The sequence below is a fragment of the Nuphar pumila genome, chromosome 9, assembly GCF_984573655.1.
Source record: "Nuphar pumila chromosome 9, dmNupPumi1.hap1.1, whole genome shotgun sequence".
In the NCBI taxonomy this organism is placed as follows: Eukaryota; Viridiplantae; Streptophyta; class Magnoliopsida; order Nymphaeales; family Nymphaeaceae; genus Nuphar; species Nuphar pumila.
Genome location: NC_143257.1, coordinates 76,008,489 through 76,080,577, shown reverse-complemented (window position 1 = coordinate 76,080,577; position 72,089 = coordinate 76,008,489). Strand labels below are relative to the sequence as shown.

At 38.4% G+C, this 72,089-nt stretch overlaps 1 protein-coding gene across 1 annotated transcript; it reads right to left on the bottom strand.

Moving 5' to 3' along the window:
* Positions 1 to 41,866: 41,866 nt before the first annotated feature.
* Positions 41,867 to 71,360, bottom strand: LOC149828643 (uncharacterized). Its single transcript, XM_090017108.1, has 2 exons — positions 70,873 to 71,360; positions 41,867 to 41,942 (listed from the first exon to the last, which is right to left on the bottom strand). The coding sequence occupies exons 1-2, from the start codon at positions 71,358 to 71,360 to the stop codon at positions 41,867 to 41,869; spliced, it is 564 nt and encodes a 187-aa protein (XP_089873234.1).
* Between the last annotated feature and the right edge of the window lie 729 nt (positions 71,361 to 72,089).

Sequence of the window (72,089 nt, the reverse complement as noted above, 5' to 3'; positions counted from 1 at the left end):
TCATTTTCCATGACCAGATGCATAAAATCATGGATGCATATGTCGATACACTTGAGGAGGCCCTGGAGACGGCTATACTTCTGGAGCAGGAGTGGACGGAATCCCAGAAGACTCCGCAGACCAAGGGTAACCAGCAGCAGCAAGGCCAAAAGAGTTGGCCTAAGAAGCGTTCATTCCAGCAGAATTCGGGTGGAAAGAAGTCCGCCCCGCCAGCAAAGAGGAATCACAACAACCGACAGCGACAGAATCGCCAGCCCCAGCAGCAGCAACAACAGAGACAAGTGGTGGCAACATCGGGTTGCCCAAAGTGTCGGATGGATCATCCTGGCCGACCATGTCCATGGGACCTTGGAGGATGCATTTACTGTGGCAAGATGGGCCACTACATCAAGGATTGTCGGAAGAAGCAGTCTGACAATCTAAGGAGGAACACGCCAGGAACATCACAGTCAGTGCCTCATTGACTTCCTCCGCAGCAGCAGCATCCGCAGCAGTAATCTTCCCAGCAGAAGACGGGTAACCAGAGGATGGTGGCAGGGCGTGCCTACGCAGCCACCATCGAGCAAGTGACCAAGGGAGAGTTGGTCCAAGGTACTATTCCAGTCGCTGGTCATGCAGCTTTTACCTTGTTTGACTGTGGTGCTTCGCATTCTTTCATAGCTTTGAGATTTGCTAGTTCTTTGCCTTTGTCTGCTGTATTGTTAAATTATCCTTTGGAAGTTCGTACACCGACTGGTGATCAGTCTTTGTGTACCTTGTACATTCCGAGCGTAGATGTGTCAGTGGCAAGTCAGAACTTGCCAGCTGACTTGATCCTGCTAGATATGACGGAGTTTGATGCCATTCTAGGCATGGATTGGTTGTTTGAGTACCATGCTCAAGTCTTTTGCAGAGAAGGCAAGGTGGTTTTGTACCCTCCTGATCGTCCGGTTTTGGAGATCAGCCTTGCTCGACCGATTCGAGACAGTCGTTTGATTTCGTCATTTAAGGTTCAGAAATATCTGCGGAATGGGGGTACTGCCTTCTTGGTCAGTATCACCCCAGTTGAATCGGTGTTAACCCCTATCAAGGATCTTGAAGTAGTTTGGGAGTTCCCCGATGTATTTTCTGAGGAACTGCCTGGATTACCTCCGAAGCATGAGATCGAGTTTTGTATTGAGTTGCTACCTGGAACGACTCCGATCTCAAAGGCACCGTATCGTATGGCTCCGGCAGAACTCGAAGAACTGAAGCGTCAGTTGGGAGAGTTGATGGAGCAAGGGTTTATCAGAAATAGTGCATCGCCATGGGGTGCACCTGTTCTGTTCATGAAGAAGAAAGACGGATCCCTGAGGTTGTGCATTGACTATAGAATGCTTAACCAAGCGACGATTAAAAACAAGTATCCGTTGCCGAGGATAGAAGATCTCTTTGATCAGTTGCAGAGAGCGAAGATATTCTTAAAGATCGACCTCAGATCGGGTTATCATCAACTCCGGATCAGAGAAGAAGATGTCTCGAAGACGGCTTTTCGAACTAGGTACGGGTTGTACGAGTTCGTTGTGATGCCTTTTGGGCTCACAAATGCACCAGCAGCATTTATGGATTTGATGAATCGTATTTTCCGTCCGTTTGTGGATACGTTCGTGATCGTATTCATTGATGACATCTTGATATACTCAGAGACCCCTGAGCAGCACCGAGAGCATCTGCGTATTGTGCTGGGAGTACTTCGGGAGCACAGATTGTTCGCCAAGTTCTCTAAGTGCGAGTTTTGGCTTCGACGAGTTATGTTTTTGGGTCATGTGATATCCAGTGATGGTGTGTCAGTTGATCCAGCAAAGGTCGAAGCAGTGTTGGACTGGAAGCAGCCTCAGTCTGTCACGGATATTCGCAGTTTTCTCGGGTTAGCTGGTTACTACCGACGTTTTATACAGGACTTCTCCAGGATTGCGCTTCTTTTGACGAAGCTTCTGCGTAAGAGAGTCAAGTTCGAATGGACTGACTCTTGCGAAGAGAGTTTTCAGATCCTGAAGATGAAGCTGACTACCTCTCCGGTGTTGGCTTTACCTTCTGGTAGAGGCGGTTTTGTGGTGTACACAGACGCCTCGGGTACAGGATTGGGATGCGTGCTTATGCAGCACGGTCGTGTTATTGCGTATGTTTCGCGACAGCTAAAGATTCATGAGAGGAATTACCCGACTCATGACTTGGAGTTAGCAGCTGTGGTGTTCGCCTTGAAGTCCTAGCGACACTATCTGTACGGAGATACATTCGAGGTCTTTTCTGACCACAAGAGTCTTAAGTATTTATTTTCCCAGAAGGAATTGAATATGAGACAGCGTCGTTGGCTCGAGTTTATCAAGGACTATGAGTTTACGTTGTCTTACCACCCTGGTAAAGCGAACGTCGTTGCAGATGTGCTTAGTCGCAAATCGAGCAGTGTTTTGGCCAGTCTTGTGTGGAGCCAGAAATTGATCGAAGATTTTGTGGCTTGGAAGCCATTCGCGATCGGAGGCGGAACCATCAGATTGTCTGGGTTGGCCATTTGATCGGAGTTCTTGCCTAAGGTTATCGAGGCGCAGAAGCGAAACGCTCAATATCAGAAGTTTGTCGGCCGAGCTCGTGTAGAGGGCTCAGTCTTTCGTGTTGATGACGGCGGTTGTATCCGCATGAAGGATCGACTTTGGGTACCGAATGACCCTGAGTTGAGGAAGGAGATTCTTGACGAGGCACATCTGTCGAAGTACACCATCCATCCTGGTGGTACTAAGATGTTTAAGGACCTTCAGCGAAAGTATTGGTGGAACGGGATGAAGCGTGAAGTAGCAGCATATGTATCGAGGTGTTTGACTTGTCAGCAAATCAAGATCGAGCACCAACGTCCCGGTGGTTCCATGCAAAGGATCGAGATTCCTCAATGGAAATGGGAAGATATCACGATGGATTTCGTGGTAGGTTTACCGCGAACCAGGCGAAAGCACGATGCGATATGGGTGATTGTGGACAGACTCACCAAGTCTGCTCACTTCTTACCTATCCGGATCAGTCAGCCGTTTGAGAGCTTAGCAGACTTGTATATCCGAGAGATTGTACGGTGACATGGTGTACCTACGTCTATCATTTCGGATCATGATCCTAGATTCACGTCGCGATTGTGGGGACAGTTGCAGTCAGCTTTGGGAACGAAGCTGAAGTTCAGTACAACCTTTCACCCCCAGACTGATGGCCAGTCAGAGAGAACGATTCAGACGTTAGAAGATATGTTGTGAGCTTGTATGCTTGGCTAGAAGGGTGATTGGGATTCACACTTGTGTTTGGTCGGGTTTGCCTACAACAATAGTTATCACGCTAGTATCAGTATGGCTCTGTACGAGGCTTTGTACGGGAGACCTTGCAGATCACCGTCATATTGGGACGATATCAGCGATCGATCCAGTGAGTCGCTGATTGTTCTTCAGCACTACACTCAGCAAGTGCAGAAGATCCGGGAACGTCTGAAGGCAGCCCAGGACAGACAGAAGAGTTATGCCGATAAGAGGCGGCGAGAGCTTCAATTTGATGCCGACGACATGGTTTTTGTGAAAGTATCCCCAACAAAGAGTGTCTTTTGTTTCGGAAAGAAAGGAAAGTTGAGTCCTAGATACGTTGGGTCGTTCAGGATTCTTGAGAGGATCGGTGGAGCAGCATATCGGATTGAGCTACCGCAGCAGTATGCTCAAATTCATAACGTTTTTCACGTGTCGATGCTGAGGAAGTATATTCCAGACCCATCGCACGTCATCTGATACGAAGATGTCGAAGTACAACAGGACTTAACGGTGGCCGAGAGTCCTGTTGAGATCGTTGATCGTCGTGATCAAGTTCTGCGTACCAAGACCATTTCATTGGTTAAGGTACGGTGGCAATACCATGGCATCGAAGAATGCACATGGGAGCCAGAGGCCAGTATGAGAGAGAAATACCCTGACCTTTTTGTGGCCTAGCATTCGTGATTTCGCGGACGAAATCCCTTTTTAGGAGGGAAGGATATAAGCCCCACTATTTTTCTGAAGAATTTTAAATGAGATATACTTCATTATTGGAAAAATTCCTTGTTCCGGCACGAGCAATACTCGTAAATTCGGCAATTATCGCTTTCTGAGGTTCTGACTCGCGTAGATTTGCTCTACGAGGCGATTCGGGGCAAACCGCGATGGATCCAACCTCAATATTTGTAGATTATATGTATATTGTGTTCACATGGGTTCGCTCCGAATTTGGAGTTAAACGAGGGCCATATCTCGTTATTTCATGCATTTTGGCGAAAAAGGGGTATATCGGTAATTACGAGTCATACCGAGGCCCAATTTCGCCGTAATTGAGAAATTAAATATACTTTATGAAAGCTTAAATCTTAATTTATAAAATGTAATTTAAAATCTTGATTTTTAAATTAGTTTAGATTAGTTCTTTTTAATACTTATTATATTGAGATTTTACAAAAGGAAAGAAATGAAGTAAATTGCAAAATCCTCAAAACCTAGAAGAGGGTTTTTGAAAACATTTTTACAAAGGGTAGGTTTGTGTATTTAGAAAAGTTTGGCATAGGCTCCACCTCATCCCATGTCTCCTTTAAAGGCTTATGAAAAAGCATATTTACAAAAAACCACTTTTCAAAATGGAGATTTTGAAAAGTTGGAAAATTTTCAACAAGAGGCCTTGAAAAGGCATTTTTAAAGGTGGGTGGGCTCAGCCCACGTTTTTGGGAATAGGCTGGGCGCCCCTTAGGGTGTAGCCCCTACACCTTTTAAGAAATATATATATATATATATATATATATATATATATATATATATATATATATATATATATATATATATATATATATATATATATATATATATATATATATAAAAGACAAATGGGAGGGGCGATTTTTGTAGTTTGACCTTGACCTTGAGAGGTCAAGGCCAACCACTCCCCTTTGATTAAGGGGAGTGGTTGGGAGGTACCAAGTACCTTACACCCCCCCCCCATAGGGCTTTTTTGACTAGGGTGGGGCGTGGGAGGGGGAGACCACACATCTCCCCTCCTTCACTCCCCACCACCCATCTCTTCCACCCCCCCCCCCTTTTTAAGCAAGGGAAGGGAAGAGAGAGAGGGTCGACACCCTCTCTCTCCTTCCACTCTTCTACTTCTTCCTCTTCTACTCTCCCTCCTTCCCCCTTGGTGCTGCTGCTCAGCTGGGCCAACCTAGCACAAGGTGAGCTCCTCCTTCCATGTTCATTTTAAGTTTTGGTTTCAAAAAAAAAAATTTATGGTATGTGTAGGATCGTTTTTTTTTTCTGTTGTAGTGATAGAACGCCCCCCCCCCCCCCCCCCCCCCCTTGGGGGCTGGGCAAGGTCCATGGCTGGGCCTTTGCACGACCAGCCCAGGCCGTTTGATGGCATGGCCGAGCCCACGGCTGGTGGACTGGGCCGTTGTAGGCCTTGGGATGAGCCCCGGACTGACCCAAAGCTGTTCAGTCTGGCTCTTCCTCATGGCAGGGTTGGCTGCAGCTTGTGCTGCGGCCCACGGTTGGCTTGGGTGGTGTGGGCCACACTGGACCCAGACCTACCCGAGGTGGACCCACCTAGGGGTGAGCCACCATGGGTGAACCCCCCCCCCCCCTTCTTTCGTTGGTTAGCCCAAACGCACCACCTGGGTGCCTTAGCACCCGGGGGTCTGGGTTTGAGGTTTGACCTGCAGGGTCAAGGGCTACAGCCCTGGTCCGAGCCACCACTTGGCACGAACCAGGGGCCTGTATGGGCCCCTTTCCTTGTGGTTTGCCCTAGCCAATGCCTATTGGCAAGCCGGTGGCCTGGTGCGCATGGCACCCTGGCCACCTCCTTGGCGCAACCACTTAGTGGGTGCACCAGGTAGGTGCGGCCTGGCTCAGCCCATGGCTGGGCTGAGCCAGATGCTACAGACCTAGGGTCTGCAGCAGGCAGCTGAACCCCCCCCCCCCCTTTTGACTCGGTTGGCCGCGGTGCAGCCTGGGGCCGGGTGTTTAGAGCACCCGGGGCTTAGTGCTGGGCGCACCACTTAGTGGTGCGCTGGCCCCTTGTGGGCCTGGTCTGGACCCACGGCTGGGTCAGACCAGGCGTAGCCTGCCCCCAACAACCTCTGTTGTTGGGGTAGTAGGGGTGGGTCTGGACCCTCAGTGGTCCAGACCATCGCTTTGGTGTGGCGCCACCTAACTCGAGTGGGCGCCCCACCATCCCTCCTTGGCGCCCCTTGGAGGTTGGCGTGCACCCGCTGGGTGCTGTGGTCAGGACCCACTCTTGGGTCAGACCAGGGGTGCCTGTGGGGACCTCAACTGGTGCCCCTGCCCCTTTTTGTCGGCTGGGCTTGGACCAATAGGGTCCAGGCCTGAGCCTTTGTGTGAACACCACAAAATTTTCAAAGTTTTGTAAAAATGACCCTTTTGCCCCTAACCCCGTTTTCTGAGAAAATCAAGTCATTTCTTCAGATTCTCTGAATTAAAATCCATATTGATATATTCAAAATCAACTTCGGATCCGAATCCAGCACTTTAAATCCATATTTCCTCAAAATCCGGATCAAAACACATTTCTGAAGAAATTTTCTCAAAATAGTTTTTAAATTCTTAGAAAAAATCCTTTTTGTAAATATTTTTGCAAAAACACAAAAAAAATAGTTTTAACCTTTGTTTTCTCAGAAACTTTAGGATTTTATTCTAAAAATACAAAAAAATTGAAAAATAAAACAAAAACCAAAAAAATGGAAAATTTCAAGAAAAATGAATGAGTTTAAACTTTTTAAAGTCGATTTTGCTAAAAAAATCATTTTTAAACCATTTTTATGAAATTTTTTGTTAAGGGAGCCTCTTTTTGGAAAAAACCAAAAAAATTTCACAAATAAACCCTAATCGCCCCCCTCTCTTTCACTCTTGAAACCCTCAGCCGAGCCCTCCATGTCTCCTCTCCTCAAACCCCCTTTCTCGGCCACCCATCACCAACAACCTCATCTCCAGCCTCCCATCTTCAACCGAACCTCCTCCTTCTCCCCTATAAAGAAACCATACAACGAAAACCCTGATCATCCATCCTCACCCCAGCATCCTCTTCGCTCTCTTTGACGATCCGCCTTCACCCTGCCATCTACTTCTTCATGAATCATCCATCTTCACCCCGACACCCTCCTCCTCTCTACATCCATTACCACCCCACCATGGCTTCTCATTTTCGGTTTCCCCTTTCTTCCTCCTCTTCTTACTTCTCTTCTCTAATTTTTCCCATCGCTAAAGGGAACGATCAACTGCAGCAAGACCACGAAATCATCCTTCAGCAGCACATATAGAAGATTCATTCCCTGGGTTCTTCACCTCCGTTAGTTCAAGGTTTCCCCTGCAAGAGCTGAAGAGCAGTCCCTCAAGATCCCTCCTCCGTAGTGTTTAAGGGAGGCCAAATTTCTCTGCAAATACCAGGCGAATATCCCTCTCAGTTCTTTCCAATAAGCAGAAATTTCGAGTCATCCAAGGAAACTCAACCATTCCCTGCAGTTAAGAGGTAAGAGGTCATCTCCTTCCTCCTTCGATTTTCTGTAGAAATTTGATTCCCATTTTCATTGTATCCTTCTGAGCTTCCTTTCATTCTCTTTTGTTTATCTTTTCATTTTTTTTATCACAATGCATAGGTGACAGAGTCGGCCTGCATATAGCAGGATCGACTCACCTCTTGGCAAAAAGCAAAATGGAATTTCTGAATTCGAATATTTCTTTTAGTTTATGTTTGATTTCTTTTGTCAGTTATATGATTTGTTTTTGCTTTATTCACGCTAGTCGGGGTTAATGATTCTCTGTAGTTCATCTGAAACTCAATCCCATCTTCTTGCTTTTTTTTTTTTTTTTTTGTCTTGTTTTGATTTATGCTCTTTTTCTTGTTGTAATCTATTTCAAACTTTAATATCTGTTTTGATCCTCAAATTTTATTCCTGTTATCTCGTTTTTTATTTTTTATTTTTTGTGAATTTCGATTCCTGTTTTCCTCTATATTAATTCATGGAGTTTTGATTGAGCATCTATGTGATTATTGATCGATCTAATTCCAGCAATTAAACAATTAATTGTTGTTTGTTGTTGTTATGATTAACTGGATAGCATCCCTTATCATTGATCTGTTCCACTTAAATCCACATTACTGACATAGATAACCTGGTTTATTCCTAAAAAAAAAAAGAGGGAGGAATCATCCCCTTTCTTCTGTGCACATGAGTTGCAGAAGCCAGTTTATTGCTTAAGTTTGAAGAGCTTGATGTCAGAGCTCAATTCACTGACCAAACTATTAAAGATCTGATGTGTAAAATCGATTTGTTAATCGGTTCTTTATGTTGGGTTTGAATCATCGGTGCTTATGACTAACCCACTACGTGAAATAAGACAACCTGAGTTCCCACTAAGTGCATTCATTAAGCCCAGGCTTCTGAAGTGCGTTTGATCCCTGTTAGTTTACTTACCAAGGGGGATTATTTTGCTTCATCCTATTTGCTTTCTTGTCCAGTGTTAGCCATGAGAAACACCCAGAATAGTCGATTCTGTTTATGGTCTTCCAATGCACCTGCATTTGGTAACACCTGATCAGTATGATGACTATCCGACATCTCATTGATTCCATTAGTGATTTTCCTCTGCTTATGAAATTTAGTCTTCACCATCAACATCATCAAATATCTGTATAATATTAGTTGTATTAGCATAGGATTTTATTGTCATTGGTTTTTGTGATTTAATATTTCACTTTCATCATCCTGTATTTATTTTCTCTTCATTCATCAATGGGTTCATTATATCCCATCATGAAATATGTCATTCAACTTGCAGCATCAGTTTCCCATTTCACAATACTCTGCTTTGCCACAGTTCACCATGTTTTCTATTTTTCAAATGTTTGTGTCCGATCCTTTTTGCACTGCCTAAACCTGGAAAACCAGGAATCCACGGCAATATGGGCAGTGGTTTTACTATTTCCATGAGTGTAATTTCCATTGATCATTGTTCTTCTGTAACTATATCTAAATTACTCAATGTCTGATAATTCATGGGATGGTTTTCTTGCATATACAACATGAGGATATTCTTCAGGGTTCTTTCTCTTCCTTATGTGTCAAATGTGTTGATGTCACTCACACATGTGAATGAGAATGGTGAAATAATGATAAAATTTAGGCTTGGAACCAGATCATGGGATCAGCCGTCAGTGATGTTGGTGTTTTCATTCTTATCTGCGACCTTAATGCTTTTGGTTATTTAATGCTTGTCTCTTCTTTAAATTTGTTTTGGAGTAACAATGCTGGGAGGAGGAGGTAGCAGTCTCTATGTATCTCCAATAGCACATCTTTCTCTTTGGTTAATGTGTTGATGGAGGTTTAATATCATTTTTTTTTTTACAAGTGGCTATAAAATGATTGTTATAGTGGATTCATTATTGGTTCAATGACAATAAATGCTTTTGTCAAATTGAACTCTGTTTCTTGATTTAAATCAAGTTAACATGCGGTGTTGTTCAATTGGTTGCTAGCTTTTCCCAAAATCTTGCTGTGCAGTTTTCTGTTCTGTGTTTTTGCAAAAGGTTCATTTATTGAACTGGTTGGTAAGATAGGGCTCAATCCAGTGTGAAAAGTGTTACCCCTCAATCGGCAGCATTATCCGCACGCTGCAGTCAATTATGCAGCCAATACTGTGAGGCTGCAATGCCTTTATTTTCACTAAGGAAGATGTTGGTGTCGCTGCTAGGTTTGCTGAGTTATGTCAAGTGCTCATGTAATTGGATGGTCACAGCATCAGCTGCACATGTTGAATTTTTTTTTTATGACCTCTGATTTGTTTAATTCTATGATTTCTATGGCATCCACTTTCAAACTCACCTTTCCCTCTTTGTTCATCTTTTTTAGGATTTAAATAATTGATGTTCAGTGTCATGAGTCAAGTTTGTGCCTTCCATCTATTATCTACTTATGGTCTGTGCTGTCATCAATCAGGCAATGAATTTTCATGACGCTCTTATGCAAATGTTACTGCAGTACCAAGCAGGCAGGTCTTTCAGATCATTCAGAACTTTTAGAACCATGGTTTAAGCATGCTCAAATTCATTAGGAATATGCATTTAGGTACATTTCTTGTCAAAATCCACTTAGATCATCCCTAATCAGGAGCCCACTGAACCTGTCACGGTTCACCTGAGTTGGATCAATCCCATTACTGGCTCTTATGCCAAGGGACTTGATTCCGCCACAGAGGAATCACCATCTTCATCAGAGCATCTCTATAAATCATATCTCTGATTTGAATTCCAAGCCAGGGATGCATCAGTCTAGTATGTGGTGACATCATAACCCTTAAAACGATGAAGTTACCATACCTGTTCATTGGTGTTAATACCTTCAATGTCCTATGAGAAATTCACCATGTTTCTCTGATCACCATTTCACCCATATATACATATACACATATAAGGTGTACATATATATGTATGTATATATATATATATATGTACGGATGTGATCATCGCAAAATTTTTCCTCTTTCGTTGTTTCTCTCTCTTCCTACTCTTTTCCTTTTCCAACCTCTATTTTCCTCCTTTTGAAGGGAGAAAGATAAAAGAAAGAAAAGAAAGAGAGAAGAGAAAAGAAGAGAAAGAGAAGAGAGGAATTCTTTTGCGCGGTCTCACTTGACCTATATTTGAAAATATTTAGCAAATAACTCGCCTCTGTTTTGAAAATGTTTCGGGAAGATGGAGAGACGGGATTCGCTCGTCGGTACGAGGTTCGATCGTTCCTGGCGCCTTTACCAAGGGTAATCAAACCAAGGATCGAATCTATGCCTTTTGCTTTTCCTAAATATAATCTAAGAATTTATTCTAACTCTAAATGCACAAAGAATCATGCTTGTGCAATGTATGCTCTTTTTGAAAATTGATTTAGAAATTTCCAAGTATTCTGAGATGAACTTGATGATGGAGTGAAGAAACGATTAAATCTAACTTTAGAACTTGAGATAGATCAGAGAAGTTCTAAGTCTTTTCAGGATTGGATCAGAGTTTGGAAGATAAAATCTTGATTTGGAGAAAGAATGATCTAAAGCTTTTGGAAATGAAAGGAAATGAAGTTTCAAAGTCAGAAATAGACTTTGAATGAATTTAGGAGAAGAATATGAAGTTTTCGAAGTGATATTGAATTTGAATCTTAGAATGAACTTGGGAAAATCAAAATGGTATTTAAGAATAGAAATGGATTTAGGAATTCAAATGAGATCTGGAAATGGACTTGGATTTGAAATCCAGATTTTGAAATTGGATAAAAAATGGCATTAAGATCTGGGATCTAAGATCCGATGTAAAATTGGGTTCTGGATCCTTAAGATGGATTTGGATCTGAAGTCTGGACCCAAAAGTGGAATTGATTTTTGGATCCTAAAGTAGATTTGGATCTGAAGTCTAGGATCCAATGTAGAGTTGGGTTCTGGATCCTAAAATGGATTTTGGATCTGGAATCTGAGATCCAAAATAGAGCTGGACTCTGGACCCTAAGATGGAATTGGATCTGAAGTCTGAGATCCAAAATAGAATTAGACTCTGGATCCCAAGATGGATTTTGGATCTGAAGTCTGAGATTCAATATGAAGGTTGAATCCTAGATCCTAAAATGGATTTGGATTTGTTAAATTCAGAGGATGAACTTCCAAGTTTGAATTTGAACTTTTAAGAAAATGAGATTTAGAATTCAAATCTTGAATATACAAATGAATTTCAAAGTCCAATTAGACCTTCAATTTTGAAGTTTTGAATTTGGAATTTAGAAGATGAATCGAGAATCTCAAAGTTAAATTGAATTTTAAGTTTGATTGGAGTTTTGAATATAAAATGAATTTGGAATTTCAAAGTCAAATTGAACTTTGAAATCTGATTTGAATTTGAATATATAAAATGACTTTGAAATCTCAAAGTCAAATTTAAACTTTGATATTGAAAAATAAAAAAAAATGAAAGGATGAATCAGATTTGATAAGGATTGAAGATAGATTAAGGAAGATATTTACATCACTTGAATTTTAGAAAAGAAATTTTTGAAGACATGATGCAGTTTTATCCTAAATGATGAATGAATTTAAAGAATTTGAAATTGGATTTTTGAAAAGCTATTCCATTCTTCAAATGAATTTAAAACAAGATTGAAGATATAATATATCCTTGACTATGGTCATTGAATGTATTATATAATAATCTATATTTAAATTCAGGTGAAGAACGAAACATATTTTTGTGCTTTTATAGAGTTTAAAATGAAATTAACTCTCAATATACCCCGACTATGGCCATTGGTATATATTTTGAGCCAATTTTAAGTCAAACTCTAATAAAAGAAGAAAATATTTGAAAATATGATGATTTTTGAAGAGGATCCAGTGTGAATCCAATGTTATTTTATAAAAGATAACAATCCTAAGTTTTGTTTACATCCTAACTATGGCCATTGATGTAAATCATCAACTTAGGATTAATTACCTTTTACAAAATGGTGCACGTGCCATTCGTGTAACCATTTGTGAGAATTTAAGAAGTAAAGGAAAATGTATGAAGAACCAGTAATTTCATGGTATTTACAATACTCATTCATTCTATCTAAAAGCTAAAATGTAAATTCTCTTTTAATCCTAACTTATTATAATAACATGTAAAATTGAATTTACAACCCCAAGCAATGATATTTTCCACATATATCCTGCAAAATATTTGGTTAACATAAGATATGAAAATATACGAAAACCAGAAAATATCACATGAAGGGTCAATGTGCATATGATTATGCTTATGATGAAATGTAAATATACCTATGACTATACTAAATGAGAAATGTGAATGATATATACAATGGAGAAATCTATCTACTTTGATGCATAGATTCGTGAAGGGGATCACATATGAATGCATGTATATAGTATACTAAACTAGTGAGAAAGGGCGTTAATGAATATATACAAAGGGTATAAATATACAACATGCTTATACAGGTGTGGTAGCAGGGGACGATGGATGTAATTGTAATGAAATAACAATAAAAAATGATGCTGGACTTGTATAAGTGTATGATGTTCAGCAGACATATAAGGTATACAATAGTGAGGTGCTACGGTAATGTGGGCTGAAGATGTAAAATGGAGATGGTACGCATGTATGGCAATATGCTGGGAGGGGTAAATTAAAATGAAAGGCAGTATATGTACCTACCGGTGTACAGGGCTTCAGCAATATTGCTGAGTGTACAAACATAACAGGTGGTTTGAAGGTAGAGGGGTTGTGAAAGAGGTGATTCAGCAGTATGGCTAAGTGCAGAAATGGTAAAGATTCATATGATGGATGCAGAGAAATGGTGGCAGCAGCATACAGGTGATGAAGCTAAGTATGGTGGAATGTGGTGGTATGACAGGATAGTTGGAAGGTACATTTTAGAAATGTACATGACAAGAAATCAAATGAGAAAACCATAGCAGAGATCTTAGGATCTGGGTATAAGAGTCACTGGTAGTTGCGTTTGACTTCCACCGGTTCAAGAGGCACACCAACTTACCTTGATAGAACCCTCATGTGCACGACAACCCCCATATCATTTGAATTTTCTGCTTGGAAAACGCAGTGCCATCAGACTGTTGGTGATCAAGATCACCTTCGCCAATTCATCTCCTGTCCCTATAATGATTTCATATGCCTTTACACAGAAAATTTTCTGTGAAGAACATATGGTCTTCAAACTGTCCTTGTATCATAAAATTCAATAGGGTATTGCCAGAAGCCCAATTATGAACAAGTTCAATTAACCAAAGCCTGAACTGTAAAAATGTTGTTACTGTTATTTACCAAACGCTTTCCACCCCAAGATGTGCCATTTCAAGAATGAGAATCGAGAAAGGGCATGAATGAGTCTTTGATCATCTTGGTATATGAATTTTAAATATCATCCAATCTGAAGGCCTATGATGATCTTCTTCTTGTCTTGCCTGAGTATTAGACTATATTGTGATGAATATTAGGTGTTTTATGTAGGGGAACAAGCACACGAGTGTTGTGTGGGAGGAGATATGTTGTGTATGTTTTTGCAGACTTTATGCCTACTGTATGTATATGTACTGGGGGTATATATATATATAAAAAAAGTAAAATGTGCAGAAATACATATGGAAACTGGATTAGCTATAAGGATTAACTATTTACAAGGTAACTAACATAAATATCATGATGAATCAGGATTGATATATTACAATGATTAATCAAACAAGAAGAAAAGAAAGGCAGATTAAGTCTGAATTTCACATACCTTCCAACTGCAGATTTTAGCTCGCCATATGATCCGGGATATAACCTGCGAGCTTGACCCTATCTCCAGGCCATGCCACGACTTATGGTTGTGATGGGACTTTCTATATAAAGACGAACCAACAGATTTAGTAAAATTGCAGAAGGAAAATATTTCCTAACCAGCGTATTGTTCACGAATGGCCACCATATTGATGGCATGAAAAGACCATCTCATTCTTAAAAAAGTTGAAATAGCCTTTGACGATCCTCTGTTCTATGTATTTAAAAAAAAAAAAGAAATATCAATCCTGTAACCACGAGCTCCATCATGACATATTCCCCACCATTGAATTTAACAGGGATCTTCAACATAGACAATAACGAGAGCTTTGGGAGAATGATGCTGTCAAATCCTCTATTACAGCGAATACATCCTTTAATTATAAACAGGTGATCCGGTTAATGGGGTGAGACAAAAAAATGTCAAGAATCATCAAAAAGGGGTTCCAAGACACAAACCTGAACATTATCCAATACAAAGGAAAATAAAAGAAAGGAACTTAGACTAAAATCAAATGCGATGAGCAGATGCTATAATGCTGTTAATAAGATGACAGATGGACGTTAAAAAAAAAAGGAAAAAAAAATATGAACGAAACCAAATATGAATCATATAGAATTCCTGAACCCGATAGCATGAAAAGAAATAAACCGAAAAGAATTCAAACGATGAATCTAAAAAAAAGAAATACAAATAAAATTAGAACAAGGGATCAAACATCACGCTGAAACATGAATCATAAGGGAAATTAGGCTACAAACGGGGAATAATAGAAAGAGGAATCAAACTGAAAAGGGGAAAATAACCTAAGCTCAACTATAAATTTTGATTTAGATGAAACACAAAGGGGTGTTGAGTCTAAATAACATAAAAAAAAAGAAGGATGTTGGAATACGTTCCATTTGCTGTAGCATTAGGTGGATCGGCATTGCTATGTGCGAGGCGATCCTACCTATTTTGCATTTATAATACACAGTAAAGAAAAAAATGATAGAGAGATGAAAAAAATAACAATGAAATTCCTTGTGGAAAAGCATTATGAGCTGTAGGAAACAAAAAAAAAACCTTTCGAAGGGGGGGGGGGGGGGGGGGGGATCGATACTTACTATGGTTCCATTGGAGTTCTGAAGGATGGAACGAAGATTTTCTCATCTCAAAAGGAGGATAACCTCACATGTTTCCTGTGATTGCAGGGAGGAGGGTTGCGGCAGGGACGATCAAACTTCTGATTGCTCAAGAGGGAATAAGATCTCCTCTGTATACTTGGTAGGCTCGATCCAGCTCTCAAAAAAAAAAATGCAGGGAGAAAAGGGAGAAGAAGAAGGATATCGTAAAGGAAAAGAGGCACGGTGGGGTGAAGACGGATCCAATGAAGGTAAAAAGGGAGGATGCTATGTACAGAAAAGGGGAGAGGTGAAGACGATGGAGTTTTAGGGTTTTCTTGAATCCCCTTTTAAGGAGGAAGAAGGAGGATGCGGTTGGGGGATGAAGGGTGAAGATGGGGGTTGTTGGTGATGAGGGGTTGGAAATGGAGGGTCCGGCCATGGAGGATGAGAATCGAATGAGGGAGAGAAGGTGGAGGGTCTTCCAAAGAGGCGCCGCCCTCTTTTCTTTGCAAAAGGTTTTCAAAACCCTTAAAACAGGTTTACAACAAGGCCCCTTCTATTTTCGGGTTTTTACCAAAAAAGGGTTTTTACCAAAAAAAATGTTTTCATAAAACTTGATTTTCAAAAGGTGTTTTTCAAAAAGGCTTTTTGCGAAAGAATGGTTTTTTAAAAGTGATTTTTAAAAACTAATTTTTTTGTTTCTTTTCTCTTTGTATTTTCCATTTTTTTTTTGCAATTTTTTGAAAATCCTAAAGTTTTACGGGAAAACAAAGAATAAACATTGATTTTTTGTATTTTTCTGAGAAAATATTTACAAATTGTCGCGGGCTTGGAGATCCTTAACAACTCGGGCCATTTCCCTGAACTGTGCTTGCAGGGGGTTTTCTGCGTCCTGACCCTTTGATTTGCGGCCTTTCCTTTGTTCTTGGCCCCTTTTCTGAAATACCGGAGGCACTTCATATTCTTCATCTGTATCTTTAATTGAATCGGTTCTATCTGAGATCTCTTCCAGCTGAACTTGCCTTTTAGAAGCTTTCTTGTCCCTATGACCATAGAACTTTTCTCTGAAGGGATTCCTTTCTGAGCTGGTCCCGGGCTGTTCATTCATCATTTTCCGAAACATGACATACATTTGAGGGTCTATGCCATCGTCTTCTTGTTGCTGCGCTTGACTCCTTTCGGACCGGGGGGAACCCATCTCTTCTTCTGAGGCCGACGAGTACTGAGATGCCGTGGTTCTTTTGCCTGATCTTGTCTGAACCATCAAATGTTATGGACGCTCTCTGCAGGGCAAAGACCTGATTGAATTCTGTAGGAATTGGCTTTTGGAAGAAATATTTGCTGAAAATATGGTAGACAATTTGAAAAAGATATCTCATTACTAGGGACTGAGTCGTCGCGGGAAATCACGACAATTGTGTTGCCATTCTTTTTGCAAGAGAAATAAACAACGAAAATATGCCTTGTTACCTAGGCGAGGTCGTCAAACCACAATAAAAAAAGAGAGAATTTTATTGAAATGAGAAAACATGATTTTATTGATCTTGACAAAGAGGTGAAGGACAGACAATTTGCCACCATTCATGATAGTCGGCAGACACTCTAGGACCTGGAAAGATTTTAAGAGAGACAAATGAATCCCAGCTGTAGCGGGCAGAATGATATGCCCCAGACCATTGTACGGAAGTGAGATCAAACTCTGCCATAGCTCCTGATAACAGTCGGGCTTCGACGTATAGCTGTCTCTGGGAGAACTGTTGAACACATCTCTCTGGTTGGTAGTAAGTGCAGAAGAATGATCCCAACAACTTGAACCGCTTCCCATAAGCGTATGTGTATCTGGGAGGGGATAATTGTCGATCAAAATAATCTCAAACTATGTCATCTTCTTGAATGTTGTCGATCATGGTTCGGTACTGCGACACTGAGAGAAGTTCTTGACCATTGTATTTGAAAGAGCTTGCTCGGGCTGGAACATGCTGGTAGAACCAGGATTGAAGCGCATAAATACATCCTTCAACTAAGATGGATTCTCCAAGTGAGAATCGAGTCAGACCATGATATAGGAAGGCGAGCGCTGCCATGGCTATGGAAAGACGGTTGGTTTGTCGACTTCCCCATCTTCTCATAAGCTGAATTATTCTGATGTCCTTGTAGTTTTGTCCGTCTGGGAAGAGGGATAATCCTACAGTGCACAGGACCATTGCATTCTGAATCCTTTCTTTAGCTGTCCTGGATAGCGAACTGACTTCAACGAAGGTCCCGTACTGGCGATACAACTCGAGCAGTGTTTTCGTCGCGAAATTTTTCCCCGTCTTCCCTTCCTTGCGGAAGAGAGAAAGAGGAAACGCTTTCGCGCTTCAAACTTTGACCGGATTTTTGGAAATTATTTTGAAATACTCGCCTCCGTTTTGAAAATTGCGGGAAAATCCATGGGATGGGGCTCGACCTGTCGGTACGAGGTTCGATCGTTCCTGCCGCCTTTAACAGGGGTAATCGAACCAAGGACCAAAACTATGCTTGACTTAGTTAAATCATCAAAATTATGTTCTGTCCTAAATGCACAGAGAATTCAGGCATGTGCTATGAGATTTTGGAAAATGCCAGTTGGAAAACATGATGTATGCTTAGAAAAATATTAAGAGTTGGAAAGAATCTCTCAGGAAAAAGGTCAATTTCTCAGGAAACTCAGATAAAAAAGGGATTTTTGAAAACATGAGAAAGCTTATAAAGATGTGGAAAAATCAGAAATAGTTGAAAATCTTGGGAAAATGGAAGTGATTCTTGAGAAAAGATGAACCTTTTGAAAAGGGAAACACTTCTTAGGAAAACTTGGACTTTGAGAGTTTTCTTAGGAAAATGATGGAAAATTTATAGGAAAGCTCATTGGAGAAGGAAATTCAAAACTTGGGGAATCGAAATCCTGGGAATTTTACCTTTTGAAATACTTGGAAATCGATTTTGGATCTTGGAGAAAGATTGGAAAACTCTTTTGAATATCTTAAGAAAATATCATTTTCCTGGGAAAACTGTGGAAAAACTTGTCTTTGGAAAACCGATTTTGAAAAATCCTTAGAATTTCTTGAGAAATCGATTTCTTGAGAATGAAGTTTTCTTGAGAAAATCTTGAGAAAATCAATGATTTTATGATGCAAATGACATAAGTGAATGAATGCACTTTGAAAAGATTTTCTAAGAGATTTGTTGGAAAAATATGCATTAAGTCAAGATAAATCCTTCACATATCCTGATTGTGGCCATGAATATGTTCAGAATTTAGTTGATTTGATGCACATGATTTTGAAAACTTTGGAAATATGATGTGCATTTTAAGATAGCCTAAGAGTGTAGGCTCAATGTGACTAGTAGAAAGATGATGGATCTGGGTCTCGTCCATATTCCGACTAGGGCCGTAAATATGGATCCCACCGAGTCCATCAACTCCCTAAGAGTTGGTGCACCTGCCATTCGTGAACATCCATAGTGCTTTTGAAATAAAATGCATGAATCATATAAGCAGGATATTGCATAAATTTAAACTATATGATATGCATCCTAGTCTAAGCAGGAAATTAAATCTCTTATTCCAAAATTTATATTATTACATCACTAAATAAAGGAAATAAAAGAAAACTTGAACTTTGGAAAATCGATTTTGAGATTTGGAATTGCTTTTATGAGAAAATGGATTTGAGAATCTTCAGAAAATCAGAAAATTCATTGGAAAATGATTTTTGAAATAGAAAATGGATTCTCAAGAAAATGGGAACTCTGAGAAAATCGATTTCTGAAAACTTGGGATTTTGAAATTTGAGAATTTTAAAACATTGGAAAATATTGATTTGAATTTGGAAAATGCTTTGAAATGTCATTTGAAAACTTAGGATTTTGAGAAAATCCAATCCTGAGAAAGACTTAGGAAATCCTTGAGAAAATTGATTTTTTTGAAATTGAAGTTGGAAAACGAATTTGAAAACAATGAAATTTGAATGATATGAATGAACATGAATTTGAAAAGGGAATTTCATAAAGGAATTGGGAAATCTTTTTAAAACTTTGAGAAATGCAGTGCATTTTGAAGTTAGCCTAAGTGTGTAGGCTGAGTGTGGCTAATATGAAGATCATAAATCTTGGTTTTCTTCGTATTCTAACTATGGCCATAAATACGAATCCCACCGAGTTTATAAACTCCATAAGAGCTTGTGGACGTGCCATTTGTGTAAACCATAGTGGATTTGAAATAAATGCACATGGATCATACATTAGATATTGGAATTTTGCAGAAATTAAACTATATGCAATGCAGCCCTATTCTAAGCAGAAAAGTAACTCTTATTCCAAATATTACATTGATTTTTACATTGAATTGAAATAAAATAAATAAAAGCTAAATCTTCTTCTTGAATGTTCCTGAAAAACTAGAAAACAAGGTTATCACAAAAATGTAGGTTTTTCTGAATTTATCCGAAAATATGGGAAATTATCAGATATTATTCAGCTATAAACCCAAATTCATACCCCCTTTGATATAAACATGATAAATAATGAATAAATTTCAAAAATAAACTTGAAAATTCGAAATTGGGGTCAAAATGACCAAAATACCCCTGATGACCTTGAAATCAGGGTTTTCTAAAAGAAATTTTGGAATTTTGAAAATCAAATGAAATAAATCAAATATAACATGATAAAATATGATGATATGCATGAAATTTTGGAGAATTAGAAATTGAAATTTCGAAATTTAGGTTAAAATGACCAAAATACCCCCGATAACAAGACTATGGCCTTGAAACCAGGGTTTTCTGAAATAAATTTTGCAAAATTGAAAAATATGAAATGCAAATAAGATTTAAATTAACCCTAATATGATTCTACAAGATTATGTACATGATAAAAACCCTAAAATGGCGAAAATATCATAAAATATCAAATTTAACCAGATTTTCACCTGATTTTCGCTTCTGAATTTAAAAATGAACTAACACATGGAGCAAATGAACTTGGAATTAAACCAAATTTAGCATGGACACATAAAATAACCCTAAAAACAGAATGGAGCTCGAAAATCTAATTTTTTTATATTTTTAAACATAGAAATTCAAATAAAAATCCTAAATTTTGTGATTTTTGCCTAAAATGTTGATTCTAAAGACGATTTATGATATCAAACTTCCATAAAATTTTCCCAAATTTTATGGGGTGACAGAGGAAAGTAAGGCAAGGATTTTTTCCTTTTACACTTTCTGGTTTTGACCTATGGTCAGAGCTGTACCACTCCGGAAAGTCGGATCGGAATCCGGCGACTCTAGGATTTAGGGGAAACATACAGGTTTCGGAAGAAAATATGGGAAAAATAGCAAACAGATGGGGAAATGGATGAAATTGTGAAAAAATGTCCCTAACAAACAAAGAAAGATTTACTCTTTTTACAGAATTTGGATTCGGGTTACGGTTTGGAAATGATCACACTATTATCAGAGACCTAAATCTCTGGAATTTCGGGATATTGAAATCTGTCAGACAGAAAAGACAATTTCGGAAAAAATACTGAAACAGGTCCAAAAATTCCCAAATTCTAAGAAATTACAGGAAACTATGTTAGGAACAATTTTTGTGTTGAAAGTTTTTGCAGAAAGGTTACAGATTGGATGGACTCGGTGCATTAGGGTCTGTCTATACCCTGACGAAAGAAAATCAAGATTTTCCCAGAAGTCTTGAAAATCCGATTTTTGACAGAGGTCAAAATTACTTATAAAAACTTCAAAATTTCCAGATCACTAGTAGATTCCATCATGAATCTACTGTGAGTTTTTTAGGACAGTCCGAATCTTTCACAAGGGTGGTGCTGGAGGTTCTTGTCTACTAAAGCAGAAATTAAAAGTTCAGAGAGATAGAAAACCCGACTTAGGGTTTGATCGGTTTAGATGGGTTCCAAAACCCGACTGAACCTGGGTTTTTGGCAGGGAAACACAGATACATAACTACGACTATAATAATATTTTTAGGATTTATGAACAGAAAATTAAATATGAAATTATAATTAAACTACACGCATGAATTTAAATTTATAAACTATCAATGAAATTTCAATAAGACAACTAACTAAATGAAATGAATGAAAAGCAAACTACACATGCTCTCTAAAACATGAAAGCTGTACGAGAAATAATAAGAAAACAGAAAATAATCGGGGAGGCATACTTGAAATTTGCTTTAGCTATTCGGAATGAAGGGCTTCATCCATTGAACGGATGGACCACCTCATCCGTATAGCCCTAAGTTCATGTAAAACCTAAAAAAAAAAAAAGAAGAAAGAGCTTATTACCTTGGCTTGGTAGGTTGGAGATGATGCTGGAACCGATTGAAGATGGCGCCAAGGAAGGAGGACTTGCTGCTGTGGTGGAGATGACTGTCACCACGGCAAAGCTGGAGCAATGGTGGCTGCTTCAACTATGTTGTGAATGGTGGCTTGGAGACGTTGGAGCAATGACCAAGGAGGGCTGGGAGCTGGCTGCAACAAGATGGAGGTGTGGATCTTGCTGCAAGGCATTGGAGTGGTGCTGGACCTTCAAGGTGGAGGTTTGGCTGCAAGCTGGAGCAAAGGGGGAATCAAGGGAGAGAGAGAGAATGTGAGAGAGAAAGAGAGAGAGAAAGAGAGGGGCGTGAAGAGGTGTGCAGCCGTATGGCTTTTTCCTCTTTTTCTCATTTTTTTGTTGAACTTAGGTTTTAATTAATTCAATACTTAGTGTTTAATGAGAATGGAATGAGAGGGAAAGAAACCCCTACGTGAATGGCTGGGCAAGAGGGAAAGGAAGGAAGGAAGAAAGGGAAGAAGGAAAGAAAGGGAAGAAAAGAAAGGAAAGAAATAAGAGGGATAAAGGAAAAGGGAAAGAAAAATGAGGAAAAAAATGGAAAGTGGGGCTGGAGGCTTGGGCGACCACCTTGTGGGTCCCACCTCTCTAAAACGCAAAATAAATAAAAAAAACAAAAATGAACAAATAAAAAGAAAATTGAAATGAATAAAAGAATATATATTTTTTTAATAAAACAGAAATGTAAATGAGTGGGCCATCTCAGAGCGGGTCCAAATTCCACTTTTGGAATTCATTTTGACGATTAGAGGGGTAAAATAGTCTTTTCAAAAAAAATTCAGACGAAACGAGTTATTTTTGGCATTTTTTTAAACGAGATCGGATTTTGAAGTTCAACGAAGCAAATCCACTGTAGAATTTGAAAATTTGATTTTGAAAGAAATCCAGATTGTTTTTCTTGAGAAAATATTTCCAAACGAAACGAGCTATTTTTAGCAGTTTTTGAAACGAGCTCGGATTTTGAAGTTCAATACCTCGTTGCGAAGCAAATCCAGTGTAGAATTCAAAATTTTGAGTTTGAAATAAATCTAGATTATTTTTCTTGAGAAAATATTTCCAAATTTAGACTCTTGGGGGTAAAAATGTCAATTTTGGAAACCCAGGGTTTGAAATTGATTTCTGAAAGCTTTTAAAACTCGATCTGGATTGAAATTTATAAAACTGGAGTTCTGGACTTCGAAAATGAAATGAAATATGATAAAATATTATGAAATGCTGAGAAATGATATGAAATGATGAGAAATGACATGAAATGTTATGCGAAATGCTAACCTTGAATAAAGAATTTTGGATGTCAGACCCCGATTGACACTTGTATCAGTTTAAAAAGCATTAAAATTGATAAAATTTGCAAAATAGCTCAAGAAATGGTTTTCGGGACTCTACTGGGTCAGAGTGACACTGAAAATTGGGGTTCGAGCTGGATCAAACTGAGATGAGCTAGATTGAGCTGGGTTTTAGAGTTTCAGAACTCAAATGAACTGACCAGGCACTGACTCAACTGACCTTTCCGACTGAATTTTCAAGAAAAACTGCCATTTTTAGAGAAATGGTACGAAATGATCACTGGAATGAAGTGAATTACGAACCTGAATTGGGTTTAAGCTGAAACAAAGGTCAGTAATACTGACATGAACTAAAATCGAAGCTCGAACACTAGCTCAATTGATTGAACTCAGCTCGGTTTCAGCTAAAAGAGTCGAAATGGACTAAAATGGGCTCTTGGACACTCAGAAATGGTTTTGAACTGAAACTGGAGCACTCGAACTCCTGGTGAGCTCAAGTTAGACTCTGGAGAATATGACTGACTGTGAATGACTGACTCGAAGACAATTGGCTTGGATTTGAGCAAGAAATGAGCTCATTTCTGAAGAAATGATCCCATTTTGGCAGGAATGATCATAAATGAAAATGACTTTCTCACTGTGAGCTCAAATGAATTTGAAATGACTGATATTCTAAATGTTCTGAACTGAACAGTGAGCTTTGTTGACTCCGACTGACTAGGGTCCGGGATGACCTAGGGGTAAAATGGTAATTTTTCTAATAAAAGTGTGTAAAATGGTAATTTTCTAAAACTAACTCGGGGTTTGACTCCTACACTGACCTAACAGGGTTGGCACTACACGGTGAGGGTTATTTGAGGATGGATGAGGAAATTTTGGGGTGTTTACAGATGCCCCTCTTTGCTACTAAGCCGACTTGAAGACGAGCTTAGTGGCAAAGAAAAATACACCAAATTTGGGCTATAAAAATGCCCCAGTTAGAAGGATCTGACTGAATATGAAAATATTAGCCCTGATGAAAATGGTAGATATGAAATTGAGAATAAAGAAGAAAAATTTTACCTCAAAAGGAAGTGAGATTTAGGTTTTGCCCTTAACCTGGATGGGACGGAAAATACCTCGTGTAAAAACGAGGCTCAGGTTTGACCCTTAACCTGACCGGGGAATGAAATACCTCATCAAAGGAGGCTCAGGTTTGTACCCTTATCCTGATTGGGAGGAAAATGAAATACCTCATCAAAGAGGCTCAGGTTTGTACCCTTATCCTGATTGGGAGGAAAATGAAATACCTCATCAAAGGAGGCTCAGGTTTGTACCCTTATCCTGATTGGGAGGAAAATGAAATACCTCATCAAAGAGGCTCAGGTTTGTACCCTTATCCTGATTGAGAGGAAAATGAAATACCTCATCAAAGGAGGCTCAAGTTTGTACCCTTGTCCTGATTGGGCGGAAATGAAATACCTCTTTGAATGAGGCTCAGGTTTATAACCTTATCCTGATTGGACGGAAAATGAATGGAATCCTCGAAGGAAGAAACCATGATGGAACCTTCGGATTTTCGCACAATGAATCCGATAGAGGTTTTGCAAAAGGATGAAATTGGGGTCCCTAAAGCTTGAAAAGGGGTTTGATTTTGGGCGCCTCATTGCTGAGACTAAATAACTTTTGAAATTGGTGACCTTTTGCGAGAAAATGATTGGTGGCTTAACCTCAAGCCGAAATTGGACTGTCTATGGTGGGACAATGGGGACACAGAGAAGTGTGCGAATCTGAGAGCCCATGCGCTCAGATTATACCAAAAGAAGGGAAGGAATCTTGAAAACTCCTGTTATCAAGTCCTTAAAAGGGATAGCAACTGATGTCAGGATGCACCAAAGATGAACTTCAAGCTCTCGCTTCACGCCAGGATAGCTAGAAAATATTGTCAAAATGTTCAAAATTATTGTTGATTCAAAATAATTTAAAATGATGCACATTGTTTTGAAAATATTCCCTCTTTTCTACCTGAAGTATTACCTCCGTCTGGACTTAACTTTGTAGAATCAAGATTCAAATTCAAATTTCTTACAATTGAGTTTCTTTCAAGGAGGCTATCAATTTCTTTGATATGAATAGAAAAGAGAGTATTCTTGATATTGTGAAAGCAATTGGTGAAGGAATATTGATAATAGAATTTCACAAATTTTAAAGAAGATTCTTAACAGATTCAGCAGTCGGATATCCTGGGATTCTTTTCTCATGATGATCTTTCTGCCCACTTTTTTTTTCTTTTTTTTTGGCAAAATTAGAGCTCTCTTAGGCTTTTAGGGATTTTATTACATCATCCTTCATTTTGGAAATGTTCTGACTTTTCTTTCTCTTTTTTTTTTGGAAGGGTACGTCACAAACTCCTCCATCTTGGAGATGTTCCGATCCTTCTTTTTCTTTCAGACATTATATCGACGGTTATTGGCTCATTTGTTGGAAATCTCTTGGTGATAGCGGAAATTAAATATCCTTTAGGGTTTGTCGGGAGGCTCATCGCAGTCGCCTTCATCTTGGCGGTGCTTTGAACATTCCCTGGAAGGATCCGTCACAAACTCCGTCATCTTAGAGATGATTCAAATCTTCTTTGGCCCCGGGGGTTGTAAACACCCCAAATTTTCACTCACCTTCTTGACATTTCCACCAATCATCACATTTCGGTTCTCCGGAACCAATGAAGGGAAAAATGGTCATTTTCCAAGATTGAACCTTGCAGAAAGTCCTAAATTCCATTCTCGAGTCTCAAAACTTCTCTATTTAGACTCAGAGACACCTTCAAATTGCAAATCCTCAAAATCTCATGCTTAACTAGAAGTCAGAATTTTCAAATTCAAATTCAGAGTGGCGATCTTGTAGAACCTGTCTTTGCATAGCATTGCATGAGCATTCCACATCATTTCGTTGCACAGCATGTCATTTCGAGATTCGGAACTCCTGATTTTTAAAATTGTCAATCCAGATTTGATTTCTAAACTTTTCAAAATAGATTTTAAAACCCTGGGGTTTCAAAATTATCAATTATTCCCATTTTACCCCCAGGACCCCGAATTACGAAAAGTTTTTCTCAAGAAAACAATCTGGATGGTTTTGACATTTTCAAAATTTCGTCAGTTGAAAAGAGGGGGACACAATTTCAAAGTGCATAAGACCTTATTTCAAATTTTTACAAAAAGGCTCCGAATTTCCTTGCTTCTTTCAAAATTTTGCCCTGAAAAACCAATTTTTCCAAGTTTTGAAATCAAACCACAATCCACTTCGTGCTTTCTAAACTAGCCTATTATTGTGAAAATTCCAAAATATCTCATTTGGCTCTTATTTCAAATAAAGGACGTGGGACCCGCCTCGAGGTGGTGTCACACTCAAATTCTCAAAATTTTCCCTTATTTCCAAAATAGTACCCATTTGAAAGTAGCACCAATTTATAAAACCTTGTTTTTAACTCAATTTTAATGAAATAATTAGTGGGCCCACGTAGGTGGCGCCCCACTAAGGCTCCTTGCCAAGGAAAGCAAAACTTCCTTTTCTTTTTAAAAGTTTTCAGATCTAGCTGAGGTGGCACCACCTTAAAAAAAAAGAAAGGAAAAAGCAAAAAAATTCGTTTCTTTTCAGTTATTATTTTTCAGCCCCAAACGGAGCCACCGTGAAACCCTACCAAAATTTCCATTTTACCTAAAGTTTTTTTAATTTTCTTCTGAAAAGAAAAAGGAGCCCCCCCCCCTTTCAAATGGCGACATTTTTTGAAATTTTTCAAAAGTTCGTTTTTTTTTAAAGCTTATCAAAACCTTTCAAAAAGGAGCCCGAGCTTTAGGCTGGAAGGGCGGATGATGTTTTTAAAAGGCAGGCTTAGGCCATCCAAAAGGAAGGAAGAAAAACCCTGGATTTTCCCCTAACCCTTCAGCGCCCCTCTTCACGACTTCCCCTCTCGACTGGCAGAAAAAAAAAAACCCTCGGAGATCGTTGAATTCCCCATCTCTCAGACCCCCCCTTCTCACAACTTCTGCCCTATCCTCTTCCAATCGACAGAGAAGAGAACTCCAGGATTTTGCAGAGGAGGTTCCAACTCTGCACGCCCTTTTCTCATTGGGCTTCCTCCACTCCTTCACCATCCTCTGCTGGTACCCTCCCACGCACGAGCTCCTGCTTCCAGCACCCTTCAACGAAAAAATCTAAGAAGGTCAGAGCCTCAGCATCCCCTGAAGGTTCAACTCATCACCGAACGGAGCATTTCTCTCACTCGATTAACGGTACGTTCCTCTCTATTCATCTCTGCTTTGTCTTACTCTCTCACCCTTCTTTGTTTTCTCTGTTCATCCCCTCCTGATTGTTGCATGTTCTGTAAAGTCGGACTGCTTATATAGCAGCTTCAAATTGCAGATGTTGTATATTAAAGGAATATGTATATTCCAACACCCGAGTTTCCTCTCGGATTAGTCCCTGTATCCGATTGACTTCTTTCATTTCCACCCTCACATTTTGTTCTGCTCGACACTCCATAGCCATTAAGCCAATGTTCGATTCGTTGATTCAAGTTTCCCGAAAGAGGATATCTAAACCCCTTTATGAATGGCTTTTCTGTATATAACTGCTATATGGATGTTCGGTGATGCTAAAGAAGACTTCGCAATGCTGGATTGGGTTAACACCATATCATCTCTGTGTAAGTGATTCTTCCTATAAAGCAGGCCATCAGTGGATCAAAAGGACGATTTATTGAACAGAGGTCGGTTTGGACCTCTGTCACTAGCAGCTCGTCATTAATGAAGATCGATTCAATCTTACAGTGGCTGATATGTCAAGTTCAAATTCTGTTTTGGTTTGGTTTAGACTGGAAGTAATCTAGAATCGATTGATATGCATGAACTCACCCTCTGTGGATCGTATAGCCTTCCTATCATTCACTTTAGCCTTTTCTCAACATCCATATCATTTCTCTACCTGTTATCAGTAAGATAGTTTGTGAGTTGTTTACATTCATTTCAGAAATTCGATGGCTGCCAACAAGTTATTTTCTTACTTGTCCCTGTTGTACACAATTATACCCAATCCTTAGATTTAATTTCGATATCTACTAACCCCATTTGCATGTGTAATACTCTTTTATGGCTGATTTTGCAAGTAACGACTGTTACCTTGTGTTATGATAGCTATTCCCTGCATATTCCACTTATGGTCCACCATTTCTTTCTATTATAGTTTGTTTGTTTGTTTTTTTTTCCGTACGCTAACAGATTAACCTCCCCTCTTGTGTACCCCACGGCTGCTGTCCCCCATGTCTGGGCACCTTACACCAAAAATATTGTTGGTACCTATGCATATTGTTCTGCAAGTCACCTGTCATTACTAAATTGGTAAGAACAGGGGGATATGTATTTGTCTAGCGTGGTGATTTTAAACCATTGACAAATAACAGTAGGCATAAAAACCCAGGATTATTCAGCAAAAGTTCATTGCATAGTGCAGCCACTGCATGAGTTGTCCTTGTACATCCAATAACTATCATATTTCAGTTTGCATTATTTACCATTTTATGCATCTTGTTACAACTTCAGTGTTTATGCACCATTGTATATATGGTCCATTATTATATAGTCCTTGTTATGCCCATAGGTTAACACTTTGTATCCCATCATTTTCTAGCATCATCATATTCTGTATACGTATTTTCCTATTATTTGAAACATTGTATCAAGGTGCGCTGCATACACATCTTCATCATTTAGCTTAAATACCATATTTAAGTATATATATACTATCTCATGCATTTAGATTGTATATTGTCTTAGATGCAATTTTCGTCTAATGTGAGCCTAAGCATCCAGACATACACATATACTTTACACTCCTCATTCAATCTGAGTATTGCACTTAAACATATCCATATGTCCATTCCCTATTTAGCTTAAAATATGGCATTTAGAATTTTCTCATGCATGTTCTGTTTACACTTTGGGCATTATAATTCAAGTGTTGTCGCTGACACATCATCATTAATGTTAAATTTTCACTCTCTCCTTTGTATATTGTATCTTCTGTACCAATTCTCATACTTGCAGGACAGTTGGAGGATGTGACTCTTTCTAATTTCATTTTTTTTTTTGCTTTATGTCAGAGATGTAATAATCAATTTGGAATAATATTTACTTTTACTGCTTAGATTAGGATGCATCTCATATAGTTTAATTCCTGCAATATCCTGATTCTATGATTCATATATCTCAATTTTCAAAATTCACCATGGATGAACACGAATGGCACGTGCACCAACTCTTAGAGATTTGATGAACTCGTTGGAATCCATATTTACGGCCCTAGTCGGAATATGGACGAGACCCAGATCCATCATCTTTCTACTAGTCACACTGAGCCTACACTCTTAGGCTATCTTAAAAATGCACATCATATTTCTAAATTGTCAAAATATTGTGAATTAACTTAAGTAAACTCTGAACATATTCATGGCCACAGTCAGAATATGTGAAGTATTTATTTTGACTTAATACACATTTTTCAAACAAATTCCTTAGAAAATCTTTTCAAAGTGCATTCATTCATTCATTTGCATCACGAAATCATTGGTTTTCTCGTGATTTTCTTAAGAAAATTTCATTCTCAAAAAATCGATTTCTCAAGAAACTCTGAGAAATTTTCAAAATCGGTTTTCCCAAGTCAAGTTTTCCACAGTTTTCCCTGGAAAATGTTATTTTCTTAAGAGCTTCAAAAGAGTTTTCCAATCTTGCTCAAGAATCAAAAATCAATTCTCAAGGGTTTTAAGGCTAAGACTCCCAAGATTTCAATTTCCCAAGTTCAGTCTTTCTTCTCCAAAGAGTTTTCCTATAAACTTTCCATCATTTTCCTAAGAAAATTCTCAAAGTCGGAATTTTCCCGAGAAGTGTTTCCTTTTTCAAATGTTCACCTTTTTCTCAAGAATCACTTCTATTTTCCCAGGATTTTCAACCATTCATGATTTTCCCACAACTTTATGAGCTTTCCCGTGATTTCAAAAACCCTTTTCCATCTGAGTTTCCTAAGAAATTGACCTTTTTCTTGAGAAATGTTTTCCAACTCCAAAGATTTCCAAGCATACATCATGTTTTTTTCCAACTTATATTTTACAAAGTCTCATAGCACATGCCTGAATTCTCTGTGCATATAGGATAGAACACAATTTGGATGATTTAACTAAGTCAAGCACAATTTTGGTCCTTGGTTCGATTACCCCTGTTAAAGGCGGCAGGAACGGTCGAACCTCGTACCGACAGGTCGAGCCCCATCCCATGGATTTTCCCGCAATTTTCAAAACAGAGGCGAGTATTTCAAAACAATTCCCAAATCCGGTCAAGTTTGAATCGCGAAAGCATTTCCTTTTTTCTCTTTCGCAAGGAAGAGAAGGCGGAAAAAAAATTTCGCGACGATAACAGGTTTGGCGACCGTGATGGGACCTGTCCTTGTCTAACCTAAATTGTGCTTGACTTAGTTCAATTATCGAAACTATGTTCACAAAATGTCAGCTCTTTACTTTTTATATCATGTGAACCTAGGAGCCTAGATTCTGACCTAGCTGACATTGACTGCATATAGCCTAGGTATGGTTTGGTAGGACTAGATTGAGGAGAAATTTTCATGCTCACATAGACTTAGGTCTAAATACAACTCTCCTTAATTTAGGATCTGAATGCAAACAATGTATGCTTCTTCAAAAGATTTTCAAAAGTCTATCTCTCTAGGACTTAGAGCCCTCTATTTCTTGCATGTGATCATTTTTCAAAATCTCCCTTACCTATCATTACCCGGTCTTCACGTTGCTGGGCTCTCTTCCAGAACCCTAGTTCGGGACAGAGCCTCACAACTGGGTCAACTATTTGGGTTAATACCCCCCTACCACGTACCGCGGGCCATAGTCTGAAGTATATCGGTAGGCGCTCAAGGATGTTGGAAAACCTTACCTTAGAACCGGAGTTGAAATTATATGCCACGTACCTCGGATTTCGATTCAGGTATATCGGCATAACTGGATTGGACAAAGATGATCTGAACCTAGAGTTAGGATTAGGGTCCTACAGCTGTTTTCAAAATGATGCATCTAGAGTCAGCCTTTTAGGGAGTGCTGAATGTGCATAAATGTTTGTGCAGGATGTGATTGTATGTATGATTTTCTTAATTCTTTATATTTCTCAATGTTTTCCAACCCATTAGGCCTTTTTCAAAATATCCTTATTTTCCACAAGGTTTTTTTCTTAAACCCTGGATGATTTTCTCAAATATCCAATTTCTTTCAAAACTCCAGGTGATTTTACATTCTACCTTTCCACTAGATCTCGAATTTTTCAGCTGCATTTATATCCTACCTGCAGAATTTTTCAAAATTTCTCACATTTTCCTAAGTCTCATTCTAAGTCTTCCTTTGTTTTCAGTTCGATGTCATCCAGTCAAGTCGATCCTATCTTTCCTGAAGGTCACATCTCCTACGAGGTTAGACAAGGTCGTCCCGAACATCGAACCCTTAGCACCAGAACTTTCATTCCCCGGTGGTACTATTTCTGGCTAAAAAGCTTTTCCCGAATGTTCCCGGACCATTTGAGCGAGTGCGGGATAGAACTTGCATCAGCAGTCGGAAAACAGACCATCAACGGCAACCTAATCCATGCAATGGCGGAGCGATGGAATCCTCGGACGTGTACCTTCTGGTTCCCATGGGAAGAAATGACCATTTTAATGGATGAATTTTCAGAAATCATGGGGTTACCAGAACCAGCCGGTCAACCAGGCGATCCATTAGAACATCAATTCCTTATCAATGTCAAGGGTTTGGACCCCCGAGATTCATTAGCCCGTATGACAGGCCGCCGATCTTGGCCCCTGATCCAGTTGGACGACAATGAATATGTTGACCTACTTGAGTTGTACCACCAGTACGGGACCTTCATTAAAGTCAGTTCGCTATCCAGGACAGCTAAAGAGAGGATTCATAATGCAATGGTTTTGTGCACTGTAGGATTATCCCTCTTTCCGGGTGGACAAAACTACATGGACATCAAAATAATTCAGCTTATGAGAAGATGGGGAAGTCGGCAGACCAATCGTCTCTCCATAGCCATGGCAGCGCTTGCCTTCCTATATCGTGGTCTGACTCGATTCTCACTGGGAGAATCCATCTTAGTCGAAGGTTGCATCTACGCACTTCAGTCCTGGTTCTTCCAACATGTTCCAGTCTGAGCAAGCTCTTTCAGATACAATGGTCAAGAACTTCTCCCGGTGTCGCAGTACCGAACCATGATCAACAACATTCAAGAAGATGACATAGTTTGGGACTATTTTGATCGGCAATTGTCCCCTCCCAGATATACATACGCTTATGGCAAGCGGTTCAAGTTGCTGGGACCTTTCTTCTGCACTTATTACCAACCAGAGAGATGTGTTCGGCAGTTCTCTCAGAGGCAGCAGTACGTCGAAGCCCGACTATTATCAGGAGCTATGGCAGAGTTCGATCTCACCTCCGCACAATGGTCTGGGGCATATCATTCTGCTCGCTACAGCTGGGATTCTTTTGTCTCCCTTAAAATCTTTCCTGGTCCTAGAATGTCTGCCGACTATCGTGAATGGTGGCAAATTGTTTGTCCTCCCCCTCTTTGTCAAGATCAATAAAATTATATTTTTCTAATTTCAATAAAATTCTCTCTCTTTCTATTGTGGTTTGACGACCTCACTGATCATGCAGAGATTTAGGTACATTTTACATAAAAACATGCATGATTTCATATTAAAATCAATTAAAAAAACCCATTTATATGCTAGGATAGAGCATTTTAATAAAAAAATAAAAAAAATAGAGAAAATAGAGAAAAATAGCTTTATTTTGCAATTTAGTATACATTTTTATATTGTTACTAAAATTGTTTTAGTCTTCTTTATAGAAAGAAAAAAAAAATTATGAAAATAGTAGAGTAGTTATATTTTTAAATCAAATGAGTCTTTTAGCAAATAATTTTTCTTGAAGCTCTTCTTTTCATTTTTGAAAAAAATAACAAACCGGTTTAACAAACCGGTTTGCTCTTTAAAAACCCACGAAGGGGGATTTTCAAATCCGTCTTCTTCTGTACGCATTTCCCTCTTTCCTAACCCCTCCCCTCCACCTCATTCTTCTCTTCTTCTTCTCCTTCTCCCTATTTCTCTTTCTCGTTTCAGGTGGAGGTGCCTTCAATCCGGAGATGGTGTACAGGAGGGGGCCAACTCTTTCCTAACCCTTCTAAGGTTCACGGTGAGTTTTCAGAACTTCTTCTTCTTCTTCCAATTAGTCTTCTTCTTCTTCATTTTATTTCTTTCTTTCTGAATGATAATCTGCATAAGGTTTGAATCTCAATTTGGAAAAAAAAAAAAAAAGAAGAAAACATAAAAAGAAAAAAAAAATTCTGTGAAGGACTCCGGCGATGGACAAGTATTCTGCCGGAATGCTTGTCCTCATGAATAAGTGTTGATGATCAAATTCTTGATCCAGATTTAGTGGATTAGTTTCTTTATATCAGAAAATAAAAAAAAATTAAAGAAAAAAAAAACTCTGTTCTAAGCAGTATCGATCATCTGGATCGATTTCCAGTTTTTTTTTTTCCGGCGATCATTTTTTTTCAAAGCTTATTTCTGGTACTGATCGGAGCTATTGACTGCTGTAAAGAACCTGTCGGAATATGGATACACTGTTTAATTGCCTGAAATCTATGGATCTGCCGGAGATGCTGATCGGAATCACCTGCTTTAGCCGGAATAACTTCACGATTATCGTGAAGATGTGAGTGGTCTCATTCTTGATCCACCGTGAAATTCATTTCACGATTGCTATTTCAGGATTGATACTATTGTTTTTCTCGGTGATAGATTGTTTGAAATTTGATTGAAGTTATGTTTTACTGATTTCTGATGGATGTTACTGATCTCTGATCGCCATTCGTTGAAGTAACTGAATTTTGTTGCTGTTTGAAATACTGGCAAGTGATTGTTTTCCCGGTGAGTTTGATCATTGATCAAGGGAATTCTGGCAAATGTCCAGTTGATTCCCAAGTGATTCCAGCCTGTGTGAGTATTGTTTGATCGAATGGAATCAACCGATTGAGATGTCTTCAATCGATTGAGATGCAAATTGATGAATGTTATTCCCAATTTCTGATCAATGTTTTTTTTTGTTTTCCTTGATCAACTGATTAATCCGGCAACTTAACATTGTGTCTGAGAACTGCATCTCTAGTGAGTCCCTGTATAAGCTGTAAAAAAATTGAGAGTTTCATGCCATGATTAACACAGAGGAATCGTGATTGCTCTATGTTAATTGTGATTTACAACCGAAATTTCTAAACTTTACTGATGATCAATGGTTTCTGGCAAAAGTCTTCCGGCAGATGAAGTTGAGTGAAATCTGGTATTTGTGAAAATAATTTGTGGCAAGAGTGTATTGATTGAAAAGTATTGTGATTGAAGTAAAAACTTCGGTAGATGTTTGAAATATCCATGAATGATATGTTGAGTAAATCCAGTACATATCAATGGCATGAAATGCTAAGTTTCACAGTGTATTTCCTACGAACTTCACTGTTGATTTTCAATAAGTGTCATTGCATGTTTTTATTAAGTGTTAGCTGGAGCAAATTTGAGTTTTGTTGAGAATTGTTGAGTTTTAATTGCTGATGTTTTCGTTTTAAAGAGTATTAGTTCATTAGCTTGTAGTTGTTTAGTTTAATCTACCAATAGTTAGTTGTTAGTTCATTAATAGTTAATAATTAGATTAATCAATTAGTTAGTAGTTAGATTTAATTAGCATCTTTGTAATGATTAGCATTTTATTTTAGGTTAATTAGTAGTTAGTAATCAATTTTTAATTTGAAGTGTCATTTAGATCTTATAATTCTTTAGTATAGTTTTATTCTTTTATTTTGTACTGATCGTGTTCATTTGAATTGTGCAGGATAGCATAAGAGTGGAGCGGAAGCGATTACGTGACACGAAGTACGAAGAATAAAGCTTCTTTTTACTTTTTAGTTTAGAATTAGGAATTTAATTGGGTTTGTAAATATTGCACTTTACGCCCTGTGCTAAGGGTATTCATTTGTTGTAATAGCTAGTTGTTTTTACTTTTCTGAAACATTTTACATTTCAATAATTCAGCAATAAAGAATAGTTTAGAATTGTGTGCTTGAATATGATATATTCCCGTTCCCTGAGTTCGACCCGGTCTCATCCACTAGTGAGAACCGGTTTTTATTATTTGATGTCTGGTTTTCACATGTTTTACATTTAAAAATCTTTTCAAAATTACAACGATTTAAAAGAAGACATCACTCACCTAGGTAACAAGGCACATTTTTGTTGTTTTCTCTTGCAAAAAGAATGGCAACACAATTGTCGTGATTACCCGCGACGACTCAGTCTCTAGTAATGGGATATCTTTTTCAAATTGTCTACCATATTTTCAGCAAATATTTCTACCAAAAGCCAATTCCTTCAGAATCTAATCAGGTTTTTGCCCTGCTGAGAGCATCCATAACACTTGATGGTTTGGACAAGATCAGGCAAAAGAACAATGGCATCTCAGTACTCGTCAGCCTCAGAAGAAGAGATGGGCTCCCCCCGGTCCGAGAGGAGTCAAGAGCAGCAGCAAGAAGACGATGGCATAGACGCTCAAATGTATGCCATGTTCAGAAAAATGATGAATAAAATGATGAATGAGCAGCCCGGGACCAGCTTAGAAAGGAATCCCTTCAGAGAGAAATTCCATAGTCACAGGGATAAGAAGGCTTCTAAAAAGCAAGTTCAGCCTAAATAGATCTCAGACGAAACAAACTCAATTGAAGATACAGATGAAGAATATGAAGTGCCTCCGGTATTTCAGAAGCGAGGCCAAGAACAGAGAAAAAGCCACAAATCAAAGAGCCGGGATAAAGAAGAACCTTTGCAAGCGCAGTTCAGGGAAATGGCTCGAGTTGTTAAGGATCTCCAAGCCTGCGACAAGGGCAGAAAAGTCTTCACCAGTGAAGACTTTTACGACGGATTAGAAGGGGATGATAATCTGGAGAATCTTTCCCGTAAATTCATCAAGTTCGACAGTTCTGGCGACCCAAAAGCTCATCTCGCCACTTTCTTTGCTGAATGCTCGAGGTTCAAGAGGGACAACCGAGCATTGTTTCTATGCTTCCCCCGCAGCTTGGAAGGAGTTGCAGCTAAGTGGTATGCTGAGCATATCAACCCCATCGAGCTCAAAGAGTTCGATAAAGTTGTAAATCTCTTTATTGGACGCTTCTTGTTCAACACAGAGGCACTTCCTACATTGAGTTATCTCTGCAATTTAAGGCAGAATGAAAATGAAAAGGCACGGGACTTTATCCATAGATGGAGATCGGCCTGCAACAAAATGAGAGATCCTATCTCGGAAAGGCATGCATTGTCCCTAATCCTCAACAACTTTTCGCAGCCATTAAGAGGATTGATCTCCACAGCACCATCCCAAACCTTCATTGAGTTGACTGAACGAGCCGAATGGCTCGAGCTGAGTGTGGAAAATGGAGTCTATGAAGGCTTCACATTTTCCAAGAACAACTCCCAAGCTGAGCAGAAGAAGAAAGCTCACTTCGCCTATTCTGCCAACAACAACAGCAGTCGGAACCAGTACAAAGGGCAGAAGAAAGATTACTGCTACAGCTCAGGCAGTTCAAACAACAAAGATCAGAAAGGAAAACCTGCTCCTCAGTATAGCAAGCCTCCTCAGCAGGATCAAGGGCCGAAGCTGCGTGAGAAAACCAAACATGAAGGATGGAGCTATGACAGAAAGTTTACTCCTTTAGACCAATCACTCGAAGATGTGCTTGAGTATATGCTGTCAAAAGAGATGGTCAAGTTGCCTAGATTGGCCGATCCCCCTGTGCCCATGGGAAAGTGGAAAGATCAGTTTTGCAAGTTCCACAGGATGGTGGGACACAACACTGAGAACTGCTTTGTTCTAAAAAACATTGTACAAGATCTTATTGAAAAAAATCTTTTAGTGGAAGGAGAAGAAGAAGAGAAAATGGATATTCTCAATCAACCCTTTCCTCCACACACCACAGCAGTAGTGTCGGCACAACCATTCTTACCGCATGAGCACATCAAGCCGTGTTCTGCACAAGATCTCCAGGTTCAGCATCAGGTGTCAGTGCTACGACAGGCAACTCCAACTTCTAAGAAGATGGACCTAATTTCAGCATTCGGCAAAATAAAAGTGTCGGAAGCACCTGTAAAGTCAGCCCCCAGGTCAAAGGGAACTCCTGACTTCCTCAAGCAAATCATCAAACCTAGGCCGGAAAGTTCAATTCAGTAGCCTCTGACCGCTCTATCCAATGTTTCCATCTTTGACTTGGCCAAGAATTCTAGCAAGCACCAACGAGTACTGGATGATTTGCTCAGAAAGATCAAAGTCAAGCCCAGTACCACTTCTGAAGACATGGCACAGATTGTGAACTCTGCCATGACAAATGCGCCAATCACTTTCTCGGATGAGGACCTTCCAAAGCCTCATTCCTTTCATAATAATGCTTTGTACATTGTCGTTCGAGTCAGAGGAATGACAGTACCGCATGTGCTGGTCGATGAAGGCAGTAGCCTCAATATTTGTCCCGAGATGACAGCGAAAATTTTTCCCTTCCTTGCGGGAGAGAGGGAAAAACTTCCGCAAGTCAAACTTGACCAAAGTTTTGAAAATTGTTTTGAAATACTCGCCTCCCTTATGAAAATAGCGGTAAAATCCATGGGATGGGGCTCGACCTGTCGGTACGAGGTTCGACAATTTCTGCCGCCTTTAACAAGGGTAATCGAACCAAGGACCAGAAGTGCGCTTGACTTAGTTAAATCATCAAAATCATGTTCTATCCTAGATGCACAGAGAATTCAGGCATATGCTATGAAATTTTACAAAATGTAGGTTGGAAAACATGATGTATGCTCAAAAAATGCTTTGGAGTTGAAAAGTATTTCTCAGGAAAAAGATGGAAATCAATCTCTCGGGAAACTCAGATGAAAGGATTTGGAAATCACCAGAAAGTTTATGAGAATGTGAGAAAGTCCTGAGAAAATAAAGAGAATTCTTGAGAAAAGACTTGCAGAGGAACTATTCGTCAAGGAAAATTCAAACTTTAAAAACTTTCTTTGGAAAATGACTAAAATTCATTGGAAAACTTTTTGGAGAAGGAAAATCAAAACTCAGGAAACTGAAATCCTGAGAATATTGACCTTGAAATATTAAAAATCGATTTTGATTCTTGAGAAAGATGAGAAATTCCTTTTGAAAATGAATCTTAAAAAATAACACTTTCCAGAGAAAATCACGGGAAAACTTGACTTGCGAAATCCAACTTCGAAGTTTTTCAGAGTTTCTTGAGGAATTGATTTCCATGGAGTGAAATTTTCTTTGAGAAAATCACGAGAAAAGCAAATGATGCCATGATGCAGATGATCTGAATGTATGAGTACACTTTGGAAAAGATATCCCGAAAGATTTTCTGAGAAATTTGTTAGAAAAATGTGTATTAAGCCAAAGTAAATTCTTCACACATTCTGACTGTGGCCATGAACATGTTCAGAGTTTAATTGATTTAATTCACAATATTTTGCAAAATTGGAAATATGATGTGCAATTTTGAAGATAGCCTATGAGTGTAGGCTCTATGTGACTAGTAGAAAGATGTTGGATCTGAGTCTCGTCCATATTCTGACTAGGGCCGTAAATATGGACTACACCGAGCTCATCAACTCTCTAAAAGTTAGTGCACGTGCCATTCATGTTCATCCACAGTGATTTGGAAATAAAATGCATGAACCACGTAATCACGATATTATAGGAATTCAAAGTATATGAAATGCATCTTAATCTAAGCAGAAAAATAAATATTATTTCAAAGTTTACATTTGATTGTTACATTGTTGGCATAAAACTATATATATATATATATATATATATATATATATATATATATATATATATATATGTGTGTGTGTGTGTGTGTGTGTGTGTGTGTGTGTGTGTGTGGAACCAAGGAGTCAGCATCTTCTAGATATTCCCTACAAATGAGAATTGATACCAGAAATACACCATACAGATAAAAGAAGGTCTTCTAATAATGACAACATGCTAGTGATTATGCTTGAATTGTAGTGTCAAGAATATGAATGGACTATATATGAGAACATCTAAGAACTATATTTAAACTAAATGAGGAATATACATCTATATATACCTAAAGACTTATACGAAACAAAATGTACATGAGGGTATATATGTATATATATATATACATGTATATATATATATATATATATAAATAAATATCTTCATAATTGAAAACGTGTATAATAATCACATTCGTACATGTAACGTACAAAAACACCATACAGGTAATGAGGGTAATACACAGGAATATATACATAACCAGAAGTACATAGGTATATACATGGAAAACTTTAATGCAACATGACAATTTGGATTTCGCAAAAGAGGTTGTGAGATTTCATTGTACTGTGTATCACGCCTCTTTTCTGCCAATGGAGGCTGTATACACGCATTTTGCAGTGGAAAATCTCCAAACTAAGGCAAGGATATAATGTCCTTTTGACATAGTACATGCTATTGTGCTGCTGGACGAGTACAATTGACTATGGTACAGAAAAATCCTTTTGTTCCCCTGTCATCAGCTTAATTTCAGTTATTGAGATAAGTTGATGACCTAAAATAACTAAATACAAAATCTGGGATAATAGGATGGACAACATTCAATTAATATATAAAGGATATTAGGTAAGGATTTACAGGCAGTGGAATTAATACAGGTGCTTAAAGTAGAGGTGTGGAATCACAAATGCAAGATGTATGTGATAAAAAAAAATTCTGAAATATACTAAGTACAGGAACTAACATGATAACCTGCATATGTAAAATGACCAACAAATCACACCTCTTGAACTTATTAAGCTTATAGGATCAGCTTTATCTAAGCTAAAATCAGTCACATAAAACAAGAATATACTAAATCAACAAACTGACATCAATACAGAATTTTATATAACACAATATGTAGGATTGATACAATAAGCAGTAGACACATCAAGGAAAAGAGCTATTTAAATAAAATTGTAACATAGTGACATATATAGTATACATATATATACCCATGGATATGTTACAAAACAAATTGCACAGGGGAGAGTAAGGCTATAACTGGGGTTAGTGTGAGATGACAGTGTGAATATGAAGGGTGCTGGGAAGTGTTAAAGCAGATTATATACTGAGGTACAGAAGCTATGGCTTGGTATGATGGAAATGTAAAAAAAAAAAATGCAAACAATGGCTGAAGTGTTGGAGGTGTGCAACATAGGTGAGGGTGGTGTAGTGCTGGAATGGCTAGTGATGTGGGTGTTAATGATAGGTAAAGAAATGATGCTGCCGTGGAGTGATGTTGTAACAAGTGGCAACAACAGAGAATTAGTGTTGGGCGTTGTAAAGAAAAGAAAAGAAAGAAAGAACATGTAATGGGTATAGATGCCAATGAAGGTGAGTCTAAAAAATAAGTAAATGCTAGAATAACAGCATGCTACATTAGAGTAAAATCTGCAATAGCAGTTACTGAGAAAGTTAAAACCATATGCTGTTTACTATTATTTGAGTTTCTGCAACACAAATTTACTTAACCAATCAAGGCTATTAACTATGGATGCTGAAATAATATTAGTAAAACTATTCAAATACATGCAGATCGGATATTTGCAATCTTGAAACCTATTAGATATTCAAAACAAAGACCATAGGAAATCATGTATAGAGTGATCAACACTAAGAACCAAATTACAGGAAACATGCAGAAATGAACAAACAAGAATTTGGAATATCAAACAAAACAAAAAATGCAATAAAAAAAAACTGAAAAATGACTAAAGAAAATCAAGAACTACAAAACAGGAAATGGAAACATTGGAAAACAGGAAATCAATTTCAAAAACTGGAAAATGAAATCACTAACAACAGGAAATGACTTTAAAAACAAAACAGAAAATGAGATTAAATCTATATTAGAACTAAAACAGTAAATCAGGAAAACAAACAACGCAGAAAAGCAGGAAATCAAGGAAGAGAACAATACAACAATTGAAAACAAGACATTACACAGGAAATTAAAAAAAACTGGACGAAACAGGAAATCAATAGCCGATACATGTTATCCATCGCAAATCCCACTATTATGCTAAAAATGAGGCCTTAAATGGCCCTCCATCAACTCCAGCTAACATACTGCAATAAGGTTTTAATTTAGTAACACAGAACGAGATGAAGATAAAACACAGCCACACGTTACCTTGTAGATCCCCTACTCCAAACGACCTGTAGACAGCAGACGAGGGTCGATTTTCTGCTACTGGGCTGAAAGAAATGAGAAGGAGCCTTGTTGGATCCCCTGCACCAAACGATCTATAGACAGCAGATAAGGGTCGGTTTTCTGCTGCTGGGCTGAAAGGGATGGGTCTCTATCACACGGCCAACCAAGACAAGTTTTGCAATATGGATGGAAGAGAAGGAATCCTTCAGGGGCAAGACTCCACCGCCCAACAGAGGGTACCTCACGACAGAGAAGAGCTTCGGTGGAGAGGCTGAAGGAAGAGGTGAGTCCACCTTCACGATCAACAGTCAATGGAGGGGTTGATCTTCTTCTACTCATGGAGCTCTTCAATCTGGACGGCAGAGACAAAATCCCCAAAGGGGCAAGGCTCCACGGCAGAGAAGCTCCTGCAATAAGAATAGAAAAATCCAGAAATCAATCGACCAGCCCCCCCTCTTTGCATCAAAACGTCCTCTTTTTAAAGCTTTTGAGCCCCTTTTCAAAAAAAATCGCAGTATTCCTTCTGTGGTTTCGTTACAGCCCTTGAAAGTGAAATTTAATTGATTTTGAAAATCTGTCGTTTTCAAAAGGGGACGAAATCTTAGGTCTTTTTAAAATTTTGGTTTATTTACCTAAAGTTTAGGTAAAATGAACCTTTTAGGAAAGTTTGGCTGTGGCGACATCTAAGGTTGTTCTTAAAAAAAAAACGAATAGTGAAACGAAAATGGGAGGTTTTAGGGAAATGCCACCTCAGCCAGATTTAAAATCCATTTGAAAAAAGTTTTATTTTTGTTTGGTTTTTTTTTTTCTGCAGGGAGCTCCAGTAGGGCGCCACCTGTGTGTGGGCCCACTAACTATTTTGTAAGATAAAAAAACATTGAAAAAAATTACAAAGAGGAATTTGCAAAATTGGTGCCATCTTCGGGTGGACCCCGCTTGAAAATAAGAAACATACCTAAGAATCTGAGTGTGATGCTAGTTCAGGGCGGGTCCCACACCATTTATTTGAAAATAAAAAACAAAAGAAATAACTTCTATTTGGAATTTTTATAATACGAGATAAAATTGTGTCTTTTTTCAAGAATTTGGGAGAAAAATGGTTTTTCAGGGCAAAAATATGTATAGAAAAAATGCAAAAATTTTGTAAAGAGATTAAAGTATTTTTGCAAAAAGTTTTGAGATAAAATCTTATAAATTTAAAATTGTGTCCCAAATTTTTAAAATCAGTATCAAAATATCCAGATTGTTTTCCTAAGAAAAACTTTTGTAATTCAAAGTTCTGGGGGTAGAATGGAAAGAATTTGCAAGAAGACCCAGGGTTTTGAAATCAATTTTGAAAAGAGTTAAAACTTGAACCTGGATTGAGGATTTTGAAATCGAGAGTTCTGGACCTCGAAATGACATGCTGTGCAGTGAAATGATATGAAATGTTCATGCAATGATGTGCAAAGACATGTTTCATGAAGTGTCATTTTGTCTCAGTAATTGGAAATTCTAGCTTCTTGTCAAGAATAGAATTTTAAAAATTTGCAGTTTAAAGATGTTCCTGAGCCCAGGTAGAGAAATTTTGAGACTCAGGAATGAAATTTAGGACTTTCTGCAAGGTTCAATCTCAGAAAATGACCATTTTGCCCTTCATTGATTTCGGAGAACTGAAATGTAATGATTAATGGGGATGTCAGGGAGGTGAGTGAAAATTTGGGGTGTTTACAGATGCCCCTCTTTGCTACTAAGCCAACTTACTTGTGGCCGAGCTTAGTGGCAAAGAAAAACACACCAAATTTGGGCTAAATAAAATGCCCCAGTTAGAAGGATCTGACTGGGTATGAGGAAATTAGCCCTGATGAAGATGGTAGATATGAAATGGAGAATGAAGAGGAAAGATTCACTCTATAAGAGCAAAGTTCGGGTTTTTGCCCTTATCCTAGATGGGACAGAAATACCTCGTATGGAACGAAGCTCAGGTTTGACCCTTAACCTGATTGGGGAATGAAATATCTCATAGAAATGAGATTCAGGTTCGTACCCTTAACCTGATCGGGTGGAAAATGGAATACCTTATCAAAGGAGGCTCAAGTTTATACCCTTATCCTGATTGGGCAGAAAATGAAATACCTCTTTGAATGAGGCTCAGGTTTGTACCCTTATCCTGATCGGGCAGAAAAATGAATGGAATCCTCGAAGGAAGAGACCATGATGGAACCTTTGGATTTTGCACAATAAATCCGACAGGGGTTTTTGCAAAAGGAAGGAAAATGGGGTCCCTAAAGCTTGAAAAGGGTTTGATTTTGGGTGTCTCATTGCTGAGACTAAATAGCTTTTGAAATTGCCTTTTGCAAGGAAATGATTGGTGGTTTGACCTCGAACCGAAATTGAACTGCCTATGGTGGGACAATGGGGATACAGGGAAGTGTGCGAATCTGAGAGCTCACGCTCTCAAATTATAAAAGAAGGGAAGGAATCAAGTCCTTAAGAGGGATTTAAAAATTGGTGTCGAGATGTATAAAAAACGGACATCAAACTCTCACTTCACGTCAGGATAGCTAGAAAATATTGTCAAAATGCTGAGAATTTTGTTGTTGATTCAAAGTATTTGAGAATGGTGCACATTGTTGCAAAGATATTCCTCCTTTTCTACCTGAAGTATTACCTCCAAATGAGATTCACTTCGTAGAATCAAGATTGAGAATCCAAATTACTTGTGATTGACCATCTTCAAGAAAGTTATCAATTTCCTTGATATGAACAAGAAAGATAATTTGATATTATGAAAGCAATTGATGAAAGAGTATTGATAATAAAATTTCACAAATCTAAAGAAGATTCTTGATAAATTTGGCAGTTTGATATCCTGGGAGCTTCTCTCATGATAATCTTTCTGCACTCTTTTGACTCTCTTGAGTTTCGGTTACATTCTCCTTTATTTTGGAGATAGCATGACTTTTCTCTCTTTCTTTTTCCTCTCTCTCTCTCTTTTTGAAAATGGTACGTCACAAACTCCTTCAACTTGAAGATGTTTCGATCCTTCTTTGCTCCAGGGTTATCTTGATGATATTGGATTATTGGCTGGAGATCTTTGGATGATAGCTGAAATTAAATATCTTTTAGGGATTGTCGAGAGGTTCATCGCATCTACCTTTACTGCGACAGTGCTTTGGACTTTCCCTGGAAGGATCCATCACAAACTCCAACATCTTGGAGATGTTTCAAATCTTCTTTGGCCCCGGGGGTCTACTTGCTTAATTCGCCTTCATCTTGACGACAAATGAGAGATCCCTTTTGCGGATATTTAATTGCAGTTTAGGTGATTTTGAGGAGACAGGGTTTTGGGTAAATGCCCTCTTTTTCTAGCGCTCGGGATATTTCCACTGCCTCATTTTCACAAGAATGGTGTTTAAAGATGTGCCATAACTGCGATCAATATCAATCACCTATGGCTTTGCAATAACCTTGAATTTTCTTTTCTGGCCATATCGAGGGTTTTTCCTTCATCCTTTTGGTTGGCCAATAGAAAGAATTTGAATTTTGAATCTCTTTTCACAAAAGTTTTGCCTCTTTTGAAGTAATGCTGAAGGTATACTGCGGTAAAGATTTATGCAATAAAGATCCTAAAATCAACAAATAATTTGATTGACAACATGTTTTTGAAATCCTTGGTAAAAGAGAGTATTTGATGGTCGGCTCAACACATCCATGACAAAAATTCTCCTCTCTTTTTCCCCAAAAAGAGAGACTCAGGCTTAGCCCTTACCTGAATGGGAAATGAAAAATACTCCTCTCTTCCCTGAAGAGGAGGTGTTTGCAAAATGAACATTCGAAGAGAAATTAAGCTTTCGTCAAAGCTCCCTAATATTAGGCTTCTCTTATGGAAAGGGGGCCGATAATAGTGAGGTCGGAAAATTGGGTCATGAAGGAACGAGTCTATCACACTCTCCCTAAAAAGCGGGTCCTCCATGACAAAAATGACCTAGTAGGAAAATTAGGGGGCCACAAGAAAAGCGAGTCTCTGTCGAGCTTCTCCCTTTAAAAGGGTTCCTTGTGTGAAATTGGAAATTGTTTTGCAAACGGTTCACAAAGATGCGAGTCCCTTCTAACTCTCCCTAAAAAGAGGCTAAGTGAACGAATTTGGATAGCATGCGAAAAGAACGAGCTCCCTCGAACTCTCCCTATAAAAAGGGTCGAGAAAATGATTGAAATTGGATATTGGGATTGATTGACCCAAAGTTCAAAAATGATTGAAATAGACATGGTAACCCGAAGGTTTGAAATTGGATGACCTAACGGTCGAAATTGAGAATTGGTTGACCCACAGGTCGAAATTGTGTGACCCGGAGGTCAAAATTGAAGATTGGATGACCAGAAGGTCGAAATTGGAAATTGGTTGACCCGAAGGTCGAAATTGTGTGACTCGGAGGTCAAAATTGAGAATTGAGTGACCCGAAGGTCGAAATTGAGAATTTCGTAATTGGAATTAAGAATTGGAAATTGAGTGACCCGAAGGTCAAAATTGAGGAATTGAATGATCTAAAGATTTAGATTGGAAATTGGTGAGCAAAAGGTCAAATTTGAGAAATTGATTGGCCCTGAGGATCGAAATGACTTGGATCAACATAGGAGAATAAATGGCTCGAGTCAAAGCTTGAATAAGGTAATGAGATCACGAGTCAGAACTCGGATCAGCAAAAGAGAATGAAGGGCTCAGGTCGGAACTCAAACAAAGTAAAGAGATCACGAGTCGGAACCCAGATCAACAAAAGAGAATGAAGAGCTTGGGTCAGAGCTCGAACAAAGTAAAGAGATCACGAGTCAGAACTCGGATCAACAAAGAAGAATGAAAAGCTTGAGTCAGAGCTCGAATAAGGTAAAGAGATCACGAGTCGAAACCCGGATCGACAAAAGAAAATGAAGAGCTTGAATCAAAGCTTGGATAAGGTAGAGAGATCACGAGTCGGAACTCAGATCAACAAAGGAAAATGAAGAGCTCGAATCAGAGCTCGAATAAGGCAGAGAGATCACGAGTCGGAACTTGGATCAACAAAGGAAAATGAAGAGCTCGAATCAGAGCTCGAATAAGGTAGAGAGATCATGAGTCGGAACTCGGATCAATAAAGAAAAATGATGATTTGGAGGAAAACCCGAGTCAAAGCTCGGTTTTTCGCAGAAAAAAATAATTTGAAGGAAAACCAGAGTCGGAACTCGGATCTTCAAAGGAAAGTAATTTAAAGGAAATCTCGAGTCGAAACTTTGATCTTCAAAGGAAAGTAATTTAAAGGAAAACCCGAGTCGGAACTCGGATCTTCAAAGGAAAAAGGATTTAAATAAAAACCCGAGTCAGAACTCGGTTTTTCAAAGGAAAAATAATTTTGAGAGAAAACCCGAGTCGGAACTCAGTTTTTCAAAGGAAAAATATAGACCAACTTGAAAGTTGGATTTTGAAAATGTACCAGTTCGTGCACTGGTTTTTTTTAAATAATACCAGTTCGAGCACTGGATTTTGAAATAATACCAGTTCGAGCACTGTATTTTGGTTCAGTACTAATGTTTGTTTTCAATTTTGAATAACAATTAGGAATTGTGATGGGACTGTTTGTCGAAATCCCACTACTGAACAAATTGATATTAATGTAGTTGAATGCAAATGAATGCAAATTGGTGCACATGAATGCAAAATTGTGTAAAATGAGAGATTTGTTTATCCTGTCTGCATAGAGAACCAAAATTTTAAAAATGCCCCAGTGTAACTGGGAAAAGAAAGTTTGATCCTTATTGAAGGAAATAGGGGGATTACAAAGGAAGAATAGATGCTTCAAGTATAGAACTTTTTCAAGTGTCGAGCATTAATGGGATGTGACAATTCTACCCCATCGGCATTGATGAGCCGATATGAGTTGCAGGGTAATGCTTCTTTGACAACATAGGGACCTTCCCAATTTGGCGACCATTTGCCACTGGGATGATGCTTGAGATAAGCTGTGGATCGAAGTACTAGATCATTGACTTTGAATCTCCTTTTGATGACAGACTTCGCGTACTGCCTGGCTATTCTTTGGCGATAGGATTGAGCATGCTCTACTGCTTTTAGCCTTCTCTCGTCGAGCAAGTCTAGTTGTACCAATCGCTGCTGCTGGTATTGATCAAGAGGTAGTTCTAGAAGTGAAGCAAATTTTAAAGCGGGCTTCTGAACATGTAACGACAATACTACTTATGTTTCATAGACCAATTCTGATGGAGTAACATTTGTTGAAGTGTGAATGGTGGTCCGATAGGCCCAAAGTGCATCGTGGATCTTCTCATGTCAGTCGCGGCCTGTTTCTATGGTTCGCTCCAAGATACAGATTAAGATCTTGTTGGTGGCTTCTGCCTGCCCATAACCTTGAGGATAATAAGGAGCTAAAAAATGATGATAGATTTTAAACTTTGAGTAGAATGTCTTCATCCTTTCATTCTTGAAGTGACTGCCATTATCTGACACAATGTCATGCAGGATGCCGAAACGGCAAAGTATGCTCTTGTGAATAAAAGAGACCACGTGTCGGCCTTCTACTGTGCAGAGAGTGATAGCTTCTACCCACTTAGTGAAATATTCTGTTGCAACAAGGAAGTATTTGTGGTCATTTGAAGCAGAAGGAGTGATGGGACCTACGACATCAAAGGCCCACATAGAGAATCTCCATGGAGAAACAACAAATTGCAAATATGTTGCTGGAGCATGAATAGAAGGTGCATGTATCTAACATTGAAAACACTTCTTCGCAAAATGGTAACAGTCTTGTTGCATAGTTTTCCAGTAAAAACCTGCTCTGATGATCTGCTTGACAAGGGTTTGGTTGCCGACGTGGCCACCACAAATGCCTTCGTGTGCTTCTCGCACGACATCTTTGGCTTCATCTTCGTCTAAGCATCTGGAATACTCTGAACTGAATCCATGACGATAAAGAACATTAGCCAAAATGAAATATCGAGTAGACATTTTTATCATCGCAAAATTTTTACTTTTGCAAATCAAACTGACCTTTGAAAAGTTTTTGAAAATAACTCGCCTCCGTTTTAAAATGCGATAAAATTCCGTAGAATGGGACTCGCCTGTCGGTATGAGGTTCAACCGTTCCTGGCGCCTTTACCAGGGGTAATTGAACCAAGGATCAATTTACTGCTTTGCTCTGTTCAACTTGTCTAAACCATATTCTAATTCCTAAATGCACAAAGAATCAGGCATGTGCTATGAATTTTTGAAAATGCATATTTGAAAACATGATGTTTGCTTCAAAGATTGGAAAATATTTGGAAGATTCTTGGAAAATAAACTCTTTAAAAATTGTGAATTATTTTTGAGATGCTGTATTTGAGAAAGTGAAAATCGATTTCTGAAGAAATATAAGGATTTTTGTGAAAATCGATTTTGAGAAATGTGAAATAACTTTGAAAAACTCGATTTCTTTGAATTCAAACTTTGAAATTGAAAATCTAACTTAGAAAATCGAATTTGGAACTTGGGAAATACTTGAAATATCATTGGCAAATCCATATTTTGAGAAAATCGATTTTTTTTTAATAAGACTTAGGAAATTTTGAAGAAAATGATTTCTCTGAATTGAAATTTGAATTGGAATTGGGAAATGCATGAAATGAATGAATATGATTTTGAGAAATTAAGAAAAACTCTTTGTATTTTTAAGAAATGTAGTGCATTTTGAAGTTAGCCTAAGAGTGTAGGCTGAATGTGGCTAATGTGAAGATCATAAATCTAGATATCCTTCATATTCTGACTATGACCATAAATACGAATTCCACCAAGTTTATAAACTTCATAAAAGCTAGTGTATGTGCCATTTGTGTAGACCATAGTGAGTTTGAATATGCATGAATCATCATCCATCACACATTGACATTATTTAAAAAAATAAACTATATGCAATACTGCCTAAGCTAACCAGAAAATGTAAATTCTTATTCCAAAGTTTAATTTAATTTACATCACTATTGAAATTTAAATACATGAAAAATAAAGTCTTCAATGTACCTGCAAAACTAGAAAACTTTGTTAGTGAAAATATGTTGGCTTTTCTAGATTTATCCAGCAATATCAGAAAATTGTTGGATTTTGCTAGATATAAGCCTTTTTGCCATGATTCCCTTAAATCAAAATGATAAAATATGAAATAAAATTGAATAAATAAGGAAGATAAGATATAAAATTTCGAAATTGGGGTCAAAATGACCAAAATACCCCTAATAACAAGACTATGGCCTTGAAATTAGGGTTTTTAGAAATATATTTGGTAAAATGCAAGTTTTGAAATACAAATGAGAATAAATCAAACTAAATATGCTATGACATGATTAAAAATATGAAAATTAGGGTTAGGAATTTCGAAATTGAGGTCAAATGACCAAATTGCCCCTGATAGCAAGACTATGGCCTTGAAATCAGGGTTTTTAGAAAATATTTTGGTAAAAACTTAGGTTTTATGCACTAAATGAAATCAAATGAGCATCAAATTAAACCTAAAGCATCCTAATATGATTATTAATATGATTAAACCCTAAAAATATATGCTTATGTACGAAAATCCAAGAATATCACAAATTTTGTGATTTTTGCAGTGTTTTGGAATTCTTCGGGTGCCCTGTTTTGCAATTCAAGTCATTCAAGCATCAAACGGATTCTAAAAATCCTCAAAATTGGTACCTGCACTTGGTATAACCCTAATATCAAATTAGAATTATAAAAATATTTTTTTGGCATTAAATTAATCCGAAAAAGGCATCAAACCCTAAAAATATGTTATTTTTAACCTAGTTCACAAATCAGTCTCAGTCCAAGACCCAAACCAGGGGTCAAACCTCCATGGAAATCTATGAAATTTTACAGAGAACAAATAGACAGGAAAACAGAACTTCTCTTTATTACATATTTGAAAAATCTTTTAAAACCAGGGAGATACCCATCCTACAATCCGGACTTGAATATATTGATTTTAACTTTGGTCCTGACTGATACTTTCAATTGAAAATTCCGGGATAAATAGCAAGGCTAATTCAAAATATCTTAGATTTTAACAGTGAACAGTTGCCAGAAAAATAACAATACTCACTTTTTACAGATCATGAATCGGATCTGTAGTTTGGGATTTATAAACAACACAAGTCTAATTAGGGTTTTGGAAAACCCTAACGAGTTTTCAATTGAAAATCAGAGTCTCTGACAGAGGAAAACTACTAAACAGTAATAAAAAATTCTGAAAATTTCACAGTAGCTAGATCTAATCAATATAAATCCATGGCACTTTACATATCTAAAATCGGATATAAGATGAGAAAAATATCATCACAGCAAGTTACCCTCTTGATTTTAACAACGATTTTAAAGTTTTAAAAACCTGATTTGATGTCTGATTTTTTTGACAGGGTTTCCGAAGTCCAAAATCTCTGATTTTTTTACAGTAGATCAATAACATATTCATGCATCACATATAAAAATTCAGAAATAAACAACGAATATTTCAATCTGAAACAGCATGCTTTTTACTGTTCTAAACTAAAAAACACACAGAAATCTAAGAAACTTAAGAAATCATGCATTAACTAATGAAAAACAATAAAATAAACCATAAAACAGTAAATAAAAATTATTTCTATGCTGGAAAACATAAAATAAACATGAATAAACAGATAAAAAAATAAAATACAGGGAATCCATGGCTGGAATTTGCTTTCACCTTTGAAATCATGAATTTAACCCATTTAACGGGTAAATCTCACGTTTCGTCGGTTAAGAACATGAAAAGCGTACCTCTCATCGATTCTAATGGATTATAATCCTTGAAATCACCCTCAAACTGAGTTAGATCATCTTCTTGGGTCGATTTTGGGGTTCTTGGATGAAATCCATGGTTAAATCCATGAACACAAGAGTTTCCATGGTGAAATCTATTGAAAAATCATAAAAACTAATAAAATAATAATAAAATAATATTAAATAAACTCACCTTGGGGCTGCAGCTGCAATGGAGGAAGGTGGAGGTGCTGGAGAGGAGAGAGAAGCCACGAAAATTTGAGAGAAAAAGAGCTTCCTTTTGACCCCCTTTAGGTCCCCTATTTATAGATTTTCAAAAAGTCACTTAATTAGGGTTAATTAAGAGGTTTTTCATTTTTTTCAGGACTCTTTCTAATAAATCCACTAAGGGCAACGATTTTTTGTGGTTTCCTAACCCTAAATGAACTCTAACTAAACCTTAATTAACACCTAATTAAACCCTAAAGAGTCCAAATGTGGCACCACCTAGTATGGACCCACATTTGGTTTTTAAAACTTGAATTTAAAACCTTTAAAAACCAATGGTTTAAAACTTAAATAAAATGAAATTTTAAAATTAATTTTGACTCCTCTAAACTCCTAATCTAACTAGGACAATGACTAACCCAAGTCTAACCTTGACTTACTCGAATATGGCGCCACCCCGAGTGGGCCCTACTTGAGTTTTTCAAAAAGCGATTTTAAAACCTGAAATTGAAAGCATTTTCAAAAGGATTTTCAAAAACAATCTTGAAATTAAAAGTTTTGAAATTGCATAGGGTTCTAACTGGGTTAGAACTTCTCTAGACATGGTGCAAACTGAGTGGGCCCACATCGAGTTTTGGAAATTTTGAAATAAACACTAAAAATGGCTTTGAAAAAGGGTTAAAATCGACATTTGAAATTCAAGATTTTTGAAAATAGGGTCTCAAGCGAACTGAAACTCCGAATTAGAGTCCTGAACTCTTAGGACTCTGAGATTTTAAATTTTAGAATTCAAATGTAAAATTTTTTGAAAGATTATATCAAGAAATGATGAAATAAGTCGGAAAACACAATCAGAGTTAGACTCTTAACTCGACCGAACTCTAAAATAGAGTTTTGAACTAACTGGACTCTGTAAAATGACCTAAATTTCGAAAGCAAACGGAAAAGATTGAAAATGGAAGTAAAACTGACTTCAAAATAGACTCCTGACCGGATCAGGACTCTGAGACAGAGTCCTGATCGGACTGAAACTTTCAAAATTTTGAGAAATTTGATGAATAGAGGAATTCAGAAGCGACACCACCTCAATGGGTCTCATCTGTGAATTGAAATCGATTAAAATTTGAATTTGGAATGAATCCAGATTGTTTCCTTGAGAAAATATTTCGAAATATAAAGTCCTGGGGTTGGAAAATGACAGAGTATTGAATAAAAACCCAGGTTTTGAAATTGATTTTGAAATAAAAGCTTTACAATTCAAATCTGGATTGAATGTTTTGAAATAGGAGTGCTGGATCTCGAAAATGAGATGCAATGCTATGCAATGACATGCAATGCTATGCAGAATACATGCAATGATCTGTAATGACTTATGAAATGGACAAACACTAGATGAGGGTAAAAAAAATTTGGGGTGTTTACAGATGCCCCTCTTTGCTGCTAAGCCGGTTGAAAGCCGAGCTTAGTGGCAAAGAAAACACACCAAATTTGGATTATAAAAATGCCCCAGTTAGATGAATCTGACTGTGTATGAAAGAATTAGTTCAAGTGATGATGATAGATATGAAATGAAGAATAAGGAGAAAATTTTACTTCGAAAAGAAGTGAGATTCAGGTTTTGCCCTTAACCTGGATGGGACAAAAAATACCTCGTGTAGAAACGAAGCTCAGGCTTAACCCTTAACCTGACCGGGTTGAAAATGGAATACCTCATCAAAGGAGGCTCAGGTTTGTACCCTTGACCTGATTGGGTGGAAAATGGAATACCTCATCAAAGGAGGCCCAGGTTTATATCCTTAACCTGATTGGGTGAAAAAATGGAATACCTCATCAAAGGAGGCTCAGGTTTATACCCTTAACCTGATTGGGTGGAAAATGGAATACCTCATCAAAGGAGGCCCAGGTTTATACCCTTAACCTGATTGGGCAGAAAATGGAATACCTCATCAAAGGAGGCTCAGGTTTGTACCCTTAACCTGATCGGGTAAAAAAAAGATGGACGGAATCCTCGAAAGAAGAGACCGTGATGGAACCTTCGGATTTCCGCACAATGAATCCGATAGGGGTTTAGCAAAAGGAAGGAAATTGGGGTCCCTAAAGCTTGAAAAGGGTTTGATTTTGGGTGTCTCATTGCTGAGACTAAATAGCTTTTGAAATTGCCTTTTGCTGAAATTGGTGGCTTAACCTCAAGCCGAAATTGGACTGTCTATGGTGGGACAGTGGGGACACAGGGAAGTGTGCGAATCTGAGAGCCCGTGCGCTCAGATTATACTAAAGAAGGGAAGGAATTCTTGAAAACTCCCGTTATCAAGTCCTTAAAAGGGATAACAACTAATGTCAGGATGCGCCAAAGATGAACCTCAAGCTCTCGCTTCACGCCAGGATAGCTAGAAAATATTGTCAAAATGTTTAAAATCATTGTTGATTCAAAATAATTTAAAATGATGCACATTGTTTTGAAAGTGTTCCCTCTTTTCTACCTGAAGTATTACCTCCGACTGGGCTTAACTCCGTAGAATCAAGATTCGAATTCAAGTTGCTTGCGATTGGCTTTCTTTCAAGGAAGCTATCAATTTCCTTGATATGGACGGGAAAGAAAGTATTCTTGATATTGCGAGAGCTATTGGTGAAAGAATATTGATAAAAGAATTTCACAAAATTAAAGAAGATTCTTGATAGATTTGTCAGTCTGATATCCTGGGATTCTTTTCTCATGACTCTCTTTTTAGCAGATTGGAGCTCTCTTGGATTTTTTGGGAATTACATCATCCTTCATTTTGGAGATGTCCTGACTTTTCTCTCTTTTTTTCTTGGGAAGGGTACGTCACAAACTCCTTCATCTCAGAGATGTTCCGATCCTTCTTTTCTCTCAGGGATTATCTTGATAGTTATTGGCTCATTGGTTGAGAATCTCTTGATGATAGCTGGAATCAAATATCTTTTAGGGTTTGTCGGTAGGCTCATCACACTCGCCTTCATCTCGACGATGATCTGAACTTTCCCTAGAAGGATCCGTCACAAACTCCGTCATCTTGGAGATGATCTAAATCTTCTTTGGCCCCGGGGGTCGACTCGCTTAATTCGCCTTCATCTTGACGACAATTGAGAGATCTCTTTTGCAGATATTTATTGCAGCTTAGGTGATTGAGGAGATATGGAGATTGAGTGGATTTTTCTGTATCACCCAGGATATTTCGACTGCTTTATTTTTCCAGAAAGGTCTTTAAAAATGTGCCATTAACTGCGATCAATATCAATCACTTATGGCTTTGCAACAACATTGAATTCTCTTTGCTGGCCATATCGCGGATTTATTCTTCATCCTTTTGGTTGGCCAATAGAAAGATTTTGAACTTTGAATCCTTTTTCGCGAAAGCATTATCCTTTCGGAAGTAATACTGGAGGTATTCTGAAGTAATAATTTTGTGCAATAAAGATTTTTGAAATCAACAAATATTTAATGACAAATTGGCAAAACTTTCTTGAAATCCTTTTGTGAAAGTGAGCATTTGAAGCACAATGCAACACATCCATGACAAAAATTCTCTTCTCCTTTCCCCAAAGGAGAAGATTCAGAAATTAGAATTGGAAATTACTCCTCTCTTCCCTGAAGAGGAGGTGTTTGCAAAACGAACTTTCGAAGAGAAATTAAGCTTTCGTCAAAACTTTCTAACATTAGGCTTCTCTTATGGAAAGGGGGCCGGAATTGATGAGGTTGGTAAATTGGTCATGAATGAACGAGTTCATCACACTCTCCCTGAAAAGAGGGTCCTTCATGATGAAATGGCCTAGTCTGAAATTATGGGGCCACAAGGAAAGCAAGTCTCCGTCGAGTCTCTCCCTATAAAAAGGGTTCCTTGTGTGAAATTGGAATTTTGTTTTGCAAACAGTTCACAAAGACACGAGTCCCTTCAAACTCTTCCTGAAAAGGGGCTAAGTGAACGAATTGGATAGCATGCGAAAAGAGCGAGCTCCCTCGAACTCTCCCTATAAAAAGGGTCTCTCGCAAGAGAAAATGATTGAAATTGGTATTGGATGACCAAAAGGGTTAAATTTTGGAAATTGGAATTTTGAAATTTGATATTTGAAATTGGAAATTTGGAAATTGATAATTGGAAATTGGAAATTGGAAATTGGAAATTGGAAATTGATAATTGGAAATTGGAAATTGGAAATTGGAAATTGGAAATTGGAAATTGGAAATTGGAAATTGGAAATTGGAAATTGGAAATTGATAATTGGAAATTGGAAATTGATTGACCCGAAGGTCGAAATTGTGAATTGGTTTACTGAGAATGACATGGGTTCTATAGGGATTCAGCCTAAGAACGACATTGGTTCAATTGAGAACGGCGTTGGTTCACTGGTAACGACATGGGTTCTGTAGGGATTCGACCTACGAACTATCTATTCCATAGGGATTTAACCTAAGGATCATAGTTTAAGAAGGAATGATTCCAACTTATGAGCTTTGAATGGACCAGGTGCTAAACTGGGTTTTTGAAAGAAGATTCGAATCGGAATTCAACTCTTCAAGGAAACTAGATGAATTGGATTTTGAAAGAGAATTCGAGTCGGAACTCGGATTTTCTAGACCAACTCTGAAAGAAAACTCGAGTCGGAACCCGAATCTTTGAAGGAAAACTAGGTCCATTATGGAAGGAAAAGAAATCCGAGTCGGAACTCAAATCCTGAAGGAAAGGGAGATCAATTTGGAAGGAGAAGAAATTCGAGTCGGAACCCGAATCCCGAAGGAAACTAGATTAACTAGAAGGAAAGAAGATTCGAGTCGGAACTCAGATCCTGAAGGAAAACTAGACCGGTTAGAAGGAAAAGGAATTCGAATCGGAACTCGAATTCCTGAAGGAAAACTAGGTTAATTAGAAGGAAAGGAAATTCGAGTCGGAACGCGAATCCCAAAGGAAAACTAAACCGATTAGAAGGAAAAAGAAATTCGAATCGGAACTCGAATTCCTGAAGGAAAACTAGGTTAATTAGAAGGAAAGGAAATTCGAGTCGGAACTCGAATCCTGAAGGAAAACTAGGTTAACCAAAAGGAAAGAAGATTCGAGTCGGAACTCGAATCCCAAAGGCAAACTTAAACCGGTGTGGAAGGAAAGGAAATTCGAGTCGGAACTCGAATCTCAAAGGAAAACTAAATTAGTGGACATTGAATTTTAAAGTGTACCAGTGCAAGCACCGGATTTTGAAAATGTGCCAATACAAGCATTATGTTTTGAAAAATTACCAGTACGAATACCGGGTTTTGGAAGATTACCAGTACGAGCACTAGATTTTGGAAGGTTACCAGTACGAGCACTAGATTTTAAAAGGTTACCAGTACGAGCGCTGGATTTTAAATGGTTACCAGTACGAGCACTGGGTTTTTAAAGGATACCAGTTCGAGCACTGTACTTTAAAAGGCTACCAGTACGAGCACTGGATTTTGGAAGGATACCAGCATGAGCACTGGATTTAAAAAAAACTACCCGCACGAACGCTGGGCTTTGAAAAAGTCTGACCAATGAATACTGAATTTAGAAAGTTCGACCAGTAAAAACAGATTCAGGAAGTTCGACCAGTGAAAACTGGATTTAAGAAGTTCGACCAGCGAAAACTGGATTCAAGAAGTTCGACCAGTAAAAACCGGATTTAGGAAGTTCGACCAGTAAAAACCGGATTTAGGAAGTTCGACCAGTGAAAACCGGATTTAGGAAGTTCGACCAGTGAAAACCGGATTTAAGAAGTTCGACCAGTGAAAACTGGATTTAGAAAGTTCGACCAGTGAAAACTAGATTTAAGAAGTTCGACCAGTAAAAACCGGATTTAGGAAGTTCGACCAGTGAAAACTGGATTCAGGAAGTTCGACCAGTGAAAACTGGATTTAAGAAGTTCGACCAGTGAAAACCGGATTTAGGAAGTTCGACCAGTGAAAACCGGATTTAAGAAGTTCGACCAGTGAAAACTGGATTTAGAAAGTTCGACCAGTGAAAACTGGATTTAAGAAGTTCGACCAGCGAAAACTGGATTTAAGAAGTTCGACCAGTGAAAACTGGATTTAGGAAGTTCGACCAGTGAAAACTGGATTCAGGAAGTTCGACCAGTGAAAACTGGATTTAAGAAGTTCGACCAGCGAAAACTGGATTTAAGAAGTTCGACCAGTGAAAACTGGATTTAGAAAGTTCGACCAGTGAAAACTGGATTCAGGAAGTTCGACCAGTGAAAACTGGATTTAGAAAGTTCGACCAGTGAAAACTGGATTCAGGAAGTTCGACCAGTGAAAACTGGATTCTGAAGAATTACTAATTGATTTTGATGGAAAATTTTCAGTCTTCACCCTCACGACGACTCGGACAACTGTCGGGGTCTCAGGATTTATCCCTTATCCTGAATGGGTAATCGATGCAAATGCAAATTGATGCAGATGAATGCGAATGAATGCATGCAAATGCAAATGAATGTAAATGGGTGCACATGCATGCAAAATGAGAGATTTGTTTGATCTTGCCTGCATACAGGATGTTTTGAAGACAATTTTTAAAATGATGCCCCAGTGTAATGGGGGAGCAAGATATTGGATGAAAGGATAAATAATTGATATTTGAGGAATGTTCTCTGAAGATAACAGTGGAAAAGATTGACGATGTGCTTCTTGATGAATTCGGGAGACACTCTGAAAGAGGTTACTCCTTGTAAAAAGACATTTTGTAAAGAAGGAGAAATACAAAAGATGATGCCAAACTATGAGGAAGATTGATAATTTTATTGATGAAAGAGATGAGACCATGCCATCCATACAAAATGACGAAAGCAAAATGCAAGAATGAAAGAGTGATGGCCTTGTCGCTCTTAAGGGGCTGATGAGCTGGTTGCTTTATCTTTTTCTTTGCCTTCCATAAGGATATTTTTATCGATATAGTCTTGAATAATATTCCTGAGAACGAAACAGTACTCGGTATCATGCCCCATGGCCCGATGAAACTTGCAGAATTGATCTTTAAATCTTCCCCTAGTGATAGGAGGATCATCGACTCTTGGGAGCTTAATCATCTCTTTGGCCAACATATATTCAAGGATTTCTTCACGCGGTTGATCTAGGGGAGTAAAGTCACGTTTAAAACTCCAGTTGTCGTGCTTCGACTTTTCTTGAGGTCTCGACCCTTGCTCAAAAGATCGCTGAGGTTGCTTATCATACTGGGGAATCGACTCACCTTTTTGCTCATTTTTGTTGGGGTCTGGTCCCCCTGGGCCAGAGCTGTGATCTTTCACATTTCCCTTATAATGGTTCTTGTTGTTGCTGGTAGAGTAGGTAAAATGGGTTTTCTTGTTAGATTCCTGCTGACTGCTGCTTTTGGTGAATATGAAACCCTCACAAGATCCATTTTCCATACTCAACTCAATCCATTCAGCTCGTTCTGTCAGTTCTATGAAGCTCTTCGATGGAGATGTAGAAATCAGTCCCCTCTGGGGTTGCGAGAAGTTGCTCAGGATCAAAGATAGTGTGTGTCCTTCTGCTATTGGCTCACACATCTTATTGCAAGCGGATCTCCATCTGTGAATGAAATCCCTGGCCTTCTCGTTTTCCTTCTGCCTCAGACTGCAGAGATGACTGAGAGTCGGGAGTGCTTCAACATTGAATAAAAAGCGCTCAATAAACAAATTGACCACTTTATCAAACTCTTTCAGCTCTATGGGATTAATATGCTCTTAATACCATTTTGCTGCAATACCCTCCAGACTGCGAGGGAAACCAAGAAATAAGGCTCGGTTATTCCTCCTGAACTTGGAACACTCTGCAAAGAAAAGGGCGAGGTGTGACTTTGGGTCACCCGAACCATCAAACTTAATGAATTTCTTGGGGAGGTTATCGAGATCATCATCCCCATCCAGTGCATCATAGAAGTCTTCACTTGTAAAGACTCTTTTGCCCTTGTCACGGGCTTGAAGATCCTTAACCATCTTCATCACATCTTTCAGTTGTGACTGCATAGGGTCGTCAACAGACTGATTCTTGGATTTGTAGGCCGACCCCTGCCCCTGAGTCGACCTTTTGAATTCTTGCTTGTTTTCATACTCTTTGTCAGTATCATCTGCTGATTCTGACTCATCAGATATTTCCTCGTGACGACTCTGCTTTTTGCTGATCTTCACATTCTTGACGGCATGACCCTTATCTTTCTGTTTGGTCTGAATTTGCTCAGTACTGGCCTCAGCTTGCTCTGCCAGCATCTTGGTCATCATTTTTTTTAACATGACGTACATTTGGGGATCGATGCCATCATCCGCCTGCTGACCCTGACTCTGGATTGATCGAGGTGAGTCCATCTCTTCTTCTGAAGCTACTGAGTACGCGACACCTTCAACTGATGTGGTTTTCTTTCTGGATCTTGTATGAACCATCGGGTATCACAAATTTTCTCTTGGATATTGCTGATGCTCTCTGCAAGGCAGAACTGATGGTTAGACTTCTGAAGGAAATTTGGTTTGGAGGAAAATATTTGTTGAGAATTTTGGTAGACAATTGAAATAATATCCCATTACTAGGGATTGAGTCGTCGCTGGGATTACGACAATTGTGTTGCTATTCTTTGCAAGATAAACAACTGAAAATATGCTTTGTTACCTAGGCGAGGTCGTCAAACCAAAGTGAAATGTAAAATAAAGGAATTTTATTAAGGGGGAAAACATGATTTTATCAATAATACACTTGACAGAGGGGAGGGGGAGAGACAATTTTTCACCACTCCTGATAATCAGAGGACACTCGAGGACCAGGAAAAATAGTGAGAGTGACAAAAGAATCCCAGCCATGTCTGGCAGAATGATATGCTCCGGACCACTGATTTGATGTGAGATCGAACTCTGGCAAGACCCCCGATAGTGGACGAATCTCTACACATTTTTGTCTCTGAGAGAACTGCCTGACACACCGCTCTGGATAGTAGTATGCGCAGAAGAATGGACCAAGTAGCCTGAACCGCTTGTCGTATGCATAAGTGTATCTAGGAGGTGATTCCTGACGATCAAAGTAGTCCCATACGACTTCTTTCTCCTGAAGTTTGTCGATCAGGAACCGGTATCGCGCAACTGGAAGAAGCTTTTCACCATTGTATCTGAAGGAACTGGCTCGGACTGGCACATGTCGGAGGAACCATGACTGCAAGGCATAGGTGCACCCTTCGACTAGGATCGACTCTCCGAGTGTGAAGCGGGTCAACCCTCGGTATAGAAAAGCGAGTGCGGCCATGGCAATGGAGAGGCGGCTGGTCTGTCGACTTCCCCATCTCCTTAGAAGCTGAACTATTCTGATATCCATGTAATTCCGTCCATCGAGAAAGAAAGCTAATCCCACCGTGCACAGAACCATCGCGTGCTGAATTCTCTCTCGAGCTGTCCTGGACAACGAGCTTACTTCTGCAAATGTTCCATACTGTCTATAGATTTCGAGCAGGTCCACATATTCGTTTCCATCCTCCTCTATCAATGGCCAAGACTTGCGTCCTGTCATGCGAGCTAAGGCATCCTTAGGGTCCAGACCCTTAACATTAATCAGAAACTGTTTTTCCAATGGATCTCTAGGCTGACCGGCTGGCTCGGGCAATCCCATAATCTCTGAAAATTCATCCATCAGTATTGTCATCTCGCCCCACGGAAACCAGAAGGTAGAAGTGCTCGGGTTCCACCGCTCTGCTAGTGCATGGATCAAGTTGCCGTTGACTGTCTGCTTTCCCACTGCGGACGTCAGTTCCAATCCACACTCGTCCAGATGGTCCGGAAACATACGAGAGAAGTTCTTGAACCATGAATAATACCACCGGGGAAAGAAGGATCCGGTGCTGAGGACTCGATGTTCGGGAAGACTTTGTCGCACCTCGTAGGAGATGTGACCCTCAGGGAAGACTGAATCAAGCTGACTGGATGCCATCGGACTGGAAGACATGGAAATTGGAATAAGACTTGGAAAATACAGGAATTTTGAGGAAAATGCAGGTAGGATAAAAATAAAGCAGGAAATTCGAGATCCAGAAGACAGGAAAGATGGGAAATCACCTGGAGTTTTGAAGGAAATTAAGGGAAATTTGGAAAATCGTCCAGGGTTTGATGAAATATGGAGAAATAAATGGAAAATGAAGTATTTGGAAAATCGTCCAAGGTTTAAAACATGGACAGTACATGGACATAGATTGGGGAATTTTGAGAAAATCGTCCAGTATTTTAGAAAATTGGGAAAAATATGGAAAATAAAAAGGAAATAACATATTCAATCAAATTCTGCATAAACAAGTATGCACAAACAACATTCCCTAAAAGCTGACTCTAGATGCACAAATTTTGAAATGGCTGTGGGACCTTAATCCTAACTCTAAGGCTTAGATCATCTGTATCCAATCCAGTTATACCTATATACTCAAGCCAAGGCTCGATGTACGCGGCATAAAATCAAATTCTCTGGTTTTAGGTTCAAGTTTTCCAACATCCTTGAGCACCTGCCGATATACGTTGGACTATGGCCCTTGGTACGTGGCAGGGGGGTTTTCATCCAAATAGGTGGCCCAGTTGTGAGGCTTTGTCCCGAACTATGGTTCTGGAAGAGAGCCCAGCAACGTGAAGATCGGGACAATATAGGTGGGGTGGTTTTTGAAAACATGAGCACATGCAATCAAATCAGAAGGCTCTAAAACCTAAAGAGATAGAGATTTTGAAAATTTTGAAGGAGCAAACATTGTTTTCATACAATTCCTAAATTGAGGAGTGTTGTATTAGACCTAAGTCTATGTGAGCATGAATAATTCTCCTCAATATGGTCCTACCAAACCATACCTAGTCTATATGCATTCCATGTCAGCTGGGTTCAAGTCTAGGCTCCTAGGTTCACATGATATCATAAAGCAAAGCTGACATTCCATGGAAATCGATTTTGACAATTTGAACTAAGTAGAGCATTAGATTGATCAGGCGAAGACAGGTCCCATCTCGGTCGCCAAACCTGTTATCATCGCAAAATTTTAACTTTTGCAAATCAAACTGACCTTTGAAAAGTTTTTGAAAATAACTCGCCTCCGTTTTAAAATGCGGGAAAATTTCGTAGAATGGGACTCGCCTGTCGGTACGAGGTTCAACTGTTCCTGGCGCCTTTACCAGGGGTAATTGAACCAAGGATCAATTTACTGCTTTGCTCTGTTCAACTTGTCTAAACCATATTCTAATTCCTAAATGCACAAAGAATCAGGCATGTGCTATGAATTTTTGAAAATGCATATTTGAAAACATGATGTTTGCTTCAAAGATTGGAAAATATTTGGAAGATTCTTGGAAAATAAACTCTTTGAAAATTGTGAATTATTTTTGAGATGCTGTATTTGAGAAAGTGAAAATCGATTTCTGAAGAAATATAAGGATTTTTGTGAAAATCAATTTTGAGAAATGTGAAATAACTTTGAAAAACTCGATTTCTTTGAATTCAAACTTTGAAATTGAAAATCTAACTTAGAAAATTGAATTTGGAACTTGGGAAATACTTGAAATATCATTGGCAAATCCATATTTTGAGAAAATCGATTTTTTTGAATAAGACTTAGGAAATTTTGAAGAAAATGATTTCTCTGAATTGAAATTTGAATTGGAATTGGCAAATGCATGAAATGAATGAATATGATTTTGAGAAATTGAGAAAAACTCTTTGTATTTTTAAGAAATGTAGTGCATTTTGAAGTTAGCCTAAGAGTGTAGGCTGAATGTGGCTAATGTGAAGATCATAAATCTAGATATCCTTCATATTCTGACTATGGCCATAAATACGAATTCCACCAAGTTTATAAACTTCATAAAAGCTAGTGTATGTGCCATTCGTGTAGACCATAGTGAGTTTGAATATGCATGAATCATCATCCATCACACATTAACATTATTAAAAAAAATAAACTATATGCAATGCTGCCTAAGCTAAGCAGGAAATGTAAATTCTTATTCCAAAGTTTAATTTAATTTACATCACTATTGAAATTTAAATACATGAAAAATAAAGTCTTCAATGTACCTGCAAAACTAGAAAACTTTGTTAGTGAAAATATGTTGGCTTTTCTAGATTTATCCAGCAATATCAGGAAATTGTTGGATTTTGCTAGATATAAGCCTTTTTGCCATGATTCCCTTAAATCAAAATGATGAAATATGAAATAAAATTGAAAACACAAGGAAGATAAGATATGAAATTTCGAAATTGGGGTCAAAATGACCAAAATACCCCTAATAACAAGACTATGGCCTTGAAATTAGGGTTTTTAGAAATATATTTGGTAAAATGCAAGTTTTGAAATACAAATGAGAATAAATCAAACTAAATATGCTATGACATGATTAAAAATATGAAAATTAGGGTTAGGAATTTCGAAATTGAGGTCAAATGACCAAATTGCCCCTGATAGCAAGACTATGGCCTTGAAATCAAGGTTTTTAGAAAATATTTTGGTAAAAACTTAGGTTTTATGCACTAAATGAAATCAAATGAGCAATAAATTAAACCTAAAGCATCCTAATATGATTATTAATATGATTAAACCCTAAAAATATATGCTTATGTACGAAAATCCAAGAATATCACAAATTTTGTGATTTTTGCAGTGTTTTGGAATTCTTCGGGTGCCCTGTTTTGCAATTCAAGTCATTCAAGCATCAAACGGATTCTAAAAATCCTCAAAATTGGTACCTGCACTTGTTATAACCCTAATATCAAATTAGAATTATAAAAACATTTTTTTGGCATTAAATTAATCCAAAAATAGCATCAAACCCTAAAAATATGTTATTTTTAACCTAGTTCACAAACCAGTCTCAGTCCAAGACCCAAACCAGGGGTCAAACCTCCATGGAAATCTATGACATTTTACAGATAACAAATAGACAAGAAAACAGAACTTTTCTTTTTTACAGATTTGAAAATTTTTTTAAAACCAGGGAGATACCCATCCTACAATCCGGACTTGAATATATTGATTTTAACTTTGGTCCTGACTGATACTTTCAATTGAAAATTCCGGGATAAATAGCAAGGCTCATTCAACATATCTGAGATTTTAACAGTGAACAGTTGCCAGAAAAATAACAATACTCACTTTTTACAGATCATGAATCGGATCTGTAGTTTGGGATTTATAAACAACACAATTCTAATTAGGGTTTTGGAAAACCCTAACGAGTTTTAAATTGAAAATCAGAGTCTCTGACAGAGAAAAACTACTAAACAGTAATAAAAAATTCTAAAAATTTTACAGTAGCTAGATCTAATCAATATAAATCCATGGCACTTTACATATCTAAAATCGGATATAAGATGAGAAAAATATCATCACAGCAAGTTACCCTCTTGATTTTAACAACGATTTTAAAGTTTTAAAAACCTGATTTGATGTCTGATTTTTTTGACAGGGTTCCCGAAGTCCAAAATCTCTGATTTTTTTACAGTAGATCAATAACATATTCATGCATCACATATAAAAAATTCATAAATAAACAACAAATATTTCAATCTGAAACAGCATGCTTTTTACTGTTCTAAACTAAAAAACATACAGAAATCTAAGAAACTTAAGAAATCATGCATTAACTAATGAAAAACAATAAAATAAACCATAAAACAGTAAATAAAAATTATTTCTATGCTGGAAAACGTAAAATAAACATGAATAAACAGATAAAAAAATAAAATACAGGGAATCCATGGCTGGAATTTGCTTTCACCTTTGAAATCATGAATTTAACCCATTTAACGGGTAAATCTCACGTTTCGTCGGTTAAGAACATGAAAAGCGTACCTCTCATCGATTCTAATGGATTATAATCCTTGAAATCACCCTCAAACTGAGTTAGATCATCTTCTTGGGTCGATTTTGGGGTTCTTGGATGAAATCCATGGTTAAATCCATGAACACAAGAGTTTCCATGGTGAAATCTATTGAAAAATCATAAAAACTAATAAAATAATAATAAAATAATATTAAATAAACTCACCTTGGGGCTGAAGCTGCAATGGAGGAAGGTGGAGGTGCTGGAGAGGAGAGAGAAGCCACGAAAATTTGAGAGAAAAAGAGCTTCCTTTTGACCCCCTTTAGGTCCCCTATTTATAGATTTTCAAAAAGTCACTTAATTAGGGTTAATTAAGAGGTTTTTCATTTTTTTCAGGACTCTTTCTAATAAATCCACTAAGGGCAACGATTTTTTGTGGTTTCCTAACCCTAAATGAACTCTAACTAAACCTTAATTAACACCTAATTAAACCCTAAAGAGTCCAAATGTGGCACCACCTAGTATGGACCCACATTTGGTTTTTAAAACTTGAATTTAAAACCTTTAAAAACCAATGGTTTAAAACTTAAATAAAATGAAATTTTAAAATTAATTTTGACTCCTCTAAACCCCTAATCTAACTAGGACAATGACTAACCCAAGTCTAACCTTGACTTACTCGAATATGGCGCCACCCCGAGTGGGCCCTACTTGAGTTTTTCAAAAAGCGATTTTAAAACCTGAAATTGAAAGCATTTTCAAAAGGATTTTTAAAAACAATCTTGAAATTAAAAGTTTTGAAATTGCATAGGGTTCTAACTGGGTTAGAACTTCTCTAGACATGGTGCCAACTGAGTGGGCCCACATCGAGTTTTGGAAATTTTGAAATAAACACTAAAAATGGCTTTGAAAAAGGGTTAAAATCGACATTTGAAAGTCAAGATCTTTGAAAATAGGGTCTCAAGCGAACTGGAACTCCGAATTAGAGTCCTGAACTCTTAGGACTCTGAGATTTTAAATTTTAGAATTCAAATGTAAATTTTTTTGAAAGATTATATCAAGAAATGATGAAATAAGTCGGAAAACACAGTCAGGGTTAGACTCTTAACTCGACCGAACTCTAAAATAGAGTTTTGAACTAACTGGACTCTGTAAAATGACCTAAATTTCGAAAGCAAACGGAAAAGATTGAAAATGGAAGTAAAACTGACTTCAAAATAGACTCCTAACCGGATCAGGACTCTGAGACAGAGTCCTGATCGGACTGAAACTTTCAAAATTTTGAGAAATTTGATGAATAGAGGAATTCAGAAGCGACACCACCTCAATGGGTCTCATCAGTGAATTGAAATCGATTAAAATTTGAATTTGGAATGAATCCAGATTGTTTCCTTGAGAAAATATTTCGAAATATAAAGTCCTGGGGTTGGAAAATGACAGAGTATTGAATAAAAACCCAGGTTTTGAAATTGATTTTGAAATAAAAGCTTTACAATTCAAATCTGGATTGAATGTTTTGAAATAGGAGTGCTGGATCTCAAAAATGAGATGCAATGACATGCAATGCTATGCAATGACATGCAATGCTATGCAGAATACATGCAATGACATGCAATGATCTGTAATGACTTATGAAATGGACAAACACTGGATGAGGGTAAAAAAAATTTGGGGTGTTTACAGACATGCGTTGAATTGCTTGCTGCTTTTTCTTTGAAATTTCTGGAGAAAATTCACCAGTTTCTATGAAGTTCTTGATATTGTAATACCAAGGCTTCTTCTTTTGCTCAGCCTAGTTTACTTGTTCTGTTGTAAGGAAGGCAAGCTGGTCAAGTCTGCCAATTTCAAAAGAGCGACAAGATTCTCCATTTTTGAATGCCACAATGGAGCCTAGGCTGGCTAGGCTATCAGCCACTTGATTAAAATCTCTCTTGATATGGAAGAGATGAAATTCTTCGAACTTGCTGACAAGAGCTGAAACGATTTTCTGATAGGAAAATAGCTTTTGATCCTTCACTTGCCATTCGGCTCGGACTTGATTGACAACGAGTAATGAGTCGTCGTAAGCATGCACTCTCTTGACATTGAAGTCTAGTAGAATCTTTAGACCTTGAATCAGGGCTTCATACTCGACCATGTTGTGGGTGTATTGAAAATCTAACTTGAGAGAAAATGAAATCATCTCCTTCTCAAGAGTGATTAATAATATCCCAATGCCTATTCCAGCCATATTCTTGGAACTGTCAAAAAATAAATTCCAAATTGGATATTGTTCGATATTGCATATTTGCTCATCAGGGAAGTCATCTTCGGCTTTCACTTCTTCTGCTAAAAGAAAGTCGTCCAATTGATCTGCAATTGTTTGGCCTTTAATTGATTGTTGTGAGACATATTCTAAGTCATATAGCATTAGTAAGACTTGTCATTTGGTGACTCGTCCACTGAGAAAAGGTTGCTCTAAAATGTACTTGAGAGGATTAAGTTTGGACAAGATTTTGACTTCAGATGCCAGCAGATAGTGTCTTAGCTTCTGACACATCCACACAAGAGCTAGGCAGGTCTTCTCTATTTGAGAGTATTTCTTTTCATAGTCTATGAAAGTCTTACTCACATAATAAATGGCGTGCTCTATCAAGCTGCCTTCTTTATACTGTGTCAAGAATCCGCTGCATGCGACTTGATTGACTGAGATGTATAACAAAAGGGGTTTTCCCTATTCTGGCAGCTTCAGGATGGGAGGATTAAGAAGATACTTTTTGATACTTTTTGGTTTACTGGGAACGACATGGGTTCTGTAAGGATTCAGCCTAAGAACAACATTGGTTCAATTAAGAATGACATGGGTTCGATAGGGATTCAGCCTAGGAACGACATTGGTTCAATTGAGCACGACATTGGTTCCGCAGGGGTTCGACCTACGAACTATCAATTCCATAGGAATTTAACCTAAGGATCATAGTTTAAGGAGGAATGATTTCAACTTGTGAGCTTTAAATGGACCAGGTGCTAAAGTGGGTTTTTGAGGAAAGATTCGAATCAAAATTCAACTATTCAAGGAAAAACTAGATGAATTGGATTTTGAAAGAAGATTCGAGTCAGAACTCGGATCTTCTAGACCAACTCGCAGGATAGTTTGGGTAGAAGTTCAAACTTTTAAAGGAAAGCTAGGCGGATTGGATTTGGAAGAAAATTCAAGTCGGAACTCTAATTTTCTAGACCAGCTCTGAAGGAAAAGAAAACTCGGGTCGGAACCCGAATCTTCGAAGGAAAACTAAATCCATTGTGGAAGGAAAAGAAATTCGAGTCGGAACTCGAATTCCGGAGGAAAACTAGATTAACTAGAAAGAAAGAAGATTCGAGTCGGAACTTAAATCCCGAAGAAAAACTAAACTGGTTAGAAGGAAAGGAAATTCGAGTCGGAACTCGAATCCCGGAGGAAAACTAGATCAACTGGAAGGAAAGAAGATTCGAGTCGGAACTCAAATCCTGAAGGAAAACTAAACCGGTTAGAAGGAAAGGAAATTCGAGTCGGAACTCGAATCCCGGAGGAAAACTAGATTAACTAGAAGGAAAGAAAATTTGAGTCGGAACTCGAATCCCAAAGGAAAACTAGATCAATGTGGACACTGAATTTTAAAGTGTACTAGTGCGAGCACCGGATTTTGAAAATGTACCAATACAAGCATTATGTTTTGAAAAATTACCAGTATGACTACTGGATTTGAAAATGTACCAGTTCGAGCACTGGATTTTGAAAACATACCTTGTTTTTAAATCGAAATTTGAATTTTTGAAAGAAAATGACACTCTCAAAATACTTGGGGAATTACGACGAGAATAATCGCCAGGGTCTCAGGATTATCCCTTATCCTGAATGGGTATTGAATTTGGTGCAAATGCATACCAACGAATACTGACACAAATGAACACAGATGTATGCAGACATGAAAATGAGTGCATATGCGTGCGAAATGAAAGATTTGTTTATCCTGCCTGCATATAGATGAAAGCAAAATTTTTAAAAAAAATACCCTAGTGTAACTGGGAAAAGAGAATCTTGATTATTATTCGAAGAAAATTTTGGAGGAATTACAAAGAATAGGACATGATTAAGTATAGAATTTTTTCAAATGTCGAGCATTGATGGGATCTGGTAATTCCACTCCATCGGCGTTGATGAGCCGATATGAATTGCGGGGTAATGCCTCTTTGACACCATAGGGACCTTCCCAATTTGGTGACCACTTGCCACATGGGCGGTGCTTGAGATAAGCCATTGATCTGAGCACTAGATCATTGACTCAAAATTTTCTTTCAATGACAGATTTTGCATATTGTCTGGCTATCCTTTGACGATACGATTGAGCGTGCTCTGCTGCTCTGAGCCTTTTTTTATCTAGCAAATCAAGTTGCACTAGCCGTTGTTGCTGATATTGATAAAGAGGTAATTCTAGAAGTGATGCAAATTTCAGAGCAGGTTTCTGAACATGTAGAGGCAGTACTACTTCAGTTCCGTAGACAAGTTCTGATGGAGTAGCATTAGTTGGAGTTCGAATGGTGATTCTATATGCCCACAATGCATCATGAATCTTTTCATGCCAGTCATGGCCTGTTTCCAAGGTTCGCTCCAGGATTCGAATCAGAATCTTATTTGTGGCCTCTGCTTGACCATTCCCTTGAGGATAATAAGGAGCGGAAAAATGATGATGGATTCTGAACTTTGAGCAGAATGCCCTCATTCTCTCATTCTTGAAATGACTGTCATTATGTGACACAATATCATGCGGTATGCCGAAACGGCATAAGATATTCTTGTGGATGAATGAGACCACATGTCGGCCTTCTATTGTGCGTAGAGTGACTGCTTCTACACATTTAGTAAAATATTCTGTTGCGGCAAGAAAGTATTTGTGACCATTTGAGGCGGACGGAGTAATGGGCCTACGACATCAAAAGCCCACATGGAAAATGGCCATGGCGAGATGACAGATTGCAAGTATGTCGCTGGCGCATGAATGGAAGGCGCATGAATTGCATGCTCTATCAGACTGCCTTCTTCGTATTGTGCCAAGAAACCGCCGCAAGCAACTTGATTAACTGAAATATATAGCAATAGGGGCTTCCCCAGTTCTAGTGGCTTTAGAATAGGAAGATTGAGAAGATATTTCTTGATACGATCGAATGATTGCTGGCATTCTGGTCCCCATTCGAACCTCACTCCTTTTTTGAGCAAATGATTGAAAGGCTCACATCTCATGGCCAAATTAGAAATAAATTGCCGAATTGATTGCATGAATCCCTGAAGGCTACGCAATTTGTTGAGATTAGTCGGGGGCGGCATGTCAATGATAGCCTTGGCCTTAGCGGGATCCATTTCTATCCCCTTTTTGCTGACCAGGAAGCCTAGCAACTTGCCAGATTCGACTCCAAAAACACATTTTTGTGGATTGAGTCTTAGCTTATAAAGAATAAGTCGCTTGAAGACTTGATTGAGGGCTTCGATGTGATCTTCCTCTTCTTTGGATTTCAACACTCTCAGGCGCAAGGCTAACTTCAGTCCATGAGCAAACTTCATCGCTCGTTCCTTCTCGGTCACATAGACATGAGGGCAGAAGCGCTCCAGGCTCCTAAACTTTGTAATGTAGTCTGCCAAAGTAGAGTTCCCCTGTTGAAGATCAAGGAACTCCTGCATCTTTCGGCTGCGCTCGTGCGTAGGAAAATAAGCCGCGTAAAAGACTTTTACGAACTGCTCCCATGTAACTGCTCCGCCTGCGAACTTGATATCCAAGGTGGTCGCCCACCACCTCTCGGCATCCTTTCGGAGCCGATACGTGCCGAAATCCACCTTTCGGTCGTCACTGACCTGCAACACCCGAAAGATCAGCTCGATCTCTCGTATCCAGTCCTCGGCCGCCTCGGGCGTAGACTTTCCGTCGAAGGAGGGAGGGTTCATAGCCATGAACTGCTTATAAGGCACGACTGTCGCTGGAATTGGAGAGGGAGTAGGAACCAGAGTCTCTCGTTCCTGAGAGGTCCGCATGTTCTCTCCCATAGCACGCATGGCCTCAGCCTGCCTGCCCACAACCTCAGCCAGGTTGCTCACAGTGTCCATGATACGATCGCAATGCTCGCGCCAAGCCATCTTATCAAAAGAAGACATGTGTAAGCAATGAGACAAGTCAAAGCACAATTTCATTACTTGAACTAAGGAAAGCATACATATCTTTAGTACAAGCCAAATATTACCCTCTACTACAGGGTTACCATACATAAACCTCCGCAACAAAAGCAAAAACAAAGCAAGTCTACAAAATGAACACTGACTCAGTGTTCCAACCACACATGTTCACATATGAACAAACACAATCACCGCTACCTACGAGTGTAGTAGTTGCGGTAGGTGTTCCGATTTCCGTATCGTCTCTGCATCAGACAAGGAGGAGAAGAAGGTGTGTACTCCAGAGAAACTGATCGAGAGTAGGAAGCTGGCGTGTACTCAAGAGAACCTGGTGCAACTCGTGCACCTCCCGCTGGGTCATCTGCTGACTGTGCCTGACCGCCCTCAGAAGCCTTGTTCTCATCGGTCTCAGCGTTACCCATTATGAGTTCGTCGCCCAACTTACGCTGACACTCGATCTCAATATGCCCCCTAAAGCCACAGTAGGGGCATATGCTCAAGGCATGAGGACAAATCTGTCCTGCGTGATACTGGTCGCATCTCCCACAAGGAGGTGCCGAATGTGCAAGTATCCGGGCACTCCGCACAATC

What these genes read in the sequence shown, in the direction of transcription:
- LOC149828643 (XM_090017108.1), bottom strand. Translation starts at nt 71,360, where the DNA reads ATGCGGACCTCTCAGGAACGAGAGACTCTGGTTCCTACTCCCTCTCCA. An exon ending in AAGTTTGCTCATGGACTGAA is followed by an intron (nt 41,943 to 70,872) that starts GTTAGCCTTGCG and finishes TTCTTATTGCAG; the next exon opens with GAGCTTCTCTGCCGTGGAGC.